Source organism: Cibotium barometz, chromosome 59 (assembly GCF_041138505.1).
Source record: "Cibotium barometz isolate CiBa-2024 chromosome 59, ASM4113850v1, whole genome shotgun sequence".
In the NCBI taxonomy this organism is placed as follows: domain Eukaryota; kingdom Viridiplantae; phylum Streptophyta; class Polypodiopsida; order Cyatheales; family Cibotiaceae; genus Cibotium; species Cibotium barometz.
The window spans coordinates 28,476,002-28,548,090 of NC_141104.1; the positions used below are offsets into that span (position 1 = coordinate 28,476,002).

General features: G+C 40.4%; 1 pseudogene across 2 annotated transcripts; it reads right to left on the bottom strand.

Annotated features, from left to right (window-relative positions):
• Positions 1 to 8,889: 8,889 nt before the first annotated feature.
• LOC147605677 (calcium-transporting ATPase 8, plasma membrane-type pseudogene) lies at positions 8,890 to 13,112 on the bottom strand (annotated as a pseudogene). Of its 2 annotated transcripts, XR_015265112.1 has the most exons (3): positions 9,680 to 13,112; positions 9,339 to 9,361; positions 8,890 to 9,272 (listed from the first exon to the last, which is right to left on the bottom strand). The product of XR_015265112.1 is annotated as a calcium-transporting ATPase 8, plasma membrane-type pseudogene, transcript variant X2 (transcript). The 2 variants fall into 2 exon arrangements; XR_015265111.1 differs by having other exon boundaries at positions 8,890 to 9,361.
• Positions 13,113 to 72,089: the final 58,977 nt, after the last annotated feature.

The window sequence follows — 72,089 nt, forward strand, 5'->3', positions numbered from 1 at the left end:
TTTATGCATAGGAAGATGCATAAAAGATTGATTTTTATTTTGAAAATGTTAGTCTCCTTAAATGGAATTTATGCATAAATAAATGTGTAGAGAAATCTTATATCAAATATAAGAATTCTCTTGTATTCTATAAAAAGATATGAAATGTGATAAGATGTGATAAGAGGTGTATGAGATGTGATAAGATGTGATGAGATGCGTATGGGAAGTGATAGGATGTGATAAGAGGTGTATGAGATGTGAAAAGATATGATAAGATGTGTATGAGATGTGATAGGATATGATAAGAGGTGTAGAGATGTGATAGAATGTGTTAAGATGAGTTAGGATGTGTTAAGATGTGTGTGGGATGAGGTAGAGAGTGTATCTGATGGGATAAGATGTATATGGGATGTGTCAGGGCGAGAATGGATGTATGAATGTAGGATATGGATGTATGAATGTGAATATGGATGTGTGGATGTGGAAATGAAAGTGTGGATGTATGAATGTGGATGTGAATGTATGCATGTAGGTGTGTATGTATGAATGTGAATATGGATGTGGATGTGGATGTATGGATGTAGATACGGATGTGTATGTATGTATGTGGATGTGGATGTATGAATGAGGATGTGAAAATGGATGTATGTATGTAGACGTGGATGTATGGATGTGAATGTGAATGAAGATGTGGATGTGGATGTATGGATGTAGATACAGATGTGGATGTATGTATGTGAATGTGGATGTATGAATGAGGATGTGAAAATGGATGTATGCATGTGAATGTGGATGTATGAATGTGAATGTGGATGTGTGGAAGTGGAAATGGAAGTATCGATGTATGAATGTGGATGTGGATGTATGCATGTAGATGCGTATGTATGAATGTGAAATTGGAAGTATGATGTGGACGTACGAACATGGATATGTATGTAGAATAATGAATGTGAAGGTGTATGTGAAATAATGTGTAGTCTATATGAGTGAATGGATGAGAATGAGTACACATTGAATGGAATGTGGAATAAGTAATGTGGTCCGAGAGTGGATAATGTGGAAAGACGAGAGTTCGTTATAGAAACTGTATTTTGTGACTGTTTGTAAATGACTGTTTTATGTCAAGAATGCTGGGGAAGCATTTTGACCGTCTTGAGGATTAAGGTCATGAAGACCGAACCGATAAAGTTGCAACTGCTGACGGAGAGTCAATGGAGGACGTCTCGCGTAGCAAGGTCGATCGAGGTCTTGACCAGCCTCGGTTCGATTTAAATAGTGAGCTTCCGGTACTGTGGATGAGGGACCAAGGAAGCGGCCTATGAGTGAAGCGCTAGGTTACCTGCGATCCTAGAGGGTGCTGACCATACGGTGCTTGAGCTCTGGGTCGCCGAAGATACCCACACGTGCGTCGTGGAAGATATTGGAACAAGGAGTAAGAGTTGTTTTCTGAAACCGGGCATGGATCTGGTTGGTTGACCTTGCTGGTCCTCAACGGATGAGTCGATGACTCTTTTATATGGATCTGTGGGTTGATCTTGCTGATCTTCCACGGAGATTCCATTCTGTTATATGAATATATTGCCGGTTACTATGAGCTAGGAACTATGGAAAAGGCCCCTGAGTGAACAGGTGGTGAGCGTTCTGGTTACCAATGATGCCATAAGTATACCGACGAATGAATGACGGGAAATAAGGATTCAACCAGAGACTTCGAGGATTGTCATCAGTGACATAATGGTTTCATTAAAGGATTGTTTGAAAGTTAGTCGATGCTGAGAAAAAGGCAATTTCATATTGGGTGTGTAAGTGGTGTGACTAGTTTTATGTTTGCATGAACTTCCGGCTAGGGGGCCTAGGAACTCTTTTCCCTGGTACCTGGGACAAAACCTAACCAAATTCCTAATTGGATCCCATCACTACAGTGGTTGGGAGGTTGGCTAACCCATGGGACTGGATGGGGTTAGGCTGGACTGATGGATCTGTAAACCGAGATTCAAATTCTGTTATTACGATAGATAAAGTAAATCCCGGATAGTAATTGTTCTATGGATAGGAATCAACGGCTGTGCCTCTTGATGGGGAAAAAAGCGTTGATCCCAATGATCCAAGTGCAAGTTTCTTCCTTGATGTGACGGAGTATCTTTATAGGTGCAGTCAGATCAGCTTGATCAGTAATGGTCTTGACTACGTTAGAGTAAAGAGTTATCCTGGTGGAATCGCCCGTGCTTTCCGGGTGTAGGAAGTTTTTCCGGGTTCGGATTAGTCTCTTGTCCAGATATCCGTGGGGGCGAGGCCCCGAGTGTGGGACCCTGGCCCGTGCAAGATGTGCTACTTCCGCTGCTAGCATCCGAATCTGTTGCGTGGTGGGGACAGGGATCTCACAGTATCCTCAATTTATGTCTTCCAAAACATCATATGAAATTCAAGTATGTGATGTGCCAAGACACTAGGATGTTCTTTGGCTATGAGCATGCTTACCACAAGAACCTACCAGCAATCTGGATATATTTTCAAGACTTGGATGGAGACAACACTTTGATTTTTGATGACACACCATATCAAATTATGTGGAACATGCTAGGTTCCTATCTTGTATTTCCAAAGCCGTGGAATCAGACATGTTGAAGGAACTTCAAGGCTTCTTAAAAACCACAACTATCCATTGGTTGTGTCAATGGTTATATGCTCATAATAAGAGATGCTACACACAGAACAATGTCTTTCAGACTAAGATTAATCTTGAAACAAAGATTGTATTGGAGGAATATTTACGGAGGTGACGTCATTAAAGGAAAGGTGCTTTGGACACAAAAGCATTAAATATTTCAAGCCAAAAGACCCATCTTGACATACAAAATCTCAATGGGTATCCCTTCACTTGCATAATAGAAATGTAATTCTATTGTGTACTCTCGTTTATGAGATAATGTACATTTCTCACCAGAAATAATAATTTAATGTTATTTGCTAGAGCCTCAAGTCTTATGTATCTTATTTATTGGTCTTCCTCTTTTCTTTATTATTCATGTATAAGTCTCAAATTTGATTACAAATGCAAGTTATTTGAATCATTCTAGTTTATACTAATTCAAGTGTCAAGATCAGTAACTATCATGCATGGCCTATTGTTATTTGAATCATTCTAGTTTATACCAATTTAAGTGTCAAGATCAGTAACTATCATGCATGGTATTGCTATTTGAATCATTCTAGTTTATACCAATTTAAGTGTCATGATCAGTAGCCATAATGCATGGCGTATCGTTTGTTGGTGTCTCCTTTCACATTATTTTTTATTTTCATATTTTTCTCATCTTGTACCACTCCCATTATAAACAATCAGAGGTACAAAATGGTCCTAGGGACATTCCTCTATTAATACACATTTTTGTTCTTAAATTTAAGAGAGTCTTGAGCAAGCATGCACTCATATTTAGCACTTCTAATGCCAGATAAGGCACATAGTTTAAGCGACCTATGTAGTAGCGTCTAGCGTAAAACTTATTCTATTATTCGAACTAAAACTTTACTTATTATTTGAAAGCGCTAGAATGGTTGATTGCCCACAAACTCTCATCTAACTTCAATGTGTTGCATATAGGGTTTGTTCTACTTTTATTTCAAAGCACCAAATTACAGGGGTTTCTCTTTACTCTATAGCCTTAGAATGGCCCTAGGACCATTCTTTTATCTTGTTCTTGGACTATTAAAATAACCGTGTGGCATATGGGGCTCCTAATTTCATAGTATATATCATATATTTCCTAACAAGTTTGCACAGTCTTTTAATATTTTTCCACACAGAAAGCACACAAAAATGAGAAACACGACCAACCTGGGAACGAGATTTTTCCCACTTTATCTAATATGGTATTAATTACTAAATACATCTTATGATGATATTAAATCCTCTAATATTGGTTGACTTCAAGTGTTGTAGCAACCAATGCAACTGGAAAGTGTACCACCTTATCATGCTTGAGCTGAAATTCAAAAATCATTAACAAAATTTTCATTGCTAATCTTATCAAATCAAGAAATTAGAAAATCAAGAAATTATGAAAAAATCAATTCTAAAAATGATTAACACTAATCATGATCAAGAACAATTGCATTTTTGAAAATTAAGTTAACAGTAATTCAAAAATGATTAATCTCCTAATCAAAGCATTAAGATCTAAGCCTAGAGATCTAGTACCAATGAAAGAAAGTAGCATCTAGCTTAGCCCTTAGATTAGCCTAATTAGCTTGTATTAGGAAAAGCTTGAGATATTAGCACTAAGACCATGGAAAGTAAAGTGTAATGATAGTCCAAAAGTCAAAGGGTTTAAAATGTACCATAGTCCAAAAGTCAAAGGGTTTAAAATGTACCATAGTCCTAGAGCACATGCCTTTTATAGTCTCAAGGTCCATGTGCCCTAATCCCACATGTAAATTACCCTAAGACCATGTGCCTAAGCCCATCCCATGTGCATCCTAAGAACACTGTTACATACATGAGCACAATGAATGTGCAATAAAACCATACACAAAATGATGTTAACCAACTAATATTAGTATTCTTCAAATTACAAAATTAGGCTATAAAATGCAATATGGGTCTATAGTAAATGTCATGCTTGATACAAGCAAAATGCAAGTACTATTGCAAGTTTTTGTAATTTTTACTCAAGTTCAATCAGGCATAAAAAATAGTACACGTTCAATTAGGCATAAAAAGTAATACAAGTTTTTGTGATTTTTATGAAAGTTCAATCAGGCATAAAAAACAATACAAGCATCCATATGCTTGGACATGTGCATCCTCTTATAGTTATGAAAGCATTTGATGAGTTTTGTGTTGAGTTCCTCCACACAAAACTTGGACATCCATATGCTTAGACATGTTCATCCTTCTATAGTTATGCAAGCATTATATGAGTTCTTCAACACAAAGCTTTACAAAGAGAGTGAATTTCAAGTAACTGAAGATTGTAAAAAGCACATATCTTTATTACATTAAATTGAATAACAATTTGAAGTCTTATCTCAAGAATTGAAAGAAGATGAACATGTAGAATAGCTAAATGGTAGATTAACTATCATATTGGTCATACTTTTGCATATAACATTTTAAATTTAATATAAAAAAGCACTAAAAATAAAAACAAAGAAAATAAGTGATTTAGTTTGGATTACGCTATAAATCAAATAGTGCTTAGAAATTTGTGTGCCTCCTTTTGATTATAAAGAAAACCTTAAAAATAATTTTTTTGATAATGGGACAATTAGACCATCCTACATTTTTTCATAACTTTATTTAGTGCTAAAATATATTGATCCTACTTAGGAAATGTGTAAAAGAAACAGACCAAAATATTCACCATATTCAAACACACACACATGCTTCAAAAAGGCAAAGAGTAACTCTTGTTATTTTGGCTACCCTCCTTACCATTTGACTTAACAATGTTATTAGAAACATTAGCTTATCTTCATGTTTGACTAATCATTAAAAAAAAATTTCACTAGAAGAGAAGAGTTTCGTAACACTATATAACTCTAATATGTTATCATTTGATAAGTGGCATGATCATGCACTTTGAAGTTCACCAGAAAATCAAATACTATTCTAAAAATGTGAAACTAAAGATACTTTCATTAATAATTCCATTTTGGCATGCACTTTGAGGTTCACACTTTGAAGTTCACTAGAAAAATCCTTTGGCATGATTTTTCAAGTTCACTAGAAAATCAAATACTAAAAAACATGGAACTAAAGATAGTTTCATTAATAAATTCAATCAAACAATAGGTTGCCTTTTGCAAGCTATGTGAATTTTAATTTTTTGTGGATCTATATGATGTTGTGTCTATTGCACATTATTCATAATAAAAATGGTTAGTACAATAATTGAAGCATTAAAAAATGAAATGAAGAAAGATTTAGACAATTGAGAGACGTTGTAAAACAAGGAATTTTTTTTTGAAAAATGAGGGGATGGGAAAATACAAGATTTCAAAAAAAACCACTAATGACAAAGAAAATACAATGAATATTTAAAACAAAACACAAGAAGAAAAACAAACCACTAATGATATAAACAATAATTGGGCCTAAGTTGTTGAGTTCACAGTGCACACTAACCATCCCTTCTTTATACCACACAAACAAGGACAATGATACATGAAATATACAAATATTTGAACAAATGGAAAATGGTATAATAATGCAAAAGATACTTTATCCCCAAAATTTCCACTAGGTTTTATATTGCCAAATAATTCAAAAACGACTACAAGTTTTGCAAAAGTACAAAATTCTTGTAGAGATATGTGTAACTAATAAATATAAGTAATGGGATAGTTAGCATGGAGTAGATGGAATATTAAAAGCATATATTACACATAACCAAGCTTAAATAGTTTTGATAAATTTTCAAAATAAAAAATCATTTAGAAAGCAAAAGAATATGTCGAACTTGTATGTAAATACTATAAAAAGAAATTGGTTCCTAAGGAGATAGAAATATGCAATATTGTAGCTTACACATCAAAATTCCCATCCACACAAATAATTTGCCGAGAAGAAGGACTCACAAAGGAAACATTAGTGTAAACTCTAAAGGTGTTAAAGGGCATTGTCTAACATATACGACTTTGTCTACAATTAAAGAAATGAAGGACTTATATCTACTTTAGTCTTTGACTATTATTATTTTTTAAGTTGATCAATAAAGTCCTTACAAAAATGCAAAATCTGGAAACAACAAAGGAATGGAATTTTAGCATACCTAACCTTGAAGAAATGGAACTTAAATTGATATCATATGGCTCAAACACAAGATCATTACAGAACATTATCTCGAGGCTATTGCACCCCATTACCTAATAAAGTCTCATATATACAGAACTTACATAATACAAGTCAATATATGAAAATAATTTTACATTTCATGAAACCCATGAGCAGCCTTATTAATTAAAAAACAGAAAGATACCAATAACTACAAACAGACAGTTACAAACTTTGAAAATATAAGGGTCCTATAAAACTAACAATTATTGCTGAATATCGTCGTCCACAAACAAACTTGCATAATACAAGTCAATATATGAAAATAATTTTACATTTCATGAAACCCATGAGCAGCCTTATTAATTAAAAAACAGAAAGATACCAATAACTACAAACAGACAGTTACAAACTTTGAAAATATAAGGGTCCTATAAAACTAACAATTATTGCTGAATATCATCGTCCACAAACAAACTTGAACACATTTTTTGAAGTTATAAAAAAACTATGCAAAATACATCCAAACAACAATAATTAAATATAATAAGAGATTTCAACATTTACTTTTGTTAGTAGAAACCATATAAAACAAATATGGTATCAACATTAATGAACCATGTAACGAACAATATAAATAATTTAAATGTTGAAACATGACACACACATGTTAAGCCGTCCACTTCTATATGTCGATCTTGCTAATAGCACCTAAAATTGCTTTGTTATAAGCTTGTTAATAGTCTCTGTGCTTATGCGGTCCGAGCTACACAGATCGCTGATCACACCATGACGATGATCTGCAATGTGGAGAAGGCGCTGGCGCTGAGAAGGTTAGGAAGGCCTTTGTTTCATGTCTGCTGCTGCAGATCCTCCAGGCAGATGAAACAAGTAAAGAACTCAAGGCAGTTTAGGTTGCAGTAGTTACAATATGAGACGGCATGCATAGCCAGTGTTCAGATTCATGACACGTAGAATGGATTCCTCTTTGATAACATCTTTCTCTTTTGGAAGGCTATATAGAGTGGCAAGGCAAGTAATCAGTCGTTCCACTTCTTGATTTTGACCTCATTTTTGGAAGGCTTATGACATTCATTTAAAGCAGATACTAACAGACTTTGGCACTCGTATATGAGGATTCAGGCATCTCCCTTCACTGGGAGGCGTATCACATTATACCCCTCATTCAAAGGAGATTCTGGTAGAGACTCTGGCACACTTGTATAGGAGCAGCTAGATATCCTGCTTCTTCTAGCCGTTTGTACATGATGGGAAACCCACCAACCATTTTTAGTGCAAATGCCATTTTTAGTGCGGATGCCAAGCTTCATTCTAGACAGTGTATCATTGCCTATGGGACAGCATAGGAGCATACAGGATCTAGGTATATATAGGCCAACTCTTGGGTAGATTGAGGATTTCTCTATCGATGAAGACAATGAATCATTGCGTATGGGAGTGCAAAGGAGCATATAGAGGATATGGTTATATATGGCCCACCGCTTGAACAAATCTGAGTATTAGTATAACCCAACTCTTGGGCATATTAACGATTGATCCTATCTCTATTACTTGAGGATCGATCCTACCTATATTACTTGAGTTGCAATTGCAGGTTGACTCAGTTTGGCCCACAGTTGCTTTTTTATGAAAAGGGAGTAGATCCTGTTATACGTGTTCGCCGTAGGGACATAGCTTAGAGATGTTTTGTTAACGATATCCCCTAGTCATGATACACATCACCTTCACTGAATATAACCACCACTTGGGAGATTATTTCTAGTATCATGGTGTGGCATATTTTGAAGGCGAGATGCTCACAGATGCCTTCGAGGGTGTTCGGGTTTATGAGACCCAGTGTATTTGTAGTAGTATATGGAGTGACATCTAGTGTATTTGTAGTAATATATGCTCACAGAGGCCTTCGAGGGTATTCAAGTTTATGACACCTAGTGTATATGTAGTAGAATATGGAGTGACATTGTCCACACTCTTTTAGCCACCTAGTCCTACATGCAAGGATTTTCTAGAGCTATGCAAATAAGGCACAACAGGTTTATGAGAGAGTTAAAGCATGTTATTTTCTTCTTCTCTACTCGTATGCGACTTTTATGGAAGCATAGTGCCCCCAATTGGTTGAAATTTCCCTACCTTTTATTTAATAGACGTCTCCCTTTTAGGGAAAAAAAGAGGCCATCAAAAGAAACCAGTGTTTTGGTGTACATCTCGTCGAATATGGGGAGCGAACACACTTTCCAGTTTCAGGATAAAATGTGGCGAAATGGCGCTCATGTGTACAAAGTAGAAGCTCTATCTGCACGGTTGGAATTGTGAAAAGCTCAACATAGCTCAGAGATGTTTTGTTCGTGATATCCCCTAGTAATGATACACACACCTTCACTGAATATTGACCCCACCTCGGAGATTATTGCCAGTATCATGGTGTGGAATATCTGGAATGCGAGATTCACAGATGCCTTCAAGGGTATTAAGGTTTATGACACCCAATGTATTTGCAGTAGTAGTATATGGAGTGACACCTAGTGTATTTGTAGTAGTGTATGCTCCCAGAGGCCTTTGAGGGTATTCAAGTTTATGACACCGAGTGTATTTGTAGTATAGTAAGTGGAGTGACATCATCCACATTCTTTTGGCCACCTAGTTCTACATGCAGGGATAGAGCTATGAAAATAAGGGATAGAGCTATGAAAATAAAGCACAAAAGATTTATGAGAGAGTGAAAGCATGGTATTATTTTCTTCTCCTGTACTCCTATGGGACTTTTATGGAAGCATAGTGCCCCCAATTGATCGAAACTCCCCTACTTTTTGGGTTTTATTTTAGTTCATAGAAGTGTCCCCGAATAAACAACACTTTGTGGCGAGGGCTGGGCACGGTTGAAATGTGATTCGATTGGATGAAAGAATTAATAAATGGGGTCGCTTGGTGCAGCTACCGATCGGCGCAAGTTCAGCTGGCGCAGGTTGATTGGATTGGTAGGGACCGGAATTGCCTTGGCAAGCAGAGCGATGGGCCAGCTGAGGGACGCCAGAGCTATGCAGACTAGCCAATGCTGCCAGTCCAAGCGTACAGTGGATGCGAACCTCTCCAAGAACTCCACCATCACCACCTGCAGGACGAGCGTCGTAGCCACGATGCCCATGAACAAGCGGTTGTCGAGTAGGCCCCGGAAGATGTTACGCCGGTAGGGCTGGCGAGCATTCACCTCGTTGAAGAGCTGGCATAGCACGAATGTGTTGAAGATGACCGTGCGGTTGATCATGTCGGCGTCGGGATTTCCTGAGAGACCGAGGATTGTCACTCCGCGGAATTGGAGAGTAAGGAGGACAACAACTTGGTAGGCGGCTTGGACAGCCAAGTTTCGCCACATGGTGTTGGTGATGAGGGGCTGTTGGCGACCCACAGGTGGGCGTGCCATGAGCTCATCAGTGGGGGGCTCCGTGGCGAGCGCCAAGGCGCCCAACGTATCCATGATCAGGTTCACCCACAACAACTGCACGGCCGTCAGTGGCACGTCCCCGGACGTCACGGCCGCCACGAAGTTGATCGTTAGAGCTGCCACATTGACCGTAAGCTGGAACTGGAGGAACTTTTGTATGTTGAAGTAAACAGATCGCCCCCACCTTACCACCTTGACAACGGAGCTGAAATTGTCGTCCAGGATTATGATGTCAGAGCTCTCCTTGGCAACTTCCGTTCCTTCGACTCCCATAGACAAGCCTATGTCCGCCTTTTGGAGCGCAGGAGCGTCGTTGGTCCCGTCGCCCGTCACGGCTACCACCTCCCCCATGGACTGCAGAGTCTCCACTAGCAACAGCTTGTCCGAGGGCAGCGCCCGGGCCACTACTGCCACTCTCGGCAGCTTCTCCTGCCTCTCACTTTTCGTCCAGCTCCGGAGGGTGGCCCCCTCCACGGCCATCTGCTCTGTTGCCTCCAAAATCCCACACTCCTTAGCGATGGCCTTGGCGGTGGCTAAGTTGTCACCCGTTACCATTCTCACCTTCACGCCTGCTGCTTTTACAACCTCCACTGCAGTCTTCACCCCAGGCCTGCATGGGTCTTTCATTCCCACCACCGCCAGCAACGTCAGATCAGCCTCCGGTAGCTGACTCCATTGATCCACACCCTCACCAGTTACCTTCATGCTGCGTTTCTGTGTCATGTCATAGTACGCAAATGCCACGCATCGCAAACTACAAGATGCCATACCCTCAATCGTGGCTTCGAGCTCCCTCCTCTTCTCAGCAGACATCGGCTTCTCAATTGCAATGTTGTCTTCGATGTCCACCCACCTGTGGCACATGGACAGAATGATCTCCGCAGCTCCCTTCCAGTGAACCAAAACTGTCTCGTCGGACATCTTCACGGCCACACCAGCACGTTTCTTTGTTGAATTGAATGTTTCCACCTGCAGGATGGTCGACTCTGCCCTCACCTCCTGGAAGCTCATGCCGGCTCTCAAGCCCCACCAAAGGATAGCCTTCTCCGTTGGAGACCCAGTGACTTCGAACTGTTTCTCTACTCGTTCTTTTCCAGTAGCTCCGGTTATACCATGCCGGCTAGAAGAGCTGGGCATGAAGATACTCCCCATACTGTTTTGGGCAATGCCTTGGAATAGTAGGCTCTGCAATTTGCTGGGCAGGCTGCGCATCAATATATCCAACTCCTCTTCCTCCTCAGACATGTTTATTTTCCCTGCAATCCATGCCTTCACCACCGTCATCTGGTTCATGGTGAGCGTGCCCGTCTTGTCGCTGCATATGGTCGTGGCTGAACCCATGGTTTCACAAGCCGCAAGCCGGCGCACCAAAGCATTATCAGCCATCATCTTACGCATGGAGTAAGCTAGTGTGAGAGTCACAGCGAGTGGAAGGCCTTCTGGCACTGCCACCACCACTATGGTCACAGCAATAGAGAGGATGTGGACTATAGCATCCATAATTTCAGTAGCACTGGTTTGTCCCGCTTGGAACTTGGCAATTGCACCACCGCTACTGGAATGGCCAGTGAAATAAAATACAAGCAGGATGATGAGAACCACAAATGCCACGGAGAGGCCCACCTTACCGATCAAGGTCGCTGCCTTCGTCAAGCGTGCTTGGAGAGGGGTCTCCTCGGCAGTGCTGTTGTCGCTGAGCAGGGCCATCATACGCCCCCATTCAGTGTTGATTCCGACAGCGGTGACGAGCATAGAGCCATAGCCATCTTGCACCTTGGACCCGGACCGGAGGAATGCTTGCTCTTCAGAATCAGGGAGGTAGTGATCGCTCTCTCCAGTGAAGCTAGACTCGTCGATGGCAAGGGATCGACCTTGCACAAACAATCCGTCGGCAGGCACTTGATCTCCGATGCTCAGCTCCACGATGTCCCCGACCACGACATCGAATATGGGCACAGCAACCCTCCGGCCGCCTCTCACCACCTGCACTTGGATGTTGCCCCTGTCCTCGGATAGGCGCTGAAATTGCCTCGATTGTTTGTAGTCGCTCACGGCGGTGACCACCACCACCAGAACCACCGCAAAAGCGATGCTAGCTCCGTCATACCACCCTTCCTTGAGGCCATCGCTCTTGATGCCGAATCCAAGCGAAAGGGCAGCGCAGAGCATGAGGATGATGAGGGTAGTATCATTGCAGGCCACCCACAAAAATCCCCAAAGTGTTTTGCCCACCTTTCGGGGATATGAGTTCTCTCCGAACACGCGCTTCCGCCTGCTGGCGAGACTGTCGGGCTGATCTGGAGCTGCTTGATCAATGGGCAAGCCCTCGGCCAGGTTGGTGTGAAGCTGCCGGGCCAGCCCCTGCAACCCTCCCAACTGCTGCAATTTCTCAGCATCACGGCTTTGTACAATAGCCGCTATCGAGTTGACAAGTTCTGGATCGAATTCTTTATCTACGTGCAGCTGGCTTGAGTGGGCAATAATATTGAGTTGGAGCTTAACGTCTTTGTCTTGCTTGCGACCAGCTATAAATTTAGCGCTTAAACGCAACCCCGCTATTAGGGCAGTCGTTGCTACCTTGAAAGTGATATTGTTGTGGTAGGGAGCCTCCAACGCTTCCACAAGGACATCCAGAACTACTTCCCGTAGTGAATTTTGAGCCCCCAATGTCGCGCTGCGCCGCCCTGATCCTGGCTTCAGCAGGTGGTGCAGCTGCGACGTACTACTAGTGTTGGAAGCTGTTGGGCGGAAGCTACCGGTTCCATCAGGAGACATGAAGCGTGGGAGTTTAGATGGGAGCGATGACCAGATTCCAGAAGAGAGAAATGATCCGACAGAGTATAGATGATCAGAATCCGAGGCACAAGACGTGATTGGGTGAAAAAGAGGAAGAAGAATAAGGATTTCCGCAAGCTGCTGCTCTTTCCCGCCTTATAGCAAGTCCTGTCGGTCTGTTCGTGGCGTGTACGCTGCAAATTAGGTGCTGCACCTTCTCGGCTGGCACCCGGAAATCTACCTAGAGCCGGCACGCGTAAAACGTGTAGGTGACGGAATCGGCAGTTTCTAAAACGTGTAGGTGACTCCGTCCGATTCCGTCGGGTCGTGGGGGACAAGCGACAATTTAAAACTCCAAGGACTAATTTGATTTATCAGCCACCTTCTGCTTATAAATCTAGTGCAGGGCCCTTTGTTATGTGTTTTGCACCGCTTGGACAACTCAAATGTACTTGCCTAGCAATGTAACATTAAGTCGACTTCTTGCTTTGCCCTAACTGCTTCTAAATCTAATGCCTAGCCCTCAGAGAGGTAGCTGCCCGCAATGGACAAAGAAACACCTAGCTTTGAGCATTACGCTTTTTGTCGATGTTAATTAAGAGGACCTAGTCCCCTGCACACAAAACAATGCAAACATAAGTTGTGATAGATGAAATTGTTAAATTGCTGATAATAATAGTTCTTAAAGATTGTATAGCTTTCAAAATATCATATCCATGTGGCCTTATAAGGCATGCATGTCAACCACTTTAGCTTACATGCCTACCCACGGTGTGTGCATTTGCCAATGCCCCATGGTATGCCCAAATAGTAGGTACTACACCAAATATCTAGCACACAAATATATAACCTTTACTTTAAATTAAGTGAAATGGTCCTTTGACTCTAGCACATGACTTATGACCTTGAATTTAAATTTAAGATAAGAGATAGGTCATGCCTTCAAAGTTTTACAAATTAGCACAAGACAAGAATCTTTTTTAAAACAAAACTTGCTTACCATTATCACCAAAACTTTAACATCTTTGAATCCCATCAACCCTACATCACTACAATAGAATGAGGTTCTAGCAAAAAAATAGCAATGCTTTTATAACTATAAAGGCACGGAGATTTTGGGTCTATTTTGCTACAAGAAACGTTGTTATTTTCACTGGAAACGGGATCGCATCTTAGTAGCGAAAATTTATTGTGCGAAATTTTTGCTGTTCAGCAAAAATTAACGATCCCGTAATCTATTTAAAAAAAGCGAGGGAAGTCTGGGGAGTCATCAACTCTGCCCTAACTTTTTTGTTTTTAATATAGATACAATAAACTTCTTAAATACATCAAGTTCAATTCATACTCATCATCATCGACATATATAACGTAAAACTTTACAAATACAAAAAAAAAAGACAATTGAAATTCATACTTGGCGAATGTTATAATTCTATTACAATACTTGGTAAAATTACATAAGCGTATGAGTCCAAAAAGATCATATATAAAATAAAGCATAAAGAAAATCTATGGAGTTAGGGGCTTCATTGAGAGCTCCACATCATGCATTTCAATTGTTATTGTCCCTTGCAGTTGTAGTACACTCTTCTCTCACATTTCCATTACTTCTCGCTTGCACATTTGCACCACCATTTGTAGTAACAGTTTGTAGTAATATGATCCTAAAACATAATAAAACTAACACAAGTGAAAAACATTTTTGAAAAACCAAAGAGGTTTGGCTAAACATCTAGTTTGTAGTAACATGATCCTAAAATACAATAAAACTAACATAAGTGAAAATTAGTTTTGAGAAAACAAATAGGTTATGGTTTTAGGAATGTACTTACTTGTTAAGCTTGCCATGCATGGCCTCCAGAAATAACAATCCATCCTTCATCTTACACCCTTTCAAAGAGAGCTTTCAAACCCCGTTGTAATGCAAAATCATATTTATCTTGCATAGGGAGGTGGTCCACTGCTTCAAGCTATAGACATACAAACAAATGAACATTGATTTTATGTTGTTATTTAAGGTAACCTTTTTTTCTTAAAAGATAAAACACAGTTTGGGATATCTACTCCTCCTTCACATGTAACTTCATGCTGCAAGTTGTTTGCCATCTATCCATGCATAAATGTAAATACTTAAAAACTCTTATGCATGCATAAAGCATATATATGCATGCTTAGGTAGCACCCGGTATGTAATGGGTGCTCCCGATGCATGTTGGTAGCACCCGGCATGCCTAGGTAGCTCTTAGAACATGCCGGTAGCATCCGACATGTAATGGGAACTCTTGGTGCATGTTAGTAACTATTGGCATGCCTAGGTAGCACGCGGCATAAATTGGAAGCTACCGACATGCCTAGGTAGCACACGCGGCATGCATTGGAAGCTACCCGCCGACATGCCTAGGTAGCTCCTAGTGCATGTCGATAGCACCCGACATGTAATGGAAACTCCTAATGCATGTCAGTAGCTACTGGCATGCCTAGGTAGCACCTATCATGCATTGGAAGCTTCCATTATGTATTGGGTGCTACCAATGCATGCGAATACTGACACTAGGAGCTTCCAATGCATGCCAGATGTTACCTAGGCAAGCTGGGAGCTCCCATCAACATGCAGCGAGAGTTCCCAATGCATGCAGGGTGCTACCAACATGCGCTAGGAGTTTCTAATGCATGCCGAGAGTTTCGAATACACTAGGAGCTTCCAATGCATATCGAATGCTACCTAGGCATGCTTGGAGCTCTCGAAGCTACCGACATACATTGGTAGCACACCTGGCATGTAATGGGAGCTCTGGGTGCATCTCGGTAGTTATCGGCATGTATTTGTAGCTACCAGCATGCCTAAATAGCACCCCTCATGCATTGGAAGCTACCTAGGCATGTCGATTTAGTAGGCAACACCGGCGGCATGCTTAGATAGCACCCAAGATGTAATGGGAGCTCCCAGTGCATGTTGGTAGCTACCGACATGCACTGGAAGCTATCGGCATGCCTAGGTTGCACCTAGCATACATTGGGAGCTCGCGATGTATATTGGTAGCTTACAAGCATACCATTGGCTACCGCCATGCTTAGGTAGCACCTGCCATGTAATGGGAGCTCCCAATGCATGTCGGTAGCACCTGCCATGTAATGGGAGCTCCCAATGCATGTCGGTAGCTACCGGCATGCATTAGAAGCTATCGGCATGCCTAGGTAGTACCCAGCATACATTGGGAGCTCTCGAGGTATGTTGGTAGCTTACAATCATACGGTGGCTACCGTCATCATGCTTCGGTAGCACATGGCATGCCTAGGTATCTTTTAGTGCATGTCGATAATTATTGGCATACATTGAGAGCTCCTTGTGCATATCAGTAGTACCGACATGCCTATGTAGCACTCCACATACATTGGAAGCTACCTCGGCATGCCTATGTAGCACTCGACATACGTTGGAAGCTACCTAGGCATGTTGATAGCACCCATCTAATGCATAAGCCTTATGCATGCGGCTAATGCATAAGCCTTATGCATGCGGCTAATGCATAAGCCTCATGTATGCGGCTTATATATGAGCTTAAATACATAAGCCTCATGTATGCGGCTTATATATGAGCTTAAATACATAAGCCTCATATATGTGGCTTATGCATAAGGTTTATGCATGTGGCTTATGCATATGGCTAATGTATAAGCTTTATGCATAAGCCTCATGCATGAGGCTTATACTTAAGCTGCGTGCATATGGCTAATATATAGGCCTCATGCATGAGACTTATGCACAATGATTTTATATTCACGTGATCACAAGATTTTTTTTGTTAATAACACTTGTGAACATGTTATTCACATGTTCACATGTTTTCATGTTCTCAAAATAGCAGGTTACCAGTGACCTGGTAACCTACCGAAGCCCGCCGGGCTTTTTGTTTTCCCGACGGGCCCGCCGGGAAAATCCATTTTCCCGGCGGGAAAAAAAGTTAAAAAAAATGGTCAAAATATTTTCATGCTCACAGTCATTCCTACCATTTTTGGGCCTTCTGGACTCATTTATGATGTCAAAAGTTTAAAATTCTTTGTACAAAAAAAGTTATCTCTAAATTTATCACCTTAAGCTCGATTACCATCAATTAGATCTTATTATACTTTCAATTGAGTCTAATTGACATCAATTAATATCCAATTGAGTCCAATTGGTATCAATTAAGTCTAATTGGGTGTCAATTGATCGATTGGACTCAATTGACATCAATTGACACCCCATTGGACTCAATTGGGCTTAATTGGACTTAATTGGATTCAATCAATTGACACCCAATTGGACACAACTGGGCTTAATTGGACTCAATTGACATCGATTAACACCCAATTGATGTCAATTGAGCTCAATTGACATCAATCCTAGTCAATTGATATCCAATTGATGCCAATTGAGCCGAATTGACACCAATTGCACTCAACTAGTATCCAATTGATGTCAATTGAGTCCTCAATTAACATCAATTAACACCCAATTGAGTCCAATTGACATCAACTAATACCCAATTGAGTCAAATTGATATCAATTAAGTATAATTGGGTGTCAATTAATCAATTCGACTCAACTGATATCAATTGACATCCAATTGGACTCAATTGACATCAATTGGGTGCCAATTGAGTCCAAGTGACACCCAATTGATATCAATTGCATCCAATTGGGCTTAATTGACATCAATTCACACCTAATTGATGTCAATTGAGTCCAATCCCGTTCAATTCACACCTAATTGATGTCAATTAAACTCAATTAACATCAATTAACACCCAATTGATATCAATTCAGCTCAATTGACATCAATCGTAGTTAATTGACACCCAATTGATGTTAATTGAGCCAAATTGGGCTTAATTGACATCAATTGCACTCAATTGGCAACCAATTGATGTCAATTGAGACTCAATTAACATCCAATTGAGTTCAATTGACATCAATTAATACCCAATTGAGTCAAATTGATCTCAATTAAGTCTAATTGGGTGTCAATTGATCAATTGGGCTCAATTGATATCAATTGACATCCAAGTGGACTCAATTGACATCAATTGGGTGCCAATTGAGTCCAATTGACACCAAATTGATATCAATTGCATCCAAGTGGGATCAATTGACATCAATTCACACCTAATTGATGTTAATTGAGTCCAATTAGGTTCAATTTACACCCAATTGATGTGAATTGGGCTCAATTGACACCCAATTGAAATCAATTTGGCTTAATTGATACCTAATTGATATTAATTGGACTCGATTGACATTAATTAACATCCAATTGATGTCAATTGAGCTCAATTGACATCAATTATAGTCAATTGATATCCAATTGATGTCAATTAAGCCAAATTGGGCTTAATGGACATCAATTACACTCAATTAGCACCTAATTGATATCAATTGAGTTTAATTGAGCTCAATTAATATTAATTAGTACCCAATTGAGTCTAATTGATATCAATTAACACCTAATTGAGTCGAATTGATATCAATTAAGTCTAATTGGGTGTCAATTGATCAATTGGGCTCAATTGATATCAATTGACATCCACTTGGACTCAATTGACATCAATTGGGTGCCAATTGAGTCTAATTGACACCCAAGTGATATCAATTGCATCGAATTGGGCTCAATTGACATCAATTCACACCTATTTGATATCAATTGAGCCCAATTGATATTAATTGAGTCTAACTTTAATATCAATTGAGAGCAATTAATGTGAATTGATGTCAATTGAGCTCAATTGCATGGAATTAGGTTTAATTAACACCCAATTAATATCAATTGAGTGCAATTGAGCCCAATTCAGCTCAGTTGTAATCAATTGACACCCAATTGATATCAGTTGCATCCAATTTGGCTCAATTGAAACCCAACTGATGTCAATTGAGTCCAATTGATGTTAATTGGCACCCAATTGATGTCAATAAGGTTCAATTGATGTTAATTGACACCCAATTGATGTCATTTACGTCCAATTGAGCTCAATTGATACCCAAATTATCCAATTGAAGTCAATTAGACTTAATTGACTTCAATTGTGTTAATTGGATATTAATTGATATCAATTAACACCCAATTGCTATCAATTGAGTCTGATTCGGCTCAATTGACACTCAATTTACATCCAATTGGGTGTGAATTGAGCTCAATTGTATCATATTAGGCTCAATTGACATCAATTGACACACAATCGATCACACAATTGAGTGCAATTGAGCCGAATTGAGCCCAATTGATATCAATTGTGATCAATTGACACCCGATTGATGTTAATTGCATCCTATTGGGCTCAATTGAGCACAATAGGATGCAATTAACACCCAATTGAGTGTTAATTGAGTGCAATTGAGCCCAATTGAGCTCAATTGATATCAATTGACACCCAATTGATGTCAACTGAGCTCAATTGAGCTTAATTGACATTAATTGTAATAAATTAACACCCAATTGAAGTCAATTGGACTTAATTAATATCAATTAACATCCAATTATTATCAATTGAGTCCAATTCGACTCAATTGATACTTAGTTTACACCCAATTTATGCAAATTGGGTGTAAATTGGGCTCAATTACGTCGAATTAGGCACAATTGACATCAATTGACACCCAATTAATATCAATTGAGTGTAAATCAAGTGTAATTGAGTCCAATTGGGCTCAATTGAGTGCAATGATGTCATGGACAATTGAGTCAATTGATGTAAGTATGGTTAGATTTAATTGGTGTGTCAATTGAACTTAAGGCCAGCAAATTATACAAAACTTTTTTTTGTGCCAAGTATTTTGAACTTTTGACATCATAAATGAGTCCAGAAGGCCCAAAAATGGTAAGAATGACTGTGAACATGATTTTTTATTTTTTTTTATTTTTTTTATTTTTTTATTTTTTTTATTTTTTTAATTTGTCCACCGAGAAAATGGGTTTTCCCGGCGGGCCCGCCGGGAAATGACATTTTCTCGGCGGGATTACTGGCAGAGAAGGTTTTTGCAGGTCATAAAAAATGCCCGTGAATATACATTGTGATCACAAGAATTTTTATGTTAACAACAGGTTTTGTTAACGTGATCACGAAATTGTAAAGACGTTAATGAAATCCCTGCTTATGCATATGGCTAATGTATATGTCTCATGCATGAGACTTATTCATATGGCTAATGCATAAGCTTTAGGCATTAGCTCCATATAAATGTAAATGCATGAGGCATATGGCCACCTCTTGAGAGATTCATAGCTCTCTAAAGGCTATGCATAGAGGCTTATTGCTAATGCATAAGCCTCATGCATAAGCTTTATACATGAGGCTTATGCATGAGGCCTTGTGTATAATTCTTATGCATGTGGCTTATTCATGAGGCTTATGCATGAGCTTAAATATATAAGCCTCATATATGTGGCTTATGCATGTGGCTTTATACATGAGGCTTATGCATATGGCTAATGCATAAGCTTTATGTATAAGCCTCATACATATGGCTAATGCATAAGGCTCATGCATGAGGCTTATGCTTAAGCTGCATGCATGAGGCTTATGCATATGGCTAATGTATAGGCCTCATGCATGAGATTTATACACGAGCCTCATGCATATGGCTAATGCATAAGTCTCATGCATGAGACTTATTCATATGGCTAATGCATATGCTTTAGGCATTAGCCCCATATATGTAAATGCATGAGGCATATGGCCACCTCTTGAGAGATGCATATCTCTCTAAAGGCTATGCATAGAGGCTTATGGCTAATGCATAAGCCTCATGCATAGGCTTTATATATGAGGCTTATTCATGAGTCCTTGTGCACAAGTCTTATGCATGTGGCTTATTCATAAGCCTCATGCGCAAACCTTATGTATAAGCCTATGCATATGGCCTTATGCATATGGATAATGCATGTCTCATGCATGAGGTTTATGCACTAGTCCTCATGCATAAGCTTTATGCCCTAGCCTCATGCGTAAGGCTAAGGCATATGGATACCTCTTGAGAGAAGCATTAGATCTTAAAAGGCTATCTATAGAGGGAAGAAAAAATAACAAACCCTTATCTTAAAAGCCTTAAAACTTACAAACCCTATAACATATAAAAGCATTAGAGAGGAAACATAAAAGAAAGAGATCTCTTAACTTATAAGGCTTATATGTGTCTATAACCTATAAAATAAAACCAAATAAATAAAAATAATATTAGTAATGCTAATCTTAGCCCTATTAGAAAGCATATACAAAACCCTAATCTTAATAGAAATCTCCATGAAAGCTTTTGGACATAACATAGAAAACTTATTGAATCTTTTTTTCCCTTCTCATTGAAGCTTAACCCTAACCATAGATTCTACATAAAAATCCTAACAAAGAGATTTGATGGATAGCTTAACCCTAACCCTAGATTGTACATATATAAACCCTCATAAAGAGCTTTGATGGAGAGAGCTATCTATCAAAGCTCTTTATGAGGGTTTCTATGTAGAATATAGGGTTAGGGTTAAGCTCTCCATCAAATCTCTTTATGAGGGTTTCTATGTCGAATGTAGGGTTAGGGTTAAGCTCTCCATCAAAGCTCTTTATTTGGGTTTCTACGTAGAATCTAGGTTTAGGGTAAAGCTTCAATGACAAGGGAAAAAGAAGAAAAGAAAAACTTAAACGAGAGGAAAGAGAAGGGTAATAATCACTAGAAAGCTTTCACGGAAAGGTTGTTTTCATAGGAGATAAAGAAAAAGAGAAGACATATCTTACTTAAGCTTGAGGAGAATAAGGTGGTAGAAGGATAGGGTGGGAGAGAAAGAAGTGATAGACTAGACATAAACTTGCAAAAATCCCAAAGTATCAACTTTAGGAAATTCAAAAGAAAAAATTGGCATGGTGGCAAAAGAAGCAGGTTGAGCACTATTTTATTTTGTACAGTGTAGCATTGTTTTGCTGCTATGTAACGTTAAAAGCCTCGACATTTTCCTTCCAAAAACACTGCTAAAATGCTGATAAAAAACATTGCTATGCCCCCAATGTGTTGTAGTTAATTTCAACAAATAAAGTAAGAATTAAAACTTTCAATATTTACTAATAAGTATCTCAAAAATCTAAGCAACGTATCTTGTGCTTTCACCATAGATATCACCAAAATGACTAACTTCTTTGAATCCCATTATCATACATTTAAACAAATAAAGTAATACTTAACACTTTCAATGTTTACTAATGAGTATCTCACAAATCTAAGCAACATACCTTGTTCTTTCACCATAGATATTGAAACTTGTTTTTACACTACTTCTCTACATATCAATGGCAATGCTGAAATCATAATCAATAAGAGAGGACCTTCGATCGACATACATATGAGTGCATCCAAACTTCTTGAACTCAAAGAATTTCCAAGCTTGACTTGATTATGTTTTGGATGTTGAAACCCCTTTCATATTTTGCTAAACTAGCAATGGAAGCATGAAATATGTGTTAATATAAGCAATGTTGGGATAATTGGCACACGTGGTTTGACTTCTACCTATAAACACCCAAGCATCCCACAAGCTACATTAATTCTATTCGTAAGGTTCTTGTGCCTTGAAATATTCTTTTGACTTCCCTCTTATCAACAAGAGGACCAATTTCCTCTCCACTTTCCAGCAATTTTGGTTCACCACAATAAGAGGCTAATGTTTCCGTTTCAGCAAATCATAATTTTTGAACGATTTACCTTTTGGAAAGGAAGAAGGTGCCAATGCTTCGAACCATCCTATGAGATCCTTATTCAAAAAACTTTCAAGAAAATTATTTATCACCAAATTTGCAAACTCTTTCTAAGATTCAATGGCTTTGTCCATGCTGTTATCATCAAGCTTTATTTGAATCAAAAGAGACCTATACCTATGGCCATGAAGAGAGGACTAAAAGGCAGTGAGCTAACCCTTGGGAGGCCTTGGTCAATAATAATGTGATACATGTAGAAGTATTTACATCGACTTATGGTCAGGAATAATGTGAAACATGTAGAAGCATTTACATCCACTTATGGATTCTCAATGAATTTCACACAAATTAGGCATATTTATGTTTCTAAAAGCCTAACCACATTTGTTATGTCAACAAAATTGCTTTGAAAAGTTTTGTTGAGTATAGCCAACCTTTAAAGGATATTCAGCCATGAAATGAATGCAAACTAAAAGTTGCTCACTCTCCCATATAAATCTACATTCTCAGATTTTACAAACACTACGAGAGGGCTTGTAATATTCAGGTACTTTATGAATTGTAGTGGATCTACTCAACCATCTCACTTTGTGGATGCGACTCATGTACAACTTAGCACAACTTAGCACAACCATCTCACTTTGTGGATGTGACTCATGTACAACTTAGCACAACCAAACTCCAACTCTAGGCTCTTTAATGAGGCACTTTTCAAGGCGTTTTTGGAGAAGATTTGATTTATCTCATTTACTATCTTATCAATATGTTGTGCACATGGTGATCTCTTTACAAATTTTATTCAAAAGTTTTTTCTACACATAATAATATTTCCATGATATATCAAATTCCAAAAATCAAATTTTAAAATGAAATAACATGGACTTTAAAAAATGATTATTTTTCTAATTTAAAAAATATAATCCTTTAAAATTAGTGATTTTAAAATCTTTTATATTTATAAGATATATATTTCATTCTTTAAATTGTTATATTTTTTATTCTCTTGTATTTTTTAAAAATACAAAAAATATATTAAAATTCCATATTTTTATTCTCTTTCTATGTATGTTTCTCATGTATGATGTTATCCTCAAAATACTATTATATATGAAGTTAATTTTAAAAAATAAAAATAAAAAAAATTAATGGGAAGGTGGGAGGGAGGTGGCACAGGCATGTATGCCATGTGGTATGGATCATGTGGCTATATGGAGGGATAATGTGGAATGATGCATGACATGGCATTCCAAGATGTGGCATGCCATGTCCCCAATTGTGAGGTGGCATGCAAATGTGGTAAGAAGATGTAGCATTACTGATGACTAGGATGATGAGGTGGGAAGTCAACTTGGTTGACCATGTTCACATGGAGGGTGGAGGTGGCAAGGTGAGGTGGCATGGTGCTACTTATGTGAATCCTCTCTAAGCTGATGTGGACATAAAGTGGCATGAACATATAAGATTTGTGGCCACCCAAGGCGCACACATGGCATGATCTCTAGGCTTTGAAAATTACCAAGCCTAGATTTCCAAACCTAACTAGGAATGTTTTTAGAATAGAGGGGACACAATATAGGGATTTTCACTTGGGAGGATTGAAAATGGACCTCCTTGTACACTCAAATTAAACCATTTTTTAAAATAAATTCATGGTAACAAGTATACTAGTCCCTAGATTTTTTAGATCAAAAGATTAAATATTTGATTTTCTATAATTAAATTACAATTGATTTAATGGGTCTCTAATAGTTAAAATAAAATTTACATACAAAAATCCAACCACAAGATTTGTAATTTTACCTTAGATTCTACTAATATTTCCCAATACAATCATCACAATATCCATACTGTTGAGAATAGGTTGATCTAAATCCATTACTTAGTGTGTATCCATGGGTTAGATACATTTATGCTTAGAGTATGGGCTAAGCTAAACCGTGGGTTAGCTTGTAACCCATGGTCATTGACCAGCAATCAAGGCACCTCCTCTAGGTGGCATGAGAGGGGCAATTGGGTGTGATCTAGGCGCCTTCCTTGACACAGCTGAGTGCTGCAGAGCATGAGGCTTTAGCTTCATGCACAACAACAGCCTTCTGCACAGTAGCAATTAGTATCTCTAAGGTGTCTTTAGAGAAGGGTCAACTCTTAGGTTCTTCTATCCCCCAGGCAACTCCATCTTCTCCTGTGACTCTTGGTCATCTTTGATAACGTCCATAGGCAGCACACTACCTAGCGACCCTCTACTACGTGTATGTTTTCCACTCCATCTCACTCGTGTCTATAACAACTTTAAGGTTGTAGGAGTGCTCAGAGATGCCTTCTGCAAATGATTCTGCATTGACTGAGGAGGTGAAGCCTTCTGTAGCTGTAACAAGATGTGCCTTGTATAGCCAAAGCAGAGGAGAGTGACATGGAAGCAATTAACCTCCAGCCAGCTAACAACATGTCTTGGCATCTTCACAAGCCAAGAATAGCAACTGCGTGTTGCCCACATGATTGCAGCCGCACTGCAGCAACAACTGACGTAAGGATACTACTATTTTCAGTTAGTGGATTTATTTCCTTTATTTTCAGTTGTTGGTGGGTTTATCTCCTTTCCAAAGAACGTTGACCATAATCACTTTGTGGGCTATAACTCACAAAAGCTTTGTGTTGTCATCTTTTCTTTTGGAAATAACACCAACCTATGTAACAAAGTGCAATTTCTATAAAGGACACTCCCATGCCTAGTTCTTGTGAGTCAAGTAACCGCAAAAGCAAAAGATAAAAATCCAAAAATCCAAAATAAAAAAATCAAACAAATCTCTGCAAAAAGTTTGGGATTTTCATCCTTTTTATGTGAAAATATACATTTGTATGGGGAAGGTGCTTGGTGAAGTTGGGTGAAAACAACATATTTATAATAACCCTCCAACTATAAAGGGTATGTTTGCTAGAGAGGGACTTTGTGGCAAAATGTCAAGTCACCTTTGAACAATGTGTTTCAGTCATTTCAAAACAACCTAACCTCACACTTGTCTTAGCAGCATCTTCTTTAATCTTAGAGGAAACAAGAATGGAGGCAAGTTCATCATCTTCAACAACTGCACCTCATCTATTGGTGGGTGACCAGGCTTTGATTACAGACCAAGATAAAAAGAAGGCTCCAAGAATTTGCTACTACTGGAAAAAAAGGGGGATATGATCAAAAATTACAGAAAAAAGAAGAGTGATGGAAAGAAAGGGAACTCCGTTGACACCAACAAAGACAAAGAAAAAGCAAAGGCAAAGTCAAATCTGAGGTGGAGGCTAATATTGTTGATTTAGATTGGTCCTTTTAGTTTCTTTGTAAAGATTTTTTTTGTGGGAATTTTTCTTAGTGGTACTAAGTGCCTATGTGATTCCTTGATCTACACACCCTGCATGGTATATATGTAGATCAAGAGAGGGTGTTGAGAATAGGTTGATCTACATCCATTACTTAGTGTGTATCCATGGATTAGATACATTTATTCTTAAAGTATGGGCTAAGGTGTAAACCATGGGTTAGCTTGCAACCCATGCTCATTGACCAGCATTCAAGGCACCTCGTCTAGGTAGCATGAGAGGGGTAAGTGGACAAGTGGGTGTGATCTAGGCACCTTCCTTCACAAGGTCTATAAAAGCATGGTCTCTACACCTTCTTTAGTGTGTGAGAGCTCTAACATCCTTGTATGCACTTTGTGTCAAATCCAATCTTAGTGTTACTTTGTGAACTTTGGCTCTTGTCACCGTTTTGGATTCCTATTGAGTACTATTTCATTTCCATGTGTTAAGTAGCTAAATGACATGTGTTAAGTCTCTTTGCTACTTATTGAGTGTTCTCTAACTTAATCATGTGTTGATGTATAACTTAGTCTTGTCACAAGCTATCACTATATCTATTGGTGATTAGCTTGCTAACTAAGTGACTCCAACACATACAAATTGAGTATTTCAAATGGTAGATGTGATGGGAGAGCAAAATAGTATGTTTTTTAATAATTCTAACGCCTTTAAATAATATAAAAAATAGAAAAACACATAACAAATTATTTGATAAATAATGTTAAGCTCTATATTATGTGAATTTGTGATATGCAAAGTGGGAACATCATACGAGTAATAATATAAAAGTTATAGGTAATTTACTCATATTTAGTGTACCTGTTTAAACCTTGGAACAGGGCCTCCATACAATTTTTGTACCCAAACAAAAGGAGCTTTACAATTATTGGATATTTGACCAAATTATATTTTTGGCTGTCCAACTTTGCATATGATATTTTTTGACTCCTCAATTTCTCTTCTTCCCTCATTAACTATATCATCCACATTTGCCTCATCAATAAGCTGATCTGTGGGCTGAAAGTATGCTGATTTGTAACCTTTGTGGACTAATTTTCAGCATTCCTTTGAGTACCCAAATGCTCTACATCAATGTGTCCTGCATTGAACAATGCAAGGAAAGTGTCGAATATGTCCTGCAAACATACATTTTGATGTTTTTTTATACAAAAGCAAGGGATGAATTGCATCTTGCACAAATAAAACATCTATACTCACAAGAATCGGCTTGGCAAGTAGCAAGATGATAGGGGACGGTAACCTTTACTTTCTAAGTTGTACCACCCCACAAAAGTACATTTAAAAGCCTTATCATCAAGCTTGCTACGAATTTGCTCAAGCACAAGTACATAAACAAGACAACCAAAAATGTGTAAGTGTGAGACACAGAGGGCTTTCTACCATTCTAAGCTTTAGAGGCATAATTGTATGCAAACACACCTATTCAAAACATATGTTGCACACATGATTGCTTCTAGCCATAAACCATGAGGTAACTCCGTGTGCCATCTCCACGAGAGACCTATTTTTGCATTCATCTACACCATTCTGGTGAGGTGTATAGGACACAGTACATTGGTGTTTTATCCTATGATCAGCCATGTATGCATGAAACTCCTTAGACATATACGCTCCCCCTTGGTCAGTACGCAAGGTACCAATCTTACATATATAATTATTTTCAACCATAGCAACAAAGTGCTTAAAAGACATAAAAACCCTATGATTTCTGTTTCAATGGATATACCCAGGCATTCCATGTTTGGAGTAATCATCAATGAATGTGACAAAATAGAGACAACCTCTAATAGATAGTGTCCTCATAGGACCACATACATCGTTGTGTATAAGCTATAATTTTTGGACAGCTCTAACTAAACCGTTTTTGGGAAATGATGCCCATTGCTTTTTTCCAATAATACAACCCTCACAAACATGTTTGATAGGGGCTTCAAGATATGGGAGCTCAGACACCATGTCATGTTTATGCAAACACACCAAACTGCCAAAGTTCAAGTGACCAAAGCGTACATGCTAGAGCTTAGCATCACCCATGATTACCTTTGTGATATACACCAACACATTAGGAGCACAACAATGTTTTTTAGCAGCATTTTGGAAGAGGGAGTATCGAGATTCTTAATACTGCTAAGCAGCAAAGATTTTGCTGCCAACATTTTTAGAAGTGAAAAAATGTTGCTACACTGTAAAAAATAAACGCTGCTCAGCAGCATGGCTTGAAAAAAGTAATCTTACTTCTTTTGCCGCCGCATCGAGTTTATCATTTCAATGTCCTAACGTTAAACCTTGGGTTTTTTTGCAGGTTCATATCTAATCTATCTCTTATACCTCTCCTACTCTATCCTCCTCAAGCTCAAGCAAGGTATATCTTCTCTTTTCCTTTATCTCCTATGCAAACAAGCTTTCCATAAAAGCTTTCATGTGAGTATTTTCCTTATCTTTCCTCTTTTGAGTTTTTCTTTTCTTCTTTTTTCCTTCTCATTGAAGCTCAACCTTAACCCTAGCTTCTACATAGAAACCCTAACACAAATCTTTGATGGAGAGCTCTCCATCAAATCTCTCTATTATTTTTTCTATGTAGAATCCAGGGTTAGGGTTAAGCTATAATGAAAAGGGAAAAAGAAAGATTCAATAAGTTTTCTATGTTATGCAAAATATTTCATTAAGACTTCTATTAAGATTAGGGTTTGTATATGCCTTCTATTCGGGTTAGGATTGGGTTAATAATTTTTTTTCCTTTATTTGGTTTGATTTGTAGGTTATCCACACATGCAATCCTCATAAGGTAAGATATCTCTCCCTTTATTTGGTTTGATTTGTAGGTTATCCACACATGCAATCCTCATAAGGTAAGATATCTCTCCCTTTCATGTTTCCTCTCTTATGCTTTTACATGTTATAGTGTTTGTAAGTTTTAGGATTTGTTATTCTTTCTCCCCTTTATGGATAGCATAGATCCTCTCAAGAGGTGTCCATATCCCTTAGCCTCATGTATGAGGCTAGTGCATAAAGTTTATGCATTAGCAATATGCATAAGCCTCATACATAAGGGTAATGCATAAACCTCATGCATGAGACTTGTGCATTACCAAATGCATAAGTCTCATGCATGAGGCCTATACATAAGGTAGGGACTGGCATTTTGTAAGCAGACTCGGCTAAACTGGCTGAGCTCCGGGGGTTAACTCGATCTCATGATCTACTTCGCGAGTCGGAGGCATCTCAGTCAACTCTTCAGGGAACACATCTGCATACTCACTTAACCATCTGGTTCTTTAGCCTTGCATTTTATATCTACCAGATTCATCTTAACGACATAAACAACTTGCCTCTTTCTGAGCCCTTTTTAATAATTTAGAAGCCTTGACTAATTGGAGCACTGAGGATCCAGAAACTCCAATTCCTTGAACTTTATTCCCGTGAAGGTCAAGGAAAGAGATGGTTCCATTGTGACAATGAATGTCAGCTTGATTCTTATGGACCCAATCCATTCCAAGGATTCCATTATAGATTCCCAAGGGTAGGACTCTGAACTGGCAATTTTTATGTTCCCATCTAGACTAAATTGAATAAGGTATGTCTCAAGGTGTGTGAAAAGAATCTTTCCACTGGCCAATTCCACTTGCGTAGGTTTCCCTGATTTTTGATTTAGGACTAACTTACGCAGCCATCCTAGGAAAACAAAAGAATGAGTAGTGCCTGAATCAATCAAAAGCTTGAATTGCTTACCCTGGTACTCTGCTGGCTGCTGGAGTCTAGAGGATTGAAAATTGATGATTCTTTCCCTGATGCTCAATTGCGACATAGATCTGTCCTATTTCTTCCTCCGCTTCCTCAGCTATAGTGGCTCTAGCTGCTGCAATCTGAGATGGAACTCTCTCTCTTTGGTTTCCCCAATTATGGGAGGGAGTTTGGAGGCTCCTTTGCATGGAGGCTGCAGGCTGAGCTGGCACTCTTCTGGGGTTACCTTGATTTTGGCGTGGGGGACCCTGATTGGACTGATACGAAGGAGTCTGTCTTTGAACTCTAGGACCCTGGCTTCCTTGGCCCCCACAGAAGGATATGGGCAATCCTTGAGCGGTGCCCAAACCCCTGACAACCAGAACACCTATTCTCAGTTTGAAGCTCTTCCCTCTGCATTCTTGAAAGAGCCGGAGTTCCTGAGAAAGAGCTTCGAGAAAAAGGTTCCTTCATTCCTGAAACTTCCTGTCTCCAGATTCTGATTGGGACCTTGGTGTCTCTTTGGAGGCGGAAAGTTGGAAGAACTTCTCGGTGTTTGAAATCTCTTGAAGGATGATGAGGGAGCTGGCTTTGTGGTGGGACTTTAAATGATAAAGGCTTTGGCAAATTCCTTCACCATTCTTACAGCTTCAGCCATAGAAGCTGGCTTGGCATTCTTGACTAGGGTGTTTAAAGGTTCATTCATTTTCTGAATGAACCTGACCATAAGTTGCTCTTCGTCTAGCGGTGGTGAGTACTTGAGGAGAAGAGCAAATGCCTGATGATATTCTTCAATAGTTTTACTCCCCTAGTTTAGCTCTAAGAATTCATTCATCTTGGTTTCTAAAAATCCGGGGGGACAAAATCTCTTCCTTAGATAAGCTTTAAGATCATTCCAAGATTGGGTATTCCTATAATCCAAATGGTTGGTGTTGCAATGGTTTCTCCATGCCACCCTGGCTATTTCCACAATCTTCAGCCTAGCGAGAGCCATTTTGCTCCTCTCATTGTATCCGGTGACATCAAAATATTCCTCCATGGCCTCGACCCACTTCTCCACAGCCTCGCCCAAGTTCTCCCCTTCACCCTTGAAGGGTCTTGGGTGAGTTCTGTGAAGAGCCTTGCAAACGTCGGGGTCAAGCTCTTCCTCATCAGTGAGAGGATCTTGCTGTCGGCCACGGTTGGCTCGCCTCATGATTCTACCAAAAATGATACATTATTAAATTTTTATTTTGATTTCGTCAACGAGATCCTAAGACTTAAGAGGTTCGAAAAAGAACTGCTTAAACAAGATAAACAATCTTATTGGAGATCTATGACATATGTTCGAGTAATAGATCTTGCTTCTTCAATTCGTCATATAATAAACAATCACTTATATAACAGGGAACTTTCCACAAAATATTTCTTTATTTATATAAAGGTTGCAATATGTAAATAGAGCATCTCGGCTCCAGAAAGTCAAAACCTCCTTGGGAAATGCATAAGATGGCGATACTAGGCTACAGACATGCCCCGATATACAAATGTTCCCTTATTACCAAAAGAGCTACTATCTTACTACTTGGGATAAAACATCTAAGAAGTCTATAGATATGGCAGGAAAGTCTGAAATCTCGAGGCGTGGGGTGATACAAAATAACACCATGAATCACTTTTAACCTCAACAGGACCATGGCCAACAAAATATTCTCCCTCAGCATCATGCGATGATTGCAAGAGGCATGGACATATTGCCCTGCGTGCCACTTGTGCTATCGTCTCTCTGCTGGATCTGGGAAATATAAATCCTCGAAATGTCTTACGAACATTAGAATATTTTGGAGGTCATTTGGAGGGCCTTTTAGAAGAGAGAAAATAGAAGTAGACCAATGAGCAAGCGGGCAACGTAACGTTGAAAAATAGCTATATTCAAATAAAAAAATTTAAAAACTTTAACTTATAATAAAAAAGCTATTGTATTCATCTAAAAAGTAGCATTCTTTTGGAGAACGTGACTAACAATAGCAATAAACATGCCTTTTCATCTAAAAAGTAGCGCTTTCTTGGAGAATGTGACTGAGAATAGCAATAAAGAGGCTTAACCAAGTACGAAGCATATATTTTCTTTTGACGTAGAGAGGGAGAACTTTGAATGTTCTCTTCATTCCTCGATCTTCTTCTTCTTGTCTTGCTCTTCTCATCGTCGTGTCTTCTTCTTCTCTTTCTGTTCCTTTTTTCCAAAAATAGCTACAACACACCAATGCTCGAAAAAAGTTGTTTCCCAACACACCAATACATTAGATAGGCATTTTGAGCTAAATGGGTAAGCAGCATTGCTCCCCATTCCCACAACATGCTACTCATCGTGATCTCGGAATCCTCAAGTTGATTCATTCCAACTTGAGTGGCCAATCCCCAACCCCTTCCTTCAATGGATCTCTCTACTACATGCTGATTGTTGATGATTACTCAAGGTACATGTGGGTATATTTCCTAAAGCATAAATCCGACGCTTCTAATACTTTTTCCACATGGGTTTGGTTAGTCACTAATCAAACAAGCATCTCAATTGGGATCACTCGTAGTGACAATGGTGGTGAATTTATCTCCCATCAATTTACAAAGTTCTTACAAGACTAGGGCATTCAAAGCCAAGTCACCTCCACCAACTCTCCCTCACAAAATGGATCGATCGAGCGCGCAAGTACCAAACTGTGTTGGATATGGCACGCTTCATGCTTTTTGCAACTGAGCTACCTGAACGCCTTTGGTCAGAATCAGTCAACACTACGGTGTACCTTTTGAACCGTTGCCCCACGATCGTTGTTCCCCACAGGACTCCATTTGAGGCATTTTCTGGCAAAAAGCCAACCATTTTCATTTTTGTCTCTTTGGGTGTCGTGCATACACTCACACTCCGAATGACACACAAGGGGCAAGCTTGAGCCAAGGAGTGAGTTGCTCATTTTTGTGGGCTACTCTTCTGAATCAAAGGCTTACAAATTTTTTAATCCAAGATCAAACAAAATCTTCGCTTGTCTCGTGATGTTGTCTTTGATGAGCGAGATTTACTTCGCCTTCCGCTGCCCATACCAAACTGAACAAGAATCTCAGATTGTGCCACATGAACCCTATCAGTCACCTACAACTTCGCCTCTTGAGGAGGCTTCGTCCTCTCAATAGCCACCCAAGGACTTCTGACGGACTCGCTCCTCGTTGATCCACCAGACTCGCTCCTCGTGCCTCCTTCACCTCTGTCTTTTCCCTAGACTATGTGGCGCATGATAAGCCAACATTGTGGAAAGATGCTATCAAACTTCCATCTTGGAAATATGCTATGGAACTTGAACTCAAAAGCATTGACCGTAATGGCACGTTGTCCCATGTGAATTGCCCTTGTCCCATAAGAAGGTCATTGGAACGAATGGATCTTCTGAACCAAATTGAAAGCCGATGGTACCTTGGACAAATACAAAGCCCAAATTGTTGTGCAAGGCTTTTGCCAAAAAGAAGGCGTTGATTTCGACGAGACCTTTGCACCCATTGCTCGAATGAGTGTCGAAAATCCTCTTTTACTCAACTTGACTGCTCACCCCATAAATGGCCAGTCTATCAGATGGATGTTAAGAGTGACTTTTTAAATGGCATTCTCGAAGAGGAGATCTACGTCGACCGACCTCCGAGCTTCCCACTCTCGGGTTTGAGGACAAAGTCTTTCGCTTGCATAAAGACTTTGTCCTCAAGCCCCCCGAGCGTGGTATCATCACATCAACAAATTTTTTCATAGCCAACGTTTTCAACCATCTCAGTGTGACCCCAATATCTATATTCACACTGATCAGGGCATGGTTTGCTACCTAGTGTTGTATGTGAATGACCTCATTATTTCTGGTTCACATCAAGTCAAAATGGTTGATATCATGGCACAGCTTAGACAAACTTTTGAGATGACTGATCTCGATCTTCTCTCATATTTCCTTGGCATGGAGGTGGTGCAACATCCAGATGCTATTTTTGTGTCTCAACACAGAAGTATTGTCTCCAACTTATTACTTCCTACTTTCCTGATGGTGCTATCCCTGTGGCTACTCTATTGGATCCCACCATCAAACTATCAAAGGAAGTGGGCTCACCTTCACATGAAGAGCGAGCCTACCACCAAGTGGTTGGGAAACTTATAAGAGAAGGAAAATAGAGAGAGAGATAGATATAGAGAGAGAGAGTGAATAGTAGAAGACATTTAGAATGATTTCGTAAATTCTCCAAGATAGACTAAAATAGTGTGTAGAATTGTTTTGTTTACATTGTCATCTTTGCATGGACGTTTAGCCATAATCACCCAAGTAAAGATAGAGGTAAGAGAGAGAGAGAGAGAGAGAGAGAGAGAGAGAGAGAGAGAGAGAGAGAGAGAGAGAGAGAGAGAGAGAGAGAATATCATCTATTTTTTAGTGTTATTTTGGTTATTACTTTGTTACTTTGATTTTACTATTTCATGAAATGAGACTTGTAGACAATATGATTTAAACTATGACCCCTGTGATACTCAGGCCGCGTTACCGACCAAGTATCGTATGTCTCACATGCAATAAAAACAACACAGGCCGCATCTAGCGAACGACACCATTTTGCTGTGTTACCAACAAGGTGCCGCCCGAATCTATGGGAATAGGAATTAGATACGGACATAAATTAGCCGCGTTACCGACCATATGCCCGCATTTGATAAAGGGAAGGGAAGGTGACATCATCATAATGATACTATGCTTGCCGCGTTACCGACTAGTACCATTACAACGTGCCATACTTACCATAGGACACAACTCGGCCGCGTTACCGACCATGTGCCCCATGATAAGCACCATTCCGAAGAATGGCCTTACACACACATACGCATCTCTCGTGTGGCGGACCACCCACATCTAGCCGCGCACTGCGACTATGGGCGGCTGCCCGCACGAGTACTCACACACCCACACTACCCACATGCAGATAAGACATTACCTGTGTGTAAACAACTGTCAAGTAATAAATCCCCAAGGGGCCCCGCGGGCTTCATATATATAGAAATATGTTGCCCGGCGGGAATTCTGACGGCCCCAGCGGTTCCCGTTGGGTTTTAATTATACCCGACGGGCCCGTCGGGTTTTTCCTAAATCCCGACGGGATTTTGGCCGGTTACCAGGTAACCAGCAATGTGCTATTTTGTGAACGTGTAATCATGTAAACATGTTACTAACATGTTCACATGTGTTATTAACAAGAAAAAACTTGTGATCACGTGAATATTAAATCCTTGGATAGAGGGAGAAGAGTTAGAGGAGACAGTGAGGATGAGGAGGAGGTGAGAGAGGTGGAGGGAGTGATTTACTATGATGTGACGGATAGGGGCGGGGTAGTGATGGATGCGAGGGGGAAAGAGGTAATGGAGTACATGCGTGGAGTAGTTTCAAACTTGTACAGAAATTGTTTTATTAAATTTAAAGATCAAAATAGCCGATTAGTTGGGGAGGTGATAGATGCTGTACATAGTCGGTACCCCAATCCCCCACATGCGACATTCTCGGATGTATGGGGAAGGACGCGAATAAGGGAGATCTTAAGTAATAAAAGATCTCACCTTAAGAAACTCGCGTACGATGATGGGCTAAATGTAGCTCTGCAAGTGGCTATCCTGCCGAGAAACCTACCACTGCACACAAACGCGAGTGGAAGGAGGCAAAGAAACGAGCAGAGGGGGTGGCGTAAAGAGCAAGCAACATGTGGAGGCCTGACGGATCCAGATGGAGACCATTGGATCTTCGCATTTCGGATCTGGCGGCGTCGAGTCATGGGAGGCAGAGTTCGTAAGTATCTTGCCACTTTATTTGATTGTTTACTTAATTCATTGATTCTATGATTGTTTTAATCTTACAAATTGTGTTGATTATGATACAGTGAGGGGTTATGGGGAGGAAGCCCATAGCCCACGATACTGGGTATGCTCGTCGCCATAGCAGACGTGACACGTGGGCCCTCTTCAGAGCTGAGGGACGTATTACGGACGCGCAGTTTGAGATGGTCATGAGACCATACCGGCGACAGGTACTTGAAAACTCTAAACGAATGATTTTGGTTTATTGAATTACATATATATATACTTATACACGATATATTACTTGAACAGGCACAAGCTGCTGTTGCACCTCTGATGCTCCTGCACTGATGATCCACCCGCCACCACTGCTCCTGCTGGACGTGAGCACTACTCATCGGACATGTATACTGATGTGAGCTCATCTGATCATGGAGGGAGCAGCGGGTCATCATCTGGGTCTGAGTAGTACTCAGACTTATAGTATCACATTCTATATTGAGGATGTGGTTGTATATATATTTTTGTAACTGAAGCCATGGGCTTTTTTAGACAAACCAATTTGATTTTGCATATATTTGTTTATAATTGAAGCCATGGGCTACTTCGACATATGGACTCCCTTGTATATATGTGTACACATAAAATTTTGATAGTAATCATGAATTGATAGTATTGCGAATCATGTATTGAGACAATGTATGCATTCATGTCATTCTTGAATCGTGTAATGACAATGCACTAAATCTTCCTCGTGGTGGATGGTGCAATGCACCCAAAAAAAATAATCCAGAGTGCTATTGGGTGTTGGAATGCTGGAACAGCATTCAGGTACCAAATAGCACTCTCTGGATTTTTTTTTTGCTCTCTGTTCGCATGTATAGATGTGTCAACTCTGACATGTATATACACGGATACTCTGTGAAATGCGTGTGTATAAGCACAACTAAACTCACAAAATGTGTATATAAGCCCTCGTATCAGCGCATCTGACTGCTTCTATACATGCGCTTTTACACACATGTCTTTAGCCGCGATGATACACGCGCTGATACTACACAGGCCCGCTACTTTTTTTCCACAAAGTCATTTTTCACGGGCTAGGAGCGCGGGTATGAGCCCGATCCCTTGTAGTGACATGCATAAGCCTCATGCATAAACCATATGCATAAGCCACATACATGACTCTTATGTATAAGCTCATGTATAAACCTTACGCATAAGTCACATACATGATGCTTATGGATTAGCCATATGCATAAGCCACATGCATAAGGCTTATGCATTAGCTGGGTGCTACCAACATAATTAGGTACATAGGCATGCCGGTAGCTACTACCACTACAAGAGAATGAGAACATAAACGCGCAAACTAGAGAGAGATGGAAGTGAGAGAGGGGCTACGAGCAAATTTAAGATTTTGCGGGGTTTACATGGCTATTTACACAGCTATATGCGCGTCTATAGGCACGTCTATAGGCATGTCTATACTCGTATCTATAGGCGCGTCTATACTGATATAGATGTGTCTATAGACGCACCTATAGACAAGAGTATGGACGCTCTGTTAAAAAAAAATTTAAATAATCCCGCCCATGTTGACACCGCAACTATTTTCGCTTCCCTCCCCTCTGCTCCCTGTGTTGTACCTCTTCCTCATGATGGCTGCACCTCACCCTTTGTCCTCTCCTCATCACAAAGTCTCCTCTCAAGTCTCGTCCCAAGTCTCCTCCCAAGGACGATTCCTCCTCACACACAAGGTAATCTCTATCCCATTTGTCTCTCCCACCTCTACATATATTCATGGTTTTTGAATGGTATTTTAGAATTAGGGTTTTTGATTGGTATTCTCTTCACTCTCTCTTTCTCTCTCTCTCTTATGCATAACCTTCTTATGTTTAAAATTTTTGAATAGTATTCTCTTCTCTCTCTCTCTCTTTCTTTTGCATAAGCCTAAGAGGCTTATGCATAAGAGGCCTCTTATGCATAAGCCTCTTATGCATAGGAGGCTTATACTTAAACCTCCTTATGCATAAGGCTTAAACCTCCTTGTGTATCCATGCTATTCACACTTTTAGGGTTTTGTATTACTAATTCTTTTCTCAAATTTTTGTTTTGTTTTGTAGGTCTTATAATCCTCTCTTTCAACTTCACCAAAAAGAGGTAAATGCTTTTCTCTCTTTTCGTTTTTGTATGTATGCATTAGGTTCTTAGGGCTTTTGTATGTATGCATTACTAATCCTTTCCTCACCCTTTTGTTGGTTTTGTAGGTCTTCTAATCTTCTCTTTCAACATCATCAAAAAGAGGTAAGTATTTTCCTATTTTTTCTCGCTTTCCTATTTTTATCCTCTCTTTCCTCTATTTTTATCTACCAAAAAGACGGGTTTTGTTTTGTAGGTCCTCTATGCATAGAGCTTAATCTATGAATAAAGCTCTAATCATAGAGCTTAATCTATGAATAGAGCTCTAATCATAGAGCTTAATCTATGCATTAAGCTTTATTCATAGAGCTTAATGTATAAATTAAGCTCTATGCATGCATTCATAATGCATAGAGATCTATGCATAGATTAAGCTCTATGTATAGAGCTTAATGCATGCATAGAGCCTAATCTTTTCAATTTTGTATGTATGCATTAGGTTCTTAGGGCTTTTTATGTATGCATTACTAATCCTTTTCTCACCCTTTTGTTGGTTTTGTAGGTCTTTTAATCTTCTCTTTCAACATCACCAAAAAGAGGTAAGTGCTTTCCTATCTTTCCTCTTTCCTATCTTTTTATCATCTCTTGAATCCTCTATTTTTATCTACCAAAAAGAGGGGTTTTGTTTTGTAGGTCCTCTATGCATAGAGTTTAATGTATGAATAGAGATCTAATCATAAAGCTTAATCTATGCATTAAGCTCTATTCGTAGAGCTTAATGCATAGATTAAGCTCTATGCATGCATGCATTCATAATGCATAGAGATCTATGCATAGATTAAGCTCTATGCATAGACCTCTATGCATGCATTAAGCTCTATGCATAGACTTTTATGCATGCATAGAGCTTAATCTATGCATTAAGCTCTATGCATAGACCTCTATGCATGCATTAAGCTCTATGCATAGACTTTTATGCATGCATAGAGCTTAATCTATGCATGCATTAAGCTCTATGCCTGCATGCTTAATGCATAGTGCCGGGTACGGTTTAGTTTAGGCTAGCATGGCTTGCTTAGTGCTTTATGCATAAGCCTCATACATAGTTTTATGTATAAGGCCTCATGCATGCTTTATGCATAAGCTTTAGCATAGCTTGCATAAGGCTTGCATAGTGGCATAGCGTGCATAAGCTTTTGTATGTATGCATTACTAATCCTTTCCTCACCCTTTTGTTGGTTTTGTAGGTCCTCTAATTCTCTCTTTCAACATCACAAAAAAGTGGTAAGTGCTTTTCTATCTTTTCTCTATTATTATTGCTCCCTTGGGTGCTGGGGATTTGTTTTGTAGGTTTGCGCATAAGCTTTATGCATAACTCTTTATGCATAAGGCCTCATGCTTAGCGCATAAGGTCTTATGCATAGCTTTATGCATAGGCTTTATGCATAAGGCCTCATGCATAGTTTTATACTTAAGGCCTCATGCTTAAGGCCTTATGCATAGTGCTTTATGCATAAGCCTTATGCTTTAAGCTTTATGCATAAACCTTATGCATAAGCTTTATGTATAAGCTTTATGCATAAGCCTTGTAGGTTTGCGCATAAACCTTATGCATATGCATAAGCTTTATGCATAAGCTCTCATGCATAAGGCCTCATGCATAGTTTTATGCTTAAGGCCTCATACATAGCTTTATGCATAAGGCCTCATACATAGCTTTATGCATAAGCTTTATGCTTTATGCAGAAGCCTTATGCATAAGCTTTATGCTTAAGCTATAGTACTTTAAGCTTATGCATAGTACTTTATTCATAATGCCTCATGCATCGCTTTATGCATAAGATTTACTCATATTTTGCTCACCCTTTTGTTGGTTTTGTAGGTCCTGTAATCCTCTCTTTCAACATCACGAAAAAGAGGTAAGTTCTTTCATATCTTTCCTCTATTATTATTGCACCCTTGGGTGCTCAATATTTGTTTTGTAGGTTTGAGCATAAGCTTTATGTATTATTTATGCATAAGCTTTATGCATAAGGCCTCATGCATAGCTTTATGCATAAGGCCTCATGCATAGCTTTATGCATAACGCCTCACGCATAAGGCCTCATTTATAGCTTTATGCATAGGCTTTATGCATAAGGATTCATGCATGCTTTATGCATAAGGCCTCATGCTTAAGGCCTTATACATAGTGCTTTATGCAAAAGCTTTATGCATAAGGCCTCATACATAAAGCATTATTCTTAAAACTTTATTATGCATAAGGCCTAATGCATAAAGCATTATGCTTAAAGCTTTATGCATAAGGCATCATTCATGCTTTATGCATAAGCTTAGCATAGCTTAATCTATGCATTAAGCTCTATGCATAGAGCTTAATCTATGCATGCATGAAGCTCTATGCATTCATGCTTAAGGCCTCATTGCATAGTTTTATGCATAAGCCTCATGCTTAAGGCCTCATGCATAGATTTATGCATAAGGCCTCATGCTTAAGGCCTTATGCATAGCTTTCTATATAAGACCTCATGCATAGCTTTAAGGCCTTATGTGTACTTTTAAGGCCTCATGCGTAGCTTTATGCATAAGGCCTCATGCATAGCTTTATGCTTAAGGCCTTATGCATAGTGCTTTATGCAAAAGGCCTCATGCTTAATCCCTTATGCGTAAGGCCTAATGCATAATGCTTTATGCAAGGCTTGCATGTAACGGCTTGCATAGGCCTTGCATAACACATAGTGTCAAGAATGAGATGATTCTCGGCTTGCATAATGGCTTACATGCTTTCTTAATATTTGTTTATTTTTTGTGTTTTGAAGAATGAGATGATTCCCAAGGTCAATTGACTTAAAGAGCTGGGAAGTCTTAATTTCATAATATTTTCTTTGTTTTTATAGATGTGGCCTTGGTCCTTGTCCTCTTGTCCCACAGACTCACAGGTAAAGGCTCTCATCGAGTCTCAATGATGGTTTACTAGAGAGGTAGAGGGAATCTTTGGCTATACTCCCACCCCCGAGTAGTTGGCAACCTATGAAGCAGGCACCCCTTTATCATCAGGTCCACCCACAGCCCAACAGAGTCCCTTGCCGCCCAGGAACTTTACCCTTGCTAGGCACTTCACTTGCCTTTACATTCACCCCTTATCTGTCAGCCCCAGTTAGTGCTACATTATCTCCTACACCTGCACCTTCAGGAGATGTGACACCTCACAGTCATCATGGCTCTCATGAGAGTGGCAGTCGTCGTTGTAGGGAGGGTAGTCATGGAGATAGTGGCGGTCGTACCTCATGCCACACACTAGCACTAAGAGTGGAGGTAGAGGAGATAGAGGATGCCTAGGGCAATGCTTTGGGGGTGGGGATAGTTCTTCAGAGTCACCACCACATCATGGTGATATATCATATTATGATATCACAAATGTGGGCGGCATAGTTGATGACTCTCGTGGGAAGGAGGTGGTAAACTACTTACGCGCCAATTAGTTTTTACACACTATAAAGACTGCTTTATACATTTTAAGCAGCAAAGGAAGAGCCTAGTGGATGACTGCATTAAAGCTATCCACAAGAAGTATCCTAATCCTCACAACCAAAGGTTTAACAATAGATGGGCGCAACACAAAATCAAAGACATACTTAAGAATAGGAGGTCTCTAGTAAAGGAGACATGCAAAGGAGGAGAAAGCCCGAATAGATGCCGGTCAAAATGGACACGGCAAGCCATCTACTGCTCATAAGGTGAGTGGAAGAAATCTAAGAAGGAGCTCCTAGAAGGAGTAATGAACTAACAACAATGAGAAGCGCAACGAATACAAATGGAGCAATATGGATCATCGCACTTCGGATCTGGAGGTCGTGCATCATGGCTAGAGATGCTTGTAGCTTGCTGGAGGTAACTACTATCGACATGCACCGGGAGCACCCAATGCATGTGGAGTGTCACCTAGGCATCCCGAAGCTACCATCATGCACCGAGAGCACCTACTGCATGCTGGGTACTACCTAAGTATGCCCGTAGCTTCCAATGGATATTGTATGCTACCTAGGCATGCCGGTAGCTTCCAATGCATGCTAGGTGCTACATAAGTATGCCGGTAGCTATCGGCATGCACCAAGAGCTCTCAATACATGCGAGGTCCTACCTAGGCATGTTGATAGCTTCCAATGCATACCGATAAGTACCAACATATAGTGGGAACTACCGGGATATGCACCGGGAGCACCCAATGCATGCCGGGTGCTACCTAGGCATGCCGATAGCTTCTAATACATGCCAGTACTACCGACATGCATCGAGAGCACCCGATGCATGCTAGGTACTATTGAGGCATACCGATAGTTTCCAATGCATGATGCCAGTAACTACCCACATACATCAGGAGCACCCAAATACATGCTGGTAGCTTCCAATGCATGCCGATAGCCACCACCAACATGCACCGAGACCACGCATATCGGGTGGGTGCTACATAGGCATGCCGGTAGTTACCTGGTGGGCATACTGGTAGCTACCGAGAGCATCCACCAATGCATGCCGGCTGCTACCTAAGTATGTCGGGTGCTTCTAATGCATGTCGATAACAATCAACATATACCGGGAGGATCTCCCAATGCATACCGAGTGCTATGTAAGTATGATGGTAGTAGCTACCATGGGAGCACCCCAATGCATGCCGGGTGCTACCTAGGCATGAGCTCCCAATGCATGCCGGTAGCTTTTCCAATGCATACCAAGTGCTACTGTGACACAAAGTTGGGGTTTTGACTTCGGTCACTTCTTAGAATCAAAACACACTTGTATGAAACCTCACAGCCTCCTCACCTCCCTTTCTCTCCCTAGGTTAAGATAAAGATAAACACATCAAAGGTGAGATCATAATTCATGGAAGGAAAGATGAAAGGCTTAGGAGAAGCAAGAATTTTTGCCAGTCTTGCAGCTCCAAACAAGAGGGCAATTCTTTGTTGGAAGAAAATCTTCCGACTCAGGATTATGTGAACGGAAACATATACAAGACTATAAAACTGCCAAAATTCGCCTAAAAGTTAGCAACTTTGGGAGAAATTCTGATCATCAATGAAGTAAAGGATTAAGAAATTAGTTATATAAGTGGAAAGAGAATATAAAGAGTTTCCTAGCCATATGATCAATTTTAAAAACCAATACCCGAGTGATGAGTAATTACCGGTTGAAATTTGGGTATTGGACCACAAAAACTGCACTTCTCTCTCTCTCTTTGCATGAAACCTCAATTTTCACATAGCCTCTTGCCTCTCATCTCCTTCATGATTCAAGCTAGAGGGTAAGGGTTAACATTGCATGGACAATCGTAAAGATTTACCTATGGTCCCCAAAGTCTTTCCACATGCTCATTACTGCTAAAACCATTGGTACCTCCAAAGGAGGGTGGCAATAAGGCAAGGGCTACCTTGAGAAGTCACAGGCTCGCCAAGATAATAACTCCTTATCCCACTTATCATGAATCATCAAAGAGGTACAAAATTAGGCTGAGCATGAGGAGCTAATGCTAAATGAGACATTCAAATATAAAGAGAGTGTTTGAATAAGGATTTGAAGATAAGAGAATGGCAATGACACAAAATGCTCAATTGAGGAGGCTCATTCCTTCATTTGAAAGGGAGAGGAGGGCTCCTTTTATAGGTGGAGAATCACCCTCTCTTCCATTGTTACAAATTACAGCATAAAAATCTTCAACTCTTCAGTGACATAAGGGTAGATGTCACCATCAATTATCCTCTTAGGTCGCTAAGTCTTCTACTGATTATTAAATTGAAGACTTTTTGACTTTGAAAGTGTGATGAGATAATAGCCGAGTCTAAGTGGCATGTAGGTGGAGATCCCACTTACACATGGCGGAATTCTCCTCTTCCATGTAGGCATTCTAGAAGAATCTTTCCCAATTATGCACCTACACACACTCCTCCACATGTCTTCCACACTCCCCAACTTGTAGCCTTATGGTGAATACCATATTAATAATATAATTAAAATCCATGTGAGCATGAAGGCCCACTTTTATTTTCCACATCACTAGCCTATCTACCATATCAAAGTATTTATCAAGCATACTTGTGGCATTTACAATGTGTACACCCTAAATTAAGTAAAACCATTATATTTGAAGATAGAATGCTATTATTAGGGTAGTCATCAAGCCGCCATATCACCATGCCATTATTCCATTGTGGACATCGCAATCTTCTTGGACAAGCTTCCACCTTATTACCATTGAGAAACCATCAAAATATGCACAAAATTGAAGACGAAAGATATCAATTTTTCATGTCTCATCTTTTCCCTCCCAGCAGATCCTCCATGCTTGTCTTGGGGATCTGCTGGCCATGGTGATCGAGAGTAAAGTATCTAATATAGCCTTTGGAAATTCCCTACCTGTAGCCCATATCTCTTTTCCTCCTGGATCAAATAAAACTATCCCCCTAGCCCCACATTGCCTGGAAGGGCTAAAGGCTCCATCAAAATGCATAGTGAAAGCAGTTGGTGGTGTCTCCAAATCTTCATATACTTCTTCCTTTGCTCCTATTCCCTCTTCCTCATCCTTCCTTGTAAGCAAATCTGCAAGAGAGGCCCTAGTGGTTTTATCTGTAATAAAAGTGAAAGAGAATTCTTGAAGCTCACAAATCCACTTTGCAAACTTCCCTCCTGCAGGATTGGGTTTGCGGACCAAAAGATGAGTACCAACAAGGGAAATTAACTTATTTCAAAATAACTTTCCTTTAATCATGCGGGACCTTGAGGTTAAAATAGAATAATTCTAAGTAAAACCTGCCTGCCGTCTCCACCAAAAGATGTGACACAAAGTTGGGGTTTTGACTTCGGTCACTTCTTAGAATCAAAACACTTGTATGAAACCTCACAGTCTCCTCACCTCCCTTTCTCTCCCTAGGTTAAGATAAAAATAAACACATCAAAGGTGAGATCATAATTCATGGAAGGAAAGATGAAAGGCTTAGGAGAAGCAAGAATTTCTGCCAGTCTTGCAGCTCCAAACAAGAGGGCAATTCTTTGTTGGAAGAAAATCTTCCGACTCAGGATTATGTAAACGGAAACATACGAGGAATGTTGGTAAGGCTCATCCGTTCGAATTGGGCGATTTGGACGGAACATCTTAAAGTAAAAGGATATAGCAATCACTTACAACAGGACAAGACACATGGGATTGGCCTTTTGATAAGAGATTAAGAGGAATTAATTATTATTAAGAAGAAATAATGGCCAAAGTCTATAAAAACAGAGATACACAGAGAATTGCATTTTTAAATCTATATAGATTGTGTAAAAGAGGATTACATAGGTGCGTAGAACTTGAAGAGAGCTTTGCGTCTATATAAAAACTTTCAAAAACGGGCAATCGAGCAAAAAGTTATGAGCATTTTACTACAAGACTATAAAATTGCCAAAATTTGCCTAAAAGTTAGCAACTTTGGGAGAAATTCTGATTATCAATGAAGTAAAGGATTAAGAAATTAGTTATATGAGTGGAAAGAGAATATAAAGAGTTTCCTAGCCATATGATCAATTTTAGAAACCAATACCCGAGTGATGAGTAATTACCGGTTGAAATTTAGGTATTGGACCACAAAAACTGCACTTCCCTCTCTTTGCATGAAACCTCAATTTTCACATAGCCTCTTGCCTCTCATCTCTTTCATGATTCAAGCTAGAGGGTAAGGGTTAACATTGCTCAACGGAAAATGGTAAAGATTTACCTATGGTCCCGAAAGTCTTTCCACATGCTCATTACCGCTAAAACCATTGGTACCTCCAAAGGAGGGTGGCAATAAGGCAAGGGCTACCTTGAGAAATCACAGGCCCGCCAAGATAATAACTCCTTATCTCACATCATGAATCATCAAAGAGGTACAAAATTGGGTTGAGCATGACGAGCTAATGCTAAATGAGACATTCAAATGTAAAGAGAGTGTTTGAAGATAAGAGAATGGCAATGACACAAAATGCTCAATTGAGGAGGCTCATTCCTTCATTTGAAAGGGAGAGGAGGGCTCCTTTTAAAGGTGGAGAATCACCCTCTCTTCCATTGTTACAAATTACAACATAAAAATCTTCAACTCTTCAGTGACATAAGGGTAGATGTCACCATCAATTGTCCTCTTAGGTGGCTAAGTCTTCTATTGATTATTAAATTGAAGACTTTTTGACTTTGAAAGTGTTATGAGATAATAGCCAAGTCTAAGTGGCATGTAGGTGGAGATCCCAATTACACATGGCGGAATTCTCCTCTTCCATGTAGGCATTCTAGAAGAATCTTTCCCAATTATGCACCTACACACACTCCTCCACATGCCTTCCACACTCCCCAACTTGTAGCCTTATGGTGGTGAACAACATATAATAATATAATTAAAATCCATGTGAGCATGAAGGCCCACTTTTATTTTCCACATCACTAGCCTATCTACCATACCAAAGTATTTATCAAGCATACTTGTGGCATTTACAATGTGTGCACCCTAAATCAAGTAAAACCATTATATTTGAAGATAGAATGTTGTTATCAGGGTAGCCGCCAAGCCGCCGTATTACCACGCCGTTATTCCATTGTGGGCACCGCAATCTTCTTGGACAAGCTGCCACCTTATTACCATTGAGAAATCATCAAAATATGCACAAAAATTGAAGATGAGAAAGATATCAATTTTTCATGTCACACTACCTTGGCATGCCGGTAGCTTCCAATACATGCTAGGTGCTATACCTAAGTATGCCGATAGCTACCAGCATGCACCGAGAGCTCCCAATGCATGTCAGGTGAGTGCTACCTAGGCATGCTGGTAGCTTTCAATGCATGATGTCGATAAGTACCAACATACACCGGGAACTACCACCATGCAACCAGGAGAATCCGACACATGCTGGGTAGGCTTGCCGCCAATAGCTTCTAATACATGCTAGTAACTACCAACATGCATCGGGAGCACACAATGCATGACAGGTGCTACTGAGGCATGCCAGTAGCTTCCAATCCATGCCGGTAACTACTGACATGCACCGTGAGGACCCGATGCGAGTCCTACCTGTCTGGTAGCTTCCAATGCATGCCGTTAGCTACCAACATGTCGTTAGCTACCAACATGCACCGGGATCACTCAATGCATACAGGGTGCTAGCTAGGCATGCCGGTAGCTATCGACATGTACCGCGAGCATCCGATTGCTACCTAGGAATGCCGATATACCGACATACACAAGGAGCTCCGAAGTGCTACCTAAGTATGCCGGTAGTAGCTACTAGCATACACTGGGAGCACCCACAATGCATGCCGGGTGCTACCTAGGCATGACCTCCCAATGCATGTCAGGTGCTATCTAAGTATATCAGTAGCTTCCAATGGATTCTGGGTGCAACCTAGGCATCGGTAGCTACTAGCACGCACCATGAGCTCCCACTACATGTCGGGTGATACCTAGGCATGTTGGTAGCTTCCAATTCTTCAACGTTTACATCGCTCGTCTATTGCCATTCATCAATGTCGATTTCCAAGTGCTCGCCTGCCCGTATATCCTGCACCTTTGGTTTGAGGTGGGAGCTTGTGCCTTACGTTGTTTCCTTCTTTTCGTTTCTTTCTTTCTTTTTAGAATTGCAAATCACATGTCATGATTGATTTTGCAAACAGTGAAAATTGTGGCATGTACGTGTATGTTCAGGTATCCATTAGGAAAACTTCAGACATCTTTTGGGCCCTTTTCTCTAATGAACATCATTAGCAATGGACCAATAGGAAGAGAGGAGTGTGCACATTTGGTCTCCTCTCCAAAAGTAGGGGTCAACTAGGCTTATCTCCCTCATTATTACATTTGCGGGACTCAAAAAGTAGGGAGGTGAAGTGCAAAAAGTAGATAAAGCAAGGGGGTGGTTTCTAAAAAGTAGAGGGCTCCACCAATTTCAGCCCCATCATTCATGTGGGTCAAAAAACCCTAAAAAATAGGATTTTTCAAAAAAAAATCAAAAGTGCATTTTTCCTCTCAAAACCCAACCCAAACCATATTATATCAAAACACTTATTTTTTCACCTTAGATTTCTCTCCCTACACATTATTCTTCTCTCCAACATCATTCTCTTCACCCCAAACCTCAAATCTCCATAGCTCATTATCTATCTACTGTGCAACCCTCTCTTTCTCTCCCTCTCTCCCTCTCTCCCTCTCCCTCTCTCTCTCTCTCTCTCTCTCTCTCTCTCTCTCTCTCTCTCTACTGTAAGTAGATCTTCAACATATCTCTCTACTGTGCAACCCTCTCTCTCTCTCTCTCTCTCTCTCTCTCTCTATCTCTCTCTCTCCCTTCCTTCTCTCTACTGTGCTCTGATTTATAGCGTTCTCTATCTCTATCATGCGCGTGTGCACACATTTGAATCTCCTCACGCCCACAGCTACCTCCCTCTCCTCCCCAACAACCTCTAATCTGTATTGCGCAACCTTCTTTCTTTCTCTCCCCCCCTAAAACCTTTCTAGCAGAACACACTATGGAGGGTAGTGCATCTTTGTTGAGGAGAAGGCCAAGGGATGAGGTTGGCGCTCTGCTCATGCACAATACTAGGGATGAACACACTGCTTTGTTTGAAAAATAATTTCAAAAGGGAGATTGGGTGTATTTGGAGCCCAGTGCCACTAGGCTGCAAAGGGGAGATTGGGTGCATTTGCAGCCCAGTGCCACTGGACGCACCAGTTCAGTGTCGAGATGTGGTTGAGCACCATTGGAAGGGGCATCTACTAGGATTCAAGGAAACAAGGCATGATGGATTGCTGGCCCTAGTGCAACATGTGTACTGAGCATCAAAAATTTCTTTGAGCCCACATCGTCATAGTCCTTGTTTTCCTTGCAACTATATGCTTTCACTTTGGTATGTTAGTATTTGAACTATTCTTTTCAACTTTATTTGACAGTTTCCTCATTTCCATATATTTTCCCTTCCAATATCATTGAGGGGAAGCCCATAAGGAGCCTAACAGGAACATTCTATGCGGTACACCTGCACGTTGGGGATGGTGTATTCTCTGATAGTGCCCCTTCTGACCCTGCTAGTCAAAAGATTTTCTTCTACATCCACAAATATGTAGTCCCGACACCACACAGGTCAACGGGTTTGGTAAGCTTGAAGAGGTCCCCTCTCCTTCCCTCTCTAGTGCTGAATGGCCAATGCGCCTGATGCTTGGACTATTGTTGCTCTTAAAGCAAAGATGGCCAATGATATACATTCTTCTTTGAAGTACACAAAGGCCTCAAGATAGGTTGGTCTTAGCTGGGCATACCCTATGCATGTGTTTGCCCACATGTTTCAGGCCATTACTTACACACGATTGCCAACAATGTACATGTGAAAGGTGGTAGGCTATGAAGAGATTGTCAATTTTCTTGGCCAAGGGTGGGATATTGTGGAGGGGGAGAAAAAAGGAGATAAATTTAGGTGCAATATAGTGCATTCTAGTGTCTCCTTTTGATTCCGAGCTCATACCACTTTGTGTACTCGTTTCTTTGATGAGCGGTGGATGAGGAAGAAGGGTGCATGGATACCCTTATAAACTCAAGAGGAGATTGTAGAGCCTATATATCTCTCTATAGGCCTACCTAATGTGGGGGTACAAATTGTCCAAGCAAGTAAGCATTGGAGCCTTTTGAACATCCGTGATCACCTACGCATTTTGGGATTTGAGGGAATCAATAATGCTTGCTTCAATGTGCAGGGTAGGAAGGTAAGGATTGTTTGACATTTAAACCTTTGTATTTGTTCACCCCTTTCTAGAGTCACTTACTGTGTTGGACGTTTGGATAGGTTGGAAGGAGGATGGAGGCAAACACCAAGGTGTCCTTAGATTGGGGACCATATGATGTCACCTTTGTTTAAAGAATATAAGCTATGAGTATCCATTGGAACAATTTTGTAATATCCCTCCACTGGAGTTTTGTATAAAAAATATTTTCTAAGATACTTCGGTATTTAAAATATGTTTTTTGGTTTCTTGAGAGGTGGTTTTGTCTTTTAAAAAATCAACAAATTTTTTTTTGGTTCAGTGTGAAATGGCCACTATCTTGTATATAAATAGTACTTTGAAGGCCTTATGTGTCATTTCTCACTCATTCTCAACAGCACAAGCCACCTCCACTCTCGCACTTTCAGAGCACATGGCTACCTATGAACGCTTCATGGACTTCCTCTGTGAGAGCGAGTTTCCAGAGGTCACACACTTGCACGCAATGTTCACTCATGAGATCGATTGGATCTCCACACTCTGCCTCAATGAAGAATTATTTGTGGACACGTTATCTTACATGGACACCCACATTAAGCTGCACTCTATCTCTTAGATCATCGATGATAGATTGTGGGTTCCCTCCAACCGCCTAGAGTACATCAACCACAACAAAAGACCCTTCCAAAAGCAGCTTAGAAGATTTGCAGTAATGGCTATGAAATCTGGACACTTCCTAGAGCTTCACAAGAAGCAAGTTTGCAAGCTCAACAGAGGTGTCATTGGCCATCGTTTGCTATCATGATTGGCTAACTTTGTTTTCTTCCTTTCAAAAGGAGAGGAGGTCAAAATGCCACAACTGCACCTTGGCGGATTCATCCACAACAAGGAAGAGCCTCAAAGTGTAGCGCACACAGGTGTTAATGAAATCCTGATTGTCGCAAAACAATTTCCAGGAGGTGCACTGGCACTCGTAGAAAATCCACGCTGCTTTGAGGACAGTTGAAGTGGCACCGCCATTGAAGATGAAGATGACTCTGCCCCCCTTCCTGAGATAAAGATTGACTCTCTATGTGCAGTTGTGGTAGGGGGGGCTTTTCATTTTTTTGCATGACATTGAACAGTCATGTGGCCTCCACATGGATGAGTGCTTGATCATGCTCAAGCTGAAGGCAGAGTTCCCATTCGCGAGATGACTCCAACATAGGTAACATGGAGGCAAACCTCCTCCCACTCCACAGACTTGGTGGATGAGAGAGTGGTGATTGCTCAGGTAGCCAAGAATGTAAAGCAGGCAAACCGAGTGGGATGAGGTTCGCCTCCATGTTACCTATGTTGGAGTCATCTCGCGAATGGGAACTCTGCCTTCACCTTGAGCATGATCAAGCACTCACAGACTTGGTGGATGAGATAGTGGTGATTGCTCAGGTAGCCAAGAATGTAAAGTAGGCAAACGTCACCAAGAAAGAGTTCCAAGCCACGCAACAAAGTGTATCCCATGCAATTGCACCTTGGGCACCAATTCCTACACATAATATCGATGAATCCAAGCCCAACATTGACTTGGAAAGAAAGGTTGATGCAGATGAAGATGATAAGCGAGAGAGGGTTCTAGAGATGACAAATTTGCTATGCGGGGCAGGGGAGCGTGATCTACTGCTGCAGGTCCATATCTGGCTCTTGCCCACTACATCAGACACCTACCACCCAATACTTTGTGATTGTTCACAAAGAATTCACACCGGATGCCAGCTTCACCCTTTTTGCATTAAAGACCTTCTCAAAGCAACTGTGCACGACCACTATTGGCCGGTCAGCCAGTTTTGTAATCCTCGTTAAAAAGTTGTTAGTCATGACCACTTTTGGGAGCCGATATAGAGGCAAGGTGCTTGCTCAATCAGGAATTGCCAAGTCTCTGGTGCCATGACTCACCTCAAGAAATTGCCACTGCCATTCTAATCGGTGAGCTCCCCGTAGACCTAAGAAGCACTAAACCTCATTTGTAAAAAGTATTCCCTAATCCCATATGTAATTTTTTATATCAATATAATGTAGAATGATGCTTTTAAGTACATGTGTTTGATTTGTAATGTGAAAATATTTGCCATTTAATTTTAGTTGGTTTTCAAGTGAAATAAACGTGTTTTTCCTTTTGATGACATGGCTGGAAATAAACGTTCAAATTTTAGGGAAAAAACTACAAAAAATTTAAGGAGGGCCAAAGGGGTGCGAGAATGGCCCCTGCACGAGGCCCCCATACATAGCTTTTTCGCACCCCTCTAGCCATCATGATTTTGAAAGCTTTACGCCCTCCAGTAGAACAAGAATAACTTCTTTAGCCCCAAATTAATCATATAAAGTGGTGTGTCTTAAAAAAAACCACAAAATATTTTAGAAGGGTGAAAGGGGTGCGAAAATGGCTTGTACGAGGCCCCCATACATAGCATTTTCACACCCCTCTGGCCATCACGATTTTGATAGCTTTGCACCCTCCACTAGAATGAGAATAACTTCTTTAGCCCCTAATTAATCATATAAAATCACGTGTCTTCAAATTTAAGCAAAAAAACTACAAAAATTTTAGAAGGGTCAGAGGGGTGCATGAATGGCCTATACGAGGCTCTTGTACACAACATTTTTGCACCCCTTTGGCCATCAAGATTTTCATAGCTTTACACCCTCCACTAGAATCAGAATAACTTATTTTAGCCCCTAATTAATCATCACGAAAAATGGTGGAAATTAAAAAAATAATTTTGGTTTGGTAATCAGTGCATGCAAAAAGATATTGAGAACCACATGAAGATATACGAGGCCATCCCTTTTGATCTCTAATTTACCTTATTTTACCAAAGGAAATAAAAAATTACATGCATTCTGATTTTGAAGGTTTAAAATCAATCATGTCTTGTATTTACATCATCTTCCTTCCCTTGCATTCTTCACTTTGGGAAAAGACCATTTAAGGAGACCAACTCCATGATGTATTGGGTTGCCTATAGAGCATCTTAATTCCATGATATCTCCATCGTAATGGCAATTTTGATCTATGTCTGATTTCAAGGGTTTTGAGTTTGAATATTCATAAAAACCTTCAAATTTTAGGAAAAAATTTACAAAATTTTTTAGGAGGGCTAGAGGGGTGCGAAAATGGCATGTATGAGGCCCCCGTACAGCATTTTTACACCCCTCTAGCCATCACAAAAATGTCATGTACAAGGCCCCTGTACACTGCATTTTCCTACCCTATGCCCTTCGATGATAGTTTATCCTAGAATGATACATCTTACAATTAAGAACCATGTGGGCCAGAAGGGTGTGAAAATGGCAATTGCACGTGGCCTACAGGGGCCTTTTTGCAAACGTGATAGAATATATATTACACGATTAAATCAAATAGACAATCAAATATGCAAAAGGAAGATATAAAACACATCGAAAATTCTTTAATATGAAAAGTTGAGATACATCGAAAATTGAGATACATCATTTCTCATTTTCCTTTTCTCCGTGAATATGACGGGCCAATTGCATATCCTTTACCATTATGGTGACTCGCTTTGCATGGATGGTGCACAAGTTTGTGTCCTCAAATAAATTAACAAGATATGCTTGAGCGGCTTCCTACACGGCCTCCAGGGCAATCGACTGCATCCGACATTCCATCTTGTATTCCCATAAAATTTCATTTCACATTCGTGAGAAAGGTGCCCTCTGAATGAGAAGCTCCACGGACTTTTGGTAGTGCCATATCTGCTAGAAAGCCCTGTACCCTGAGCGTCTCCTGTGAGAGCGAGGCCACAAGGAAGATGAGCGGCAGGACGTGGTTGTAGGGCGCGAGGCCACGAGGAAGACGAGCGGCGGGACGTGGTTGTAGGGAGCGAGGCCTGTAATACGTTGACTTCCTTCTGTTTCTTTTTTGGGCTGGTTCTTGTTCCTCTTGCTCCCCTTGCTACTATTGCTATTGCTCTTGCTCTTTCTCCTACTTCTCCTCCTGCTCCCCTTGCTGCTCTTGATGTTGTGTGTTGATGCATGGCAAGGTCTTTCCCCCTACGGTTGGGTGGTTGGGAATTTCCATGTGTGCCCATGTAGGCCCTCGAGAGTCAATGTCGGTGTTGGTTTCTATTACGCTACTATCTTCTGTGTTGTAATCCAACAACTTTACTTGTTTGCTTGGGTGGGATGAGTTGGCTTGCTTTGTCAAATTTTACTTGAGTTTGCGGTTGTAACAGTCCAAATTCTTGTTTGTGTTGTCCCTCAGTCGGGCGTGTCGTTCTTCACTCATCTTCTTCATTGTTTGCTTTGTCCATGCCATGGTGAGGAGAGTTGAGGGTAAGAATGGGAATGCTCTCACTCTAGTAAAGAATAGGCAAAAATAGAGGTCGACCAAGAAAATGCCATCATTGCAATAACCCTAAAAAAAACCCCAATTTTAAGAGGTCACTCATGCGTGCAAACAAATCATATGCATGCTAATGCATGGGGCATCATTCGAATAAGAGTTCACTGGAGACATTTGATAAAATCGAGGAAATATTTTATTGGTCTGGAAGGGTGCGAAATTAGCCTTTTTGGCCAAATTGCATAGTGAATTTTTGCACCCTTCTGGACACTTATCACAAAGCATCAAAACACACGAATATGTAAAATACCAAGCATGCCATATTTCAAAAATCAACATCTTGAGACTTCTTCAAGTATTACAAAGCAATGTAAAGAGTCTTTGGGATACAATTCAAAGTCATAAGAAAAACTATATTTGAAGATATTACAAAGCTTCCTCACTACCAATCAAACCTAGCAAGAGAAGTATATCAATCTAATGAAATTGGTAATGATGCATGACTTCACCATCCTTGAAACCAGGGAGACTCCAAAAACCACAACAGAATCTGCATCAAAGAATGTCAGTGCTTTTGCAATGTCCTTAGCAAACCGCAACTCCCTCATGCGGTCAGCCTGTGGTATGGAGGGGTCATTACGTGGCCTCCCGCCCGTCAGCATGGAAAACTGAGCCCTGTAGTGCTACATGAAAAAACAAAATCGTCGATATATTGGCGGCAAGGTTGTGCAAATCCTTGATTTCTAGCTCGTAAGCTAAGAGGGCATCCTCATCAAATTTCATGGGAACCTCGATAGGAGAATAAGTACCATGCGAGTTTGGAAGTAGTGATTGTGCCCGTGAGGAGTTGAGTGCTTGTGTGCTCTCAAAGTGCTTGTGCACGAAATGGACAAAAAGAGAGAGGGATAACACCTAATTACATTCCAATAGATAGTATCCCCACAGATCAACTACACATCAACTACACATCAATAGATAGTATCCCCATAGATCAACTACACATCAACCCTAGGCCTCGTTCAAGTCTATATAGGGACCCATACTTTACGAACTCTCCTACGTGTAACCCTCCATGCCGTATGACATGCAAGTCTTGTACCTACCCTCCACCTTGCTATTTTCTGACCCTTCCTTTTCATTTTGGCAATTTGGGCCAATTTGGACATTTGAGCCCTCTTCCTTGAAAGGTTTCTTCTTTCCAAAGGTATAATGGAAGAACCAATCAAACATTTCTTTGAGATAGTTTGATCAAGTCCTTCCACCTTCATGTCTTGTGTTCTTGGACTCCCCTTGCACGATAATGACTTTTCGCCGTTCCTTGGGTCCTCCACATGTCAAGTGAGCTGTAGGCATTCATGAAATATGAACCATGAGCATACAAGATATGTTGCAGATACCAAACAAAACCACCATTAAGGAAAAGTGCATTAGAAGATTTTCACCTTCCTTGACATGTTGCCTATCTGGCATTTCTCTAAACCTTATCCTTTTTTTTGAAAGGCTTCTAGAGAAACCTTCTCACCTTGCCTCCACTCATTGAAACCTTTTGAGAAACCATATGTGAAACTCCATAGGTCCTTTGGTTAACTCGTATCATTTAAAATCTTCTCCAGTCTAGCAATCGCCTCATCCTGCCTGTCAAGTTTTACCAAGCATAGTGAATGCATAATCTATGTGACACTTTAAGAGGCGGTCAAAGATATGCATGAAAGCAAGTGTACAAAAGTGAACATTCCTAAGAGGGAAAGGAATTATGGGGCTGTAGCTATTATCCCTTAAGTCCCTATTTGGAGGCTCCAACATAGGTGATGAAAGGACACCACCGTCCCACTCTCCCTCGCAATTTCCTATTTTCTTGCATTCCTCTCCACCATTGGTTGTCCCCCTGCATTTTTTCTTGGTTTTTTGTTTCAATCCATGCATGCACCAAGGGCATGGGTGAGCTCTATTTTCACCTTGAGTGCAACCCAGCATACACTTTATTGTTTTCAAATCCCCGCCAAGATGCCAATCAACGTCAAAGATCCCTAAACCATTAACATCCAGCTTCTCACCCCCTATTTGTGACTTTATCACATCCCGAACCCAAGGTAACCTCTCAAAGACCCATGATAGCACCTCGTGTGTCTCCTTGGGAACCTCAAATGCTCCATAAAATGACCATATATCTTTCTCTGATTGAACATTGAATGATGGTTTAGTGTGTGAAATATTGTCATGCCCTTGCTCTTGAAAATCAAATGTGTTGTCTCCCTCATCGTCGGGCCCTTCTTTTGCAACAGTGGTACGACAGATGGAGACTTAAAGGTTGCCACCATAGCATGGTTCATGAGTGTGACACTCATTCTCTCTAGCCTTCTTCCCTTCACAATCTGGCACTCGTCCACCAACTTCAGCACGAAGGAGACCTTGGAACCTAAAAAACACGAAAATCAAACAAAATGTTAAGTTGTTCCCTGATAATGAGAATAGACCTAATGAGTACAAGGTTACTGGTGATACTTACATCTAGAAGGCAACTCATAGAACAATACCATTGCCTTTTATAGCTTTCGCATTTCAACAAAAAATTTGTTGAACGCATTGAATTCGAATGAAACATTACCATCCCGCAGTCTTCTTCTTTCCCCATGCTGCAACGGTAAGTGTATCGTTGATGTGGTAGTAATCCCCAATCTTGCGTTAACACCATATTAGTGAATTTGGGAATTTCCCAATTTCCATTTTTGAATACTTAAAAAAGGGGACATGGATAACATGTTTGTAAGTTTCTCAAAACCCTATCATATGACCTATCGTTGGAAAGCGCTTGAAAAATGGAATCTAAAGACCTATAAAGCACTCACTCATTTTGGATAGTGGTGTTCAAGTTATGGTTAATCCAAACTTTTGACCACGTGTCCCAAACTTGTGGGAAATTCCCATATTTCCCAATATGGTGTTCGTTTTACATCTTCATTGCTCACTCCCTTTTCTAGACAAACCCTCTTTGGTGGCAGGAAAAGGTTGTGCATGATACCTTTCTTACGAAGGGTGTCTCCTAGCAATTGATGAAGAGCCTTGTAGCCCTTCATGCTAATGCCTACCTCATTGCATGCATTTACAACATCAACACTGCTGATACTTAGGGAAACCTCTTGCATGTTTTCATTGGAAATAGCCATACGTATCTTCTTGTAAATGAGGATCCCTAATCATTTTAAGCACATGCTCCGTCGTTGTTCTGAAAGAGCACAAGAGCTCATTACAATACTCGATTTGATCAGAACATGTGGGATCTTGAACGAATAATCTAAAAACTAGCAAAATTACATTGACACACAGTGCACACTTTGATTTACATTGGCATTTTGAATTGGAAGTGCTACAGAGAATAAGAAAGAGGAGCCATACTGCGCTACTTGAATTCTTTGCTTACGAGTGCCCCCTCCAATGGTAAATGTTTCGATGTGGTTAAGTGGCCTCTTATGCTCCCTAGTAGAAGACTCTACTAGCGTCAGTTGTTGTAGTAGCCGAGCATCCCATTCTCACCATCTCCTATATACTGAATAAATGATGGTAAGTATTTGAAAGTGGGTGGGTAATGTGCTATTGGGTTAGCTGGGTATAGATGATCATCAACCCATAGATCCACATTAGTGTGACCCCCTTGTCTATGTACATTCTTCTCATGTTCTATGGGATGAACCTTGCCCCAAAGTTGTATACTCTTCCAACACCAGCACATGCAAATCAACCTTGCGTCAATTCAATGACACATTAGTGTTAGTGATTTCACGGAATGTCATGCTTTGAAGGAGTTGATAGTGGAAAAGAAGAGGAATGCCCTAAGATCACGAGAGAGAGAGAGAGAGAGAGAGAGAGAGAGAGAGAGAGAGAGAGAGAGAGAGATAAGAGTTGAGATTAGAGGGAGTGAGTGAATGCCATAACCTTTCAAGGAGTTGAGATTAGAGAGGGAGGATGCAGTCACATGAGGGAGAGAGAGAGAGAGACAGAGAGACAGAGAGAGGGATAAGAGTTGAGATTAGAGGGAGTGAGTGCATGCCATAACCTTTCAAGGAGTTGGGATTAGAGAGGGAGGATGCAGTCACATGAGGGAGAGAGAGAGAGAGAGAGACAGAGAGACAGAGAGACAGAGAGAGGAGAGAGGAGAGGGAGAGAGGAGAGAGAGTGTGTTTGTAGGCCATTAGCTCACAATAGAGAGAGAAAGGGAGAGTTGAGAGTAGCCTTGAGAGGATTGTAGAGAGAGGGATAGAGTGAGGCTATGCAGACCAAGCTCACAGTAGAGAGATGAATAGAGAGAGAGAGAGAGAGAGAGAGAGAGAGAGAGAGAGAGAGAGAGAATTGGTTAAATTTTGGGAAAAAAAAGAGATTGAAAATTGATTTTTTGACATATATATGGGTTTGGGATAACTTTTAAAACAAAAAGTTTCAAAAATGAGAAAAAAAATCACTATTTTTGGCCCCCCCTTAGTTGCAAGATTGATGATGTGGAAAGTGACAAGAGATCTTTGATTTGGTGGAAAAATGGAGGCATTAAATGAAGGAGAAAAAGGTGGAGGCATTCAATGATGAGATAGAGTGGGTTTTAGGGGAAAATCAAGGTTAAAAATTGAATGTTATACATATATATGGGTCTGGGGTCAGTTTCAAAGTGTAAAACTTGCAAAATGGAAAAACAAAATTGTCCATTTTGGGCCCCCCCTTAGTTACAAGTTTGCTAGAAAGAGAAGAGGAGAGAGAATGATAACATTAGACCCTATTTTTTGTAGGGGAGTTATGGGCTAAAAAGATCAAATTATAGGCTCCAAGCAGCCCTCTTGATTGACCTTGTATCCTTAAGAAAGCACAAAATCAGCCTTAATCCCTAAAAATTAGGAACCTTACGAGGTCCAAAAAGTGTCCAAAGGTCTCCTAATGTCAGACAATACATAAAATGATCACTTACAACTTGATATTTCACAAAACACATTTTGACTCTCAATATGCTAACAAATTACAAGTTTTCTAAGTCAAAAGACCTCAGAGTTTAAAAGTGTAAAAGCATATCCACTAGTAGACCTCCTGTCATATGCGCTACCTGCCCAATCAGCATCTGTGTAGCCATGTATGTCCAAGCTTTTACCACTCTCATAAAATAGACCATAATGTGCTGTGGTCTTCACATATCTCATGATGCGTCTCACTGCATCCAAATGTGGTTTCCTGGGGCTCTGCATAAACTGGCTAACTAGCCCCATAGCATAACTCAAATCCGGGCGTGTGATAGTCATGTATATGAGACTACCAACCATCTTCCTGTACATAGAAGGATCATCCAATTCCTCACCATAATCAGCCCGCAACTTCACATTTTGCTCCAAGGGTGTACTCATAGGCTTACACCCTATCATGCCATACTTAGCCAACATATTCAATGCATATTGGCGCTGTACTAACCAAGTACCTGCATGATCTTTCACCACTTCAATGCCAAGGAAGTATCTCAACTCACCAAGATCTTTCATGTCAAATTGCCCACTCAAAGCTTTCTTGACATGCATCACATCTACACCATGATCACCTGTGATAATCAAGTCATCCACATAGATGACTAGTAAAACAATCCCATGCTGTGTCTTCTTCACATAGAGTGAAGAATCTGCTGTAGAAATCTGAAAACCAAGTGAGATAAGATATCTGCTCATCTTATCACTCCAAGCACGAGGTGCTTGCTTTAGACCATACAATGCCTTTTTCAATCTGCATACGTGAGTGGGATATCTAGGGTGTACATATCCTTCTGGCTGTGCCATGTACACTTCCTCTTGTAGATCTCCATTCAGAAATGCATTCTTGACATCCATCTGATGCATTTCCCAGCCATTAGCTGCAGCCATAGCAATGACTGCTCTCACTGTGCCCATCTTAGCCACTGGACTAAACGTCTCATCATAATCCAAACCTTGGGTCTATGCATAACCCTTTGCTACCAATCTTGCTTTATGTCTCTCAATAGAACCATCAGATTTGCACTTCACTTTGTAAACCCATTTACATCCAATAACATTCTTGTCCTTTGGTAATGCAACCAAGTCCCATGTATCATTATGGACCAATGCGTCCATCTTAACATCCATTGCTTTTTCCCATACATGCTCTCCAACAGCCTCTGCATAGCATGTAGGTTCCACATGCTTCACCATAGATGTCATATATGCATAGTGCATAGCAAAATCTCTATATGTCAATCTGTCAACAGGATATCTGACTCTCTGGGATCTCCGCAATGCCTGTGGGTCACTCTGTACACCTGTAACTCTAGCATGTGGTGGCACATATCTATCCTGTCTCGCACCAGGTGTGCGTAAACCAGGTATGCCAAGCTCCTCATCCAAACTCTCAGAACTAGATGACTCATAACCTGTGATTCCAATTCCTTCGACTTTCTTTTTACCTTTATCCATAGCACTACTCCTAGTGCTCACACTCTCATGCCTCAAACGTCCTGACCATGGACGTATACTGCTACTCTCAGCTTCTGCTGGCCCAGACATAGTAGTAGAACTAGAACTTGCTTGTGGCAAGTTCACAGGCACATCAGCCTCAAGTGACTCAATGACTCCCTCATCTTTTGCTTTGTACCAACTAGCAAGCTCATCAAACACCACATCTCGTGAGATGACCACTTGTCTAGTTTGAGGGTTATAACATTTGTATGCCTTTCGATCCTGTGCATATCCAACAAATACACATTTTTTTGCTTTAGGATCCAACTTCCTTCTTCTTTCATCAGGCACATGTACATAAGCTATGCATCCAAAAACTTTAAGATGTCCAATGTTTGGCCTATAACCTGTAAGCCGCATCTCTGGCGTGCTTCCATGAATGGCTGCTGTAGGTGTTTTGTTCAATATATATACTGCAGTAGCACATGCTTCTGCCCAATAGTAATCTGGCATGCTCTTTTCATTGAGCATCGCCCTAGCCACTTCACATATGACTCTATTCTTTCTCTCAGCCACATCATTCTGCTGAGGTGTATACCTGCAAGTTAACTGTCTTCTTATTCCATGCTTCCTCAAGAAATGCTCAAAAGCTTTTGAGGTGTATTCACCACCTCCATCTGTCCTCAGACATTTAATCCAACAGCCATATTGCTTTTCTGCAAAAGCTTTGAAATCCATGAACTTTTCCAACACTTCACTCTTCTCTTTGAGAAAGTATATCCATGTCATTCTGCTAAAATCATCTATGAATGTAACATAGTATAAACTGCCTTTGATAGATGGGTTTTGTGCAGGACCCCATACATCACTATGTACGATCTCAAGTGGCCTGTTACTCATATTTCCTTCTCTAGGAAACCTCAACCTTGCCTGCTTTCCAAACTGACAGGCTTCACAAACATGCATATGTCCATCATATTTGAACCTAGGCAATCCATTGACAATGCCTCTTGTTTGCATGTTCTTTAATCTCTGTATATTAACATGTCCAATCCTCTTGTGCCACATATCAATGTCCTGTACCACATTCCTGCTCTTTGAGAACATGGCTGATTTTAGCTCAGAAATTCCAGCATCCAGCTTAAACAATCTTCCTTCTTTCTTGCCTTTAGCAATCACTCTACATCCATGTTTGAAATCTTCAACGAAGCATCCATGCTCGTTGAAACGAACCTGTAATCCCTGTTCCACCATTTGACCAACTGAGGCCAAGCTTTTAGTGATCGAAGGCACATACAACACATCTGACATAGACTTTGTCTGACCATTATGCATGACCAATGGTACACTTCCAACATGTGTAATGACATGCTGGGTATCATCACCTGTTTCCACATAGCCTTTTACATCCATAGGCTTCATATGCTCAAACCATTCACCATGACATGTCATATGGTTTGATGCTCCTGAGTCCATATACCATGTATCATCATTCTCAGCATTTGTTGTCATAGAACCCACAACATGCTTCATGGCAAACAAATGATTTGCAGTTCCATCATTGCTACTTGATGCATAGTTACCACCATGTTGTGCATAGTTTCCACCATAATGACCACCACGTTGTGCTCTTCCCCCTCTCAAATCATTCTGTTTGCGGAAACAATCTCTCGCCATATGACCATATTTGCCACAATAATGGCATTCCACATCTTGCATAGAATTTTGTTGGCCTTGCCAACGTCCACGACCACGGGGGGTACCTCTGCCTCGCTGAGGTGCATATCCACGACCACCTCGAGCACCATATGAAGGCTGAAAATTCTGTTGTGGAGGCCTGTCCTGCCATCCACGACCATTACCACCACGTCCACGTGATGCGAATCTCCCCCTGCCTCTAAAGCCTCTCTGCGAGTAGAAAGCCTGATTTCTGCCATCATCATGGCTAGTAGATGCATCCAGAAATGAATCACTGAGCTTGATTTTCTCAACCAACAAGAGTGAAACCAACTCATCGAAGTCGGGTAAACCTGTACTCGTCACTGAGATAGATGTATCAAAGGATTTGTATTCCTTGCCAAGACCACGCAAGGTAATATCCACCAAATCATCATCAAGCATGGGGGCATTTATTGTGGCCAATGCATCTGCAAACTTCTTGATTTCTTGCACATAATCATGTATGCTCCTTTTATTCCTTTTCACATTATGTATCTGCTGTCGCAACAACTGAGACTTGCGAGCACTCGTATCTGTATCAAACATCTTGATTTCTTGCACATAATCATGTATGCTCCTTTTATTCCTTTTCACATTATGTATCTGCTGTCGCAACAACTGAGACTTGTGAGCACTCGTATCTGTATCAAACATCTTGACCAAAGTATCCCATGCATCTTTGGGATTCTCAGCATCCTGAATGTGTATGAGCATAGCATCAGAAATGCATATAGACAAATAATGCAGCACTTTGAATGCTCTCTCTGACCATTGCTTATGAGCAATAAGCTGCTGCTGTGTAGGTTGCCGAGGTAGCTCAGGCTCTGGCTCAGCACCTGTAAAATGAGATTCCAAAATCCTTTCCCTTTCAAGAAACTCTTTATCCTGTACTTCCATGCCTGGAAGTTCTTCCTATCCAGCTTCTCACCAACAATCTGAACTGGATTATCCGACATGTTTGCTCAATGCATACACCTTCCGCACACTTCAAATCTGTAAATGAGCCTTCCTCAGCTCAACCACACTCCAATGAATGTTCCAGATACTCCAAGGTAGCCAACAAACTCCAAATTTGATGTAGAAAATCAACCTGTAATCATCCAAGATGAACTGACTCACTTAGTGCGGGATACCCTGAATTGACACGCCTTCCAAGGCTCCAAATCACAATGTAATGGTGCAATCAAGTATGGGCAACTTGCATTGACACCTAATGAACCTCAATGTTGAGTATCAACACCATCTGACATGTGTACATATCAATTTTTGAAAACCCCTTTCTCTGTTTTTGGAAAAACCAGAAAAACCAGTAGAAAATTTGCTCTAATTCCTTCAATATTTGTCCAAATTGAGCAACCAGGCATTCATTAGCTTAGCATTAGTGTCCATCAACTCCATGTAAGAGGAATTTGTCCAATTGTAAAACACCAAGGATTAATTGCTCAATTAAAATGCTCTGTTTCTCTCCAACCACAGTGGACAGCCTGTTTTAATCAGCTCATTCCCAGCTCAATTAGGCATCATTGACCAAACAAATCACATATCCCTCTTCTCCAAAGTGTAAAGCATCCAATTGCTAAAGAAGTTGTGGAAGATATCAAGAACCCAATGAGAATTTAATCTCCTCGTAGTCAAAAAGTATAAAATCTACCCTGTTTTCTCTGTTGATTCAGCGCCGCCTGTAGGGGGGTTTAGGAGTTTTTGTGATGATAATTGATGATTACTATAGGTGCCCAACACTCCTAGGTACATGTGCAATCCACCAATGGTTGGATTTTAGCCAAAATCACACTCCAAATGCTTCAATTTTGGGCTTCTTTTTCACTATTTTGTGAGAGCTCAAAAAACCAGAGATTTTCACACTTTGAAATGCATTCAAATTGCTCCAAAATCTCAATAGGGCTTGCATAAGAGTTGCCATTACATCCCTCATTGTCAGATACATGTTTGCTTTGCCAGATTTACATGTATTTCCACCATACATCAATGTTCCCAAGCTTTAATGGAAAGCTTCAAAAAACAGAATTTTTCTTTGCTTTGATTTGCTCTATTTTGCTTTGCTTTTGCCTGTATCACCTGCAATCCACTCAAGGATGTTTAGAAGACCTTACTCGGTAGGCCAAGCTCTCAGATCTGATAGTATTTGGTGTGCTCCAAGCTTCAGAGCTCCAATGGCAAGCTTCACAGCTTCTCTTCACAGCTTCTTCTTTTCCCTCTTCACTCACTCACTCATAAACCCTAATAAACAGCACAAGGCTCTGATACCATGTTGAAAGAACGGTAGAGGAGGAGGAGACACACACACAGGAGCAAACCCTAATGTATATTGCAAACCCTAACCATACAGGGAAGCCATATCCACTCTCACACAAAGCATAATGCACTAATCCATAATCCACACAATACACAATGAGTTGTGTCCACACTCTACTAACCCTAGCTAATGTCCACACACTATGACCAGCTGGACACGCGGTCATTTATGTCTCACACATGTTCCTACCTAATCTGCCAGCACATAGCATAGCTGGCTCACACTGACATCGAGCTTGAATCTCAACAGGGCACACCCCGGGATTGGTACTAGGATAGTTGGATTTGTCATCGCAATGGAATGAGAAGCTAGCCTGGTGTGTGTTGTGAAGCAATCCTTAATGACTCATATTGAGGTTTTTCTTTGGCCTCACACTTTTAGTCCATGAATAATGCTATTGATTTAAGAAAGAGCTATGGGTCATGTTTGTATTTAGCCCTTGGTGGTTGTACCTAGCCCTTTGTGGCTGTTTTTTTATTAACTAATAGAAGGATCTTTTTCCCCCCAAAAAAAAAGAGCTATGGGTCATGTCCCTTTGAAAATCTTATCCATAGAGGTTGGAACTATGCTCAAAGATTTCAGGCATCTTCATCACATAAATAAGAAGGATGATTTTATTGATCAGTTTAATGAGAAGTTGCATGTGAAACAAGACATTGAGAACCTCCAAATCCTTGATGTGCATCCTACCATTTTTTTCTTTACGGGCTTTAAATGCTGTGTTCGGAATCCCTCACCTCGTGTTGATATTTAGGTTCTATGGGGATGTGGTAGGTAAGAAATTCTATGTTGAGGGACAGAAGTGAGTGAGCAAGACACAATTTATGACTCCGTCTCACAGCTTTCATCTTTCTATGTAAGAATCACTTGTTTCTTACATTCATGAACAAGATGGTGGTGGTTTCAAACTTTTGTGGTGGGAAGCTGGGGACTTTGTTTGAGGACCATCTTCTATGGCACCATCAAGACTATAATACAAATAACATATATATCACCACAAGTGACCAAGACTTCATCATCTCATATTGCAAGTCTTAGCTCCATGAATGTATAGAAGAAGATAGAAGTACGTTCATCAGCAGGAGGTTCAACAAAATGTCTTTACTCCTTGATTATGAAGGTGACCAATTCTACCAAGATCCGCTAAATCTCTAAATCTAAAACTAATGTGCTTTTTTCCCAAGTGTTTAAGTTTTCAAACAGAGTTTGGAAAGCAACCATAATCTCGGGTCCACCTAGCCACCCGTTTTCCCTTATTTGATCCGTCACACATCCATTCTTAACCTAGCCCTATCTAATCCTATGGGTCTAGCCTACTACCGTGTGATTGGGACTATGGAATCGGTGTGAATTCACACCTCCATAATTAAAGTTTCCTTTTTTGTTACTCACGCACACTACATATTCATGTGCATGCATGTTGGGGTCTATGTGCAAAAGTTCTCTATGTATAGAGCGATTTATATTGATGGTAGGGATTAAATGATGTTTTCATATAGTTGTCTCAATTAAGGAATCTCGGGGGGTTCACCTTTAAAAAATGTTGCATATCACGTGCGTTCAAGAGGTAATAAAAAACCCCCTCTACTTACATGTCACACGCTAATAAAATGACCCCTCTTTCTTAAGAAACTTACAACTTTTTTTCAAAATTGGATAAAAAAGCCCCTCCTGTATATGTAAACCTTTAACTTTTTGGAATTTAAATACCCCTCTTAGATGAACTGACGTGCTACACTTACATACTTTTAGGTGAACCCCCCGGGTAAGGAATATGATTATTCTATGTCATATGTTTCTAAATATGGCATGCTATCCCTACTACTATCCACACTAATGTGTTGAAAATTGCCACGTGGTAGCTCCTCGTGCTTCCCCGATCAAGCGTGAAGGGTAATGTGTGAGGGAGCAGTAACGCACAGATCACTAACTAGTACATATGTATATACATATATATTTATATATATATATACATGAAGTGCAACATCTCATCATACCAACTGGGTATTTCTTCATCTATGAGGAAGGGAAAGGGGGGCAAAAGAAGACTTGCAGAAAAGAGTTCGAGGAGGAAATGGACCATTAAATATATGCAAACTTCCATTAAATATATGCAAACTTTAATCCACACAACTCAACCAAGCAGGTGTCCTGAGACCTTCCAAGTGGGATGAAATTACAAAATTCATGAACCAGTTAGAAGTGTCTGGCCGAACACATAGAGGCAGGGCCAAAGCAGCTCTTGGGTACCTAGGAGCATCAAGATAAGGAAGAAGCCCCTCCCTCGCATCGAGAGACGTATGTGGAAGTAGTGGGATATTATGACTCACGGATCTAGGTGAGGAGGCAACAGCTCATTCGAAGTGTAGCTCTGCTAAATCCCCTTGCCAACGGAGTCACCAAGAAGAAAGGGGAGAGGAGTGCTGTAGTCGAAACCTTCAGGAATACTGCCCTATGGGTAGAAACAGAATCGAGGTGGAAAAAGAAGGCCAAAGGAAATTGAGCAGATGGTTTTTGAAAAATGTGTTATCACCCCAGAGCAAAGAGAGCCCCATGCCTTCGCGCACAGTACGCATAGCTGTGGAAACAATGAGGAGGGCAAGGGCAAGGCATCTAGAGGCATGGCCCATTGATATGTAGTTTAAAAGGGCCAACAAGAGGATGGGCATAAGGCGTGCCTGGGTAAGCAGGAGGAAGAGGGCTTACGAGCCAAGGTATGCCCAGGAACGCCCCATCAAGTTCATCTCAGAAAGCATTGCAATAGCGGAGGTACCAGACGAAGGTAGGAGTCTGGATGGGAGGATTTGGACTCAGAAGCAATCTAGACACAATTTTTATGAACAACAACTGTGGGATTTGCTTGCTGGCACCAGGTGTTGGCAACAACCAATCAACCCATTTGGCCACTGCCTAAATTGACCATTGTGCAACAAATCGAGCCTTCTTGTTTTATAACAAACTTGTATAATAGCTTCTTCATGTGGTTTGTTGCTCCTGAATCCATGTACCATATGTCATCACTCTCTTTGCAAGATGTCATAGTACCCATCACATGCTTCATGGCAAACAAATGATCCATATGTCCTTTTTTAGATGAAGCATAATTTCCATGCTATGCTCTACCACCACAAACATCATTTTGCTTTTTATATAAATCTCTAGTTATGTGTCCAAGTTTGCCACAATAATGGCACTCAATGCCAAACATATTTTGTTGTTGTGGTTGCCATCGACCTCTACCACGAGATCCAAATCTCCCTCTAGCATGAGGGTAAAAACTTCTACCACCACATGCACCCAATGATGGCTATGAATCATGTTGTTATTGTGGTGGCCTACCATTCCAACAATGTCCACCTGTACATCCTCTTAGACTAGCTCTCCCCCTGCCTCTAGCACCTCTATGAGTGTAGAATGCTTGGTCCCTTTTATGTCCAATGGTACTAGATGAGGCAACAAAACCAAGTTTCATCTCCTCCACAATAAGCAACGAGCTCAACTCATCAAACTCTGGGGAGTGTCCACCTCTAACCTTGATAGAGGTTTCAAATGCTTTGTAATCCTTTCCCAATGCATTCAAACATGATGGCGTCATCTTCCATGCTTTGTAATCCTTTTCCAACGCATTCAAACATGATGGCAACCAAGTCATCATCTTCCATGGGGGTACCAATAGATGCAAGTGCATCACAACATTCTTTAATCTCTTGCATATAATCATTTATTTTCATGTTGTTTTGAACCACCACACCATGTATCTTTTGCTTCAATTGCATCTTCTTTGGTTGTGGAGTCATATCATACAACTTCACCAATGTATCGCATGCATCCTTGGGATTATGTGTGTCCTAAATATGGCATATCATGGTATTTGTCACACAAATTGAGAAATAATGCAGCAAAGCCCTTTCTATCCAATTCCTATGTGTTGTAAGCTAGGCGGGTGTTGCATTCACTGGGAGAACCCTTGGCTCCTACATCTCCTCACCTACCACCAAGCTCCATAGTCCTTTGCCTTTAAGAAAATTTGTCATATGGTACTTCCAAATCCGAAAGTTGTATCTATCAAGCATTTCCCCAACAATATTTTCTAGACTATCACTTATTTGTCAATGCACAATATTCACTTAGTACTACAACCAATCAACTCAAATATGCATACATACATATACTTCGTCACCAATGCTATTTGCACACTCGAGAACTTTTATGGCGATAAAATCTAGGACTCAAAACCACTGTTTGCATAAGCTGAAAAAACAACTTTTATGGCGATAAAATCTAGGACTCAAAACCATTGTTTGCATAAGCTGAAAAAACAACTTGGCACCGCTCACAAAATCTATGAAATGCATCTAAAACATTCCTCCACTTTCCGAAACACTCCAATGTACTCACTCTTTGCATTATAAATTCCCCCAAGTAGCATTTGAACTCGACTATGTATGAACAGTCCATTATGCCTTGTTGTGGCAAGTTTTGTCAAGCCTTCCAATCCTTCAAATCACTGAGAAATGATCAAACCAAGTGTAAAACATATACATTTACATCAACACATCCTCCATGTTGCATATGGGCATCATTCAAATGCATTACATGCCAAACATGCCAAACACTTGCTAAAAGTTGTTCTCTGTTTTGATGTAAACCTGTAAACCGTGTGATTAACAGTCACTAATCCCACTCTAACCACTTCAAATGAGATCCAAATTCAAATCCCAAGCATTCATTATCCTTGTATCAATGTTATCTTACTCTGTATACGAGGAATTAGCCAAAATGTTAAGTGAGTAGAGAGTAATTAGTAATTTATTGAAGCTTTGTTCACTAATCATAATTAACAGCTCTGTTAATCATACATTAATAAGCTCATAATTGATGTTTCCAACTCCAAGATGCTTTGGAAGGCTTCTCCACCCTCATATGCATACATTTTCTAAGCTTAATGTGTACTCCGTTTGATGGTATAGCTCACATGAGCTCCAAGATGACAAGTAAAGGTGAAAAACCTGTTATAATCTGTTGTTTTTCTATGCCGCCTGCTCCTCCTAGGGATTTTTAGAAGCTTACTAATCACCAATTATTGCATGTATGGATTAGATTTGATCCTAGATATTCTCAAAACACTTCAATGCTTCAAATCTTTGCAAGATTTACCTTCAATGGCATTAATTTGGGGCATGTGTTCTCTATTTCTGTGAAGCTTCCAAAACAATGATTTTCCCACTTATACAATGCATAGATTTGCTCCAAAGTCAATCTAGGGTTTGCATATGAGTTGCTATTGAATTCACCAGTGCCACATACATGTGTCCTTCACCTATTACATACATTTGTCTCTTTGCATTCAAGCTCTCAAGCTTTCCATTAAAGATTGCAAAACATAATTTCCACTTGCTTTGGGTAACTCAAATCTTGCTTAGCTTTGCTTACCCGTGGTCCTTAGTTTTCAAATCTGTTGAGTAGATGTGTGCTCCAAGCTTCCCTTTTCTCCAAGCTCCAAGCTCCAATGGATAGCTCTAAAACTAGAATTTTCCTCTTCTTCACTCACTCACAAAACCGTAATGGAGAGCACCAAGCTATGATACCATGGAAAGAGAGAGAAAGACCTGCGAAGGAGCCTAGAGGGTGCTGACCATACGGTGCTCGGGCTCTGGGTCGCCGAAGATACCCACACGTGCGTCGGGGAAGAAAATGGAACAAGAAGTTAGAGTTGTTTTTTGAACTTGGGCATGGATCTGGTTGATTGTCCTTGCTGGTCCTCAACGGATGAGTCCATGGCTCTTTTATATGTGTGTGTCACACGAATGATTTCCCTTGGTCTCTTCAGTGAACAACAATACATCTTTGCCTCAGGGGGGGATCTCTATGATATCTTTCATCCTTGTATCAGCGAGGCCTAGTGGCTCTAGGGTCTTGTCATATCTGAACCTAAGAAGCCGTAGCAAGTACATGTCCTTTAACAGTATAGTTACTCTGTGTGCATGGGAAGCTAGAACGTAGCTATCCTAGAAATTCTCAATGAGCCAATCCTCGGCAGCCTCATGCAAGCAACCCAACATCAAGCCCTGGCAACACACATCATAGTGGTTCCTTTCACAAATGGATTTGACAAGTCATTAGAATGGGATTTTCAGAATGCCACACTACATGTGCCTTTGCACCTTTCTCAGTTCACGTAAGACGGAGGTATGCAGCTCGTGCCTTCGAGTCCTCATTGAGCGAAGGCTCAAAATATTCTTTCTTGGTCTAGCTTTCTGCCCTATTTTAGGATTCTTAGATGAGGAGGCCCTTGTCATCCTCTTTGTCTGCACTATGTATAAAAAAAAGTAGTTGGATGACTCAAATGACTAACCAAGAAAATTTTGGATAAATATCACTACAACGTGATATGAGGACAACGAACACTCAAACCCAAACATCGCGTTGTACTGCATTTATAATCAAAGAACCTACAACACGCCAAAAAGACTCAAATGAAAAGCAAGGAAAAGTTTTGGATTAAATTCACTACAACACAATGGGAAGAGTTCCAACACACTGGCCCCCCATATCGCGTTGTATTAAATTCGTGTTAAAGGACACTCGAACACATAAAATCGGCTCAAAGGACCAATAAGGACAAATTTTGAACAAAACTCACTACAATGCGATAAGCGGACTTCCAACACACTGGATCCCCCATATCGTCTTGTACTGCATTCATAATCAAAGGAACTCTAACATGCAAAATTGCCTCAAAGGACCATTAAGGATAAATTTTTAACAAAACTCACTACAACATGATAAGAGGACTTCCAACACACAGAGTCCTTGTGTTGATCTGCCATGACTTTGGTTGTGCTGGCCAGACAAGGGAATCCTCAATCTTCTAATCTTTTCGTGGGGTCGTAGATTGGAGACATTGCTCTTTGGCACTTCTATTCTGATAGAGGATGGTGTGCCCTCTCCTTTGTCTACTTCCCCAACTGGGCCATCGGTGTTACTAACCACAGCTGAAGCATGGGTGTAGCTAACTATTGGTAGGAGTGAGTGGCACATGCATGTCAAGAAAGTAGGATGCCTGAGAATATTGGGAGTATAAGGGCGTGTACTCACTGTCTTACGAGTTCTCGGAATCCATTGGGGGGTTACTGGAATGTCAAAATAAAGGGCTCAATTAGATACTAATCAAAGCACTCAATGATGATTAACAATAATCAAAGAAGATGCAAATCAGAACACCGCCTCGTGTCCACCTAAATGCGTGGCACTGGGCCAATCAAATACCCCACCATGCAACCCTGCCTTATATACAGAACAAAGAGATAATACAGAACAAAGATGATACTGAACATGTAGAACAAAGAGATATGGAATACTTCTTTTGCCAATCTACACCAAGGGAGGAATACAAAACATGTAGAAAATATAGAAGAAGGCCACAGAAGATGTACTTTGTTGTATCATATGAATATACTAAATACAACGCCATCTCTCGCTCTCTATTCTCTATCTATGTTGAATATTCTTCAAAATCAAGAGTTCCTATGAAGCGCTTAGGGAAGAGAGAAGACTATGCAAACTTCCACATGTCTCATTCATATCAGTGCATTAGGCTCAACTATGCTAAGTGCAGAAAATACAACATGTTGCTACTACCGGCATACTTAGGTAGCACTCGCGTTATGAATTCAGAGCTCCTTGTGTATGTCGGTAGTTATCGGCATTCCTAGGTAGCAACCGGCATGCATTGATGCTCCCAGTACATGTCAGTAGCTACCGGCATGCCTAGCTAGCACCTG